The 72,089-nt window shown below is 43.8% G+C and overlaps 2 protein-coding genes, 1 long non-coding RNA gene and 2 pseudogenes across 4 annotated transcripts; 4 read left to right on the forward strand and 1 right to left on the reverse strand.

The window, feature by feature from the left end:
• Window positions 1-11,435: 11,435 nt before the first annotated feature.
• Window positions 11,436-14,383, forward strand: LOC136471730 (protein ACCELERATED CELL DEATH 6-like). 2 transcript variants are annotated; one of them, XM_066469488.1, is made up of 3 exons: window positions 11,436-11,682; window positions 12,739-13,382; window positions 13,472-14,383. In XM_066469488.1, exons 1-3 carry the CDS (start codon window positions 11,487-11,489, stop codon window positions 14,249-14,251), a joined length of 1,620 nt encoding a protein of 539 aa, XP_066325585.1. In that variant the 5' UTR covers window positions 11,436-11,486; the 3' UTR covers window positions 14,252-14,383. The 2 variants fall into 2 exon arrangements, with proteins under 2 accessions (XP_066325585.1, XP_066325586.1); XM_066469489.1 differs by having other exon boundaries at window positions 11,646-11,682; window positions 12,700-13,382.
• An 18,263-nt stretch (window positions 14,384-32,646) lies between these two features.
• Window positions 32,647-37,324, forward strand: LOC136471733 (uncharacterized). Its single transcript, XR_010762100.1, has 2 exons — window positions 32,647-32,870; window positions 37,040-37,324. It is a non-coding gene; the product is annotated as an uncharacterized lncRNA (long non-coding RNA).
• On the forward strand, window positions 34,084-36,596 carry LOC136471731 (putative transcriptional regulator tpeD; annotated as a pseudogene).
• Window positions 37,325-46,187: 8,863 nt separating the features above from the next.
• On the forward strand, window positions 46,188-50,099 carry LOC136471734 (protein IQ-DOMAIN 21-like). Its single transcript, XM_066469490.1, has 4 exons — window positions 46,188-46,410; window positions 46,607-46,963; window positions 48,838-49,314; window positions 49,391-50,099. The coding sequence occupies exons 1-4, from the start codon at window positions 46,270-46,272 to the stop codon at window positions 49,889-49,891; spliced, it is 1,476 nt and encodes a 491-aa protein (XP_066325587.1). The 5' UTR covers window positions 46,188-46,269; the 3' UTR covers window positions 49,892-50,099.
• Window positions 50,100-51,045: 946 nt separating this feature from the next.
• Window positions 51,046-55,783, reverse strand: LOC136471735 (uncharacterized; annotated as a pseudogene).
• Window positions 55,784-72,089: the final 16,306 nt, after the last annotated feature.

Genomic DNA, 72,089 nt, shown 5'->3' on the forward strand with positions numbered 1-72,089 from the left:
GGGGGTATTCCTAACTCTCACCCTAGCATACTTTGCAAGGGTAGCCGTGGGTCACCTTTGGGACAACTCAGGAACCAAATTTGCGGGTTCGATCAGCGCCAGCGCTCTCAGGGATTACCCTTCTGCCAAGACAATCAGGACTTTTAAATCACTTGCCCTTGGACTCACGCCTACAGCTTCCTTCCGAGGCGTACTTTATACTTATCGACTCCCGGCCTAAGGTGAGCTACTCGGCTTCATGGTCGGTCTCTAGACCCAGCCAACTAAGAGAGAGGCATGCGTTCAACATGAACAGGAAAGGCTCTAAGATTCAGTCCTTAAGCAACACAGACGGAGTCACTGCAAACCGATAAGCCTCCGTCTGGTCTTCATTTCAAATTAAGACTGGTTCTTTTCCATGATAGCAAATATAGCCAACTGTGCCATATGTATCTTCCTATATCTCGCAGGTGACAGAAAATCACCTGACTTCTACCGTGTTTAAGCAGGGCTAAGCACTACATGAGCCTAAACTACATAGGATTCAGGGTATCAATATCTGGACAAGGATTGGATAACCAATGCAGCAAGTGTTTGCATCCAACACCTAAACTTAATGCAACAATATATATATGTAACAATAATACTTTAACTGCATTTCAGAAATTAGGAGACTTAATATGCTCTAGGGCTTGCCTTTCACAAAGTTGCACAGACGGTGATCCGGGCACTCAACGGCGACCTTGTCTGGCACCTCTCCTAAAGGCTGCACCTCCTGAATCTCCGGTGTTGGCTGCTGCTGCTCGCTTGGTTCCTCGAATTCCAGCAGGGTCACTCCTTCTGGTACACCTATTGCATGCTGATGCACAAGATAAATATCATGGATGCATAAGGAATGACATGATGCTCATGATGAATGAATCACAGTAAGTGTTTAACGAAAACATCACTGGACACTCGTTTACCGATTAAGAATAGCTCTATTCAAATCACTTTAAAACGTATATCTAACTTAACTTGAAGAACGAGATCAACTTACCTAACTTGCATAACCTAAGATAAAGATGCTCATCTTCAGTTAAAGGCCTAACACCTAGGAACATTACCACAAACTTAGAAATAGTAAAGGCATATTTAAAACAACAGTTAAAGTTTCATATGCACACTGGTAGTTCCTTAATTCAATCATAACCCGAGTTCTATAAATTCAAATGACTTGCAAGAGGATATTCTGAAAAGCTTATGAAATTCTCTACAAATTATTTGTAAACATCAAAGCATGATTCTTAGGTTAACCAAATCGAATTCCAGTAAACCTAGAATCTGTCCAGAAATGACAGGGTTACTAAATTAAATATTTAGTGATGATGCAAAAGCATAATTGGACTAAACCAAGTTTACCAACTTGTTGTGCATACCAGAGGAACATTAGAAAGTATAGTGCCAACTTCTAAATAAATTATTTAATATCCTTTTCTAATTTATTTAGTTAATTAGGTGATTAAAGCAATATATAGTAAAACTATTTAGAAAAATCTACAAAAATTACAGTAGCTATCTCATGCTTCACATAGACTACCATAAAAATTTCAAAGCCATTGGGCAAGCAGAACTTGCTGTATCCAAAATAATAGGTGGCATGTCTATTTTTAGCATAATTAGGAAACCCTATTGAAAAGTGTCAAACAATAGATTTCTCATTTTTCCTAGCATCACTCTAGCATAAGAACAGCACTCACCAAATTTTACCCTTACTGGATCTATAGAAAAATTATGAAAATTCACACAAGATCCATCCATGCAAACAAGAGAATTTTCTATCTCCTACATACAGTGTCCAAAATATATGAAAATTTAACTACAAGCTATTCATGATATGAGCAGTACACCATAAAACTTTCATGCCATTTGGAGCTACATAGAAAAAGATATAATTACCCCTATTTCTTTCATGATTAAAAGAGATAATTAGCAACTCCATTTTTCATAACAGAACATAGCATAAATTATATTTTTAATAAAAACTAGACATTATCATGAACTCAGCAAAATTGGAACCACATCATTTGAATCTACCAACTAGGAGATACATATTTTTGAATCTATACACCAATCTGTGAAAAGAATAAAACAAAACAATTTGAAACCCTAATGAACTACTGCTGGGCCGGCCCAAAGGACACGACGGCCCACCACGCATGCGCAAGCGAACGCCAGCGCGGCCCAGCACTCGGTGCGGCCCACGCTGGCTCCCGCCTTGGCTCAGCGACTAACGACGGGGCCCCACGTGATAGAGAGACAGACAGGGGAGGAGGAAGAGACGGCGGCGCAACACGTCGCCGGTGCTACGGTGTTTGCCTCAGCCAGGCGCATCTAATGGTGCCATCAATTGAAGCTATTGCTATGGCTAAAGGGGGTGGTGACGGTCATGGCGGCGCACGGCCACGGCATGGTCGGCTCCGGTGAGACGACGGCGTCACGGCCCTAGTGGCCCACTCTACGAGCTTCAGCGTCACACATAGCACCTAGCGCAAGGGAGAGAAGGGATGGCAAGGGGCTCAAGTGGCACAGCCCCATGCAAGCTCGGCAGGCAGCGGTCATGGCGACCCAGTGGAGCTGCGCTCATGGGGAGGTCTACCTGAGGCGAAAAATGGAATGACAGTGGGGTCGCAGACGTGGAGAAGCTCACGGTGGGGCTATGGCTTGGATGAATCAGACCAAGGCACTCGATTGAGGTGGATTTTTTGCCCAGCGGCTGCCACGGCGTCCCGGTCGCCGTGCTCTCGTGGAGGAAGAAGATGGTAGAGCAAAATGGCGAGTGAACGAGCAAGTGGCGAGACGTTGGCCTTCATCTGGAGCTCAGATGCACGACATGGAGACGTCGATAGAGCATGCGTGCCACGCAGCGAGCAGCTCCTACGCCGATTAGCCACGGTGAGCTCTGACCGTTTTCTAAAATTTCTGATTCAGAGATCAACGACGATGACTGACAGGCAAACTTAACGGTGTTGGATCTCTTAAACCATGACGAGTTAGTGGAAGTAATGTATACAAAAGTTGTAAAGCTATGGTAGGGCTACAACTTTGTTTTAGAAATCTACAGCTAATTCACCCTGTATCCTAAGTTGTATCAAGCCAAAGTTGGCTCGATCCAACTGAAATGGCATCAATGACTTAGACAAATTTTTCAGTGAGAACTCAGCAGGGAAAAATGACTTGTGGGACTTGTTTGAACATGTTCTAGCCATTTTCATGAGTTGATCATAAAACAACTTTTGTTCCTTGATAAATTGGCTACCACTTTGGAAAAGGGTGCACAGCCATGCAAGATCTTTAAGTTGGTCTTTTGAATCAGTCAAACAATGTCACTCTAAGGGTCATTCAAAGTCAAACCTCCACTTGAGGGCATTTTTGTCATTTTGATCTACATGAACAATGTTCCAACAATTACCCTAAGTGTAGTTAAGGTGTATTAGACCATGATCAACCACTTTACACAAGGGCTATACCAATTTCTAATGATCACATGTGATGAAGCAACAAAACAAGCAATTCACTCAATTGTTGCAATTACATGTTTCACATGTTTCATTACTTTTGTTGCAATTTTAACTTGCCACTTTCCTACCATGTTGTCATGTTTCAAGGTATGAGAAACTCATGTTGCATTCACATGTTGCACTACTACCATTCACAAACAATCAAGTACAAAACAAACACAATTGCGAATGTTGCATATGCATATTTCAGTGACAATGGCATGATGAGATAGATGGTGTACATGTTTATGAAATGAAATGCAATTTTGTGGAAGCCAAACACCTAGGGTGTTACAATGCGCTCCCTCCCCTGAAGGGGAGATCGACTTTTTCAAGCCCAGACTCACTAGATCGACATCAACGCTCCCAACTGCAGCACCACCGAGTTTCGACCGTGACCCTTCCGGTCAGAGCCTTCCGAACCTCTTGTACACCCCCTTCTTCCTCCTTCTCATTTGTACCCCCACTATAGACTTGAGCACCTGGGCTCAAGAATAAAGTCGTCGACCGACCCTGACTGGACGTAGGGCACGTTGCATGAACTAGTATAAATCCTGTGTCATTGAGTGCTAGGCCACCTCCAATCACAACGTACAACAAAACTACAAATATTTACTAGTTGGTCACTTTCTACACCAACAGGAAGGGTCCCTGCATTGACGAGTGGGTACCTATTAGCGTGTCCTCACTTCCTAGGTCACCCCACTCGGTGTCTACAACTACCTCGTCATCATCCTCCTCCTCCTCATCATCGTCGTCACTGTCTATCTCCTCTCCTCGCTCCTATGCTTTCATTTTCTCTTGCTTACTTTTCCTCTTGACCTCCTTCGTCTTCTTCTGCCACTTGGCCACGGTGCGATTCACCACCACCACGAGCGAATCCTTTGGCAGCGGAGCCACACGGTCCATAAAGACAAGCTTCTTCGGCTGGTCCCGCTATCTCAATATCAGCATCAAGGTGTCGGGAGTTCAATTAAAAAGGAGACACGGGTAAAGAGAACTTATGAAGTCAATGTACCCTGGTTTTGGCTGCATTGGGGGGGTTCCCCAACACCGGATACACAAAATCAAGAGTGACGCCGACATTGTCCCGCGAAGGCTCCATGGCCTCCTTGATGCACTGCGCCACTTCAGAGGGGGAGAGCGCTCCATCGGTGAGCACCGTCCCATCGAGGGATGCTCCAGGCACCATCAGGTACAGGGGAAGCGCGTGACTCATTAGTGGCGCCACTCTCCGCATATGATAGGCTCCGATGATCCCTGACCCCTTCACGCCCCTTTCCTTAAGAATGTGGATGGTGGTGAGATGGTCCTGGATTTCCTTCTTGTCTTTATCCGGGACCCCCCACTTCCTCCATGATTCCGGGGCATCTGGTGAATGCTGGCAAGGGGGCGGCTACGTCGTTCTTGACGTAGAACCAATGCGAATGCCACCCCTTGTTGGAGGCTGATAGACGCATCCACGAGTATTCGTTAACCCGGTTATTGCGGAGCTGAATGACGGCGCCTCCTATCAGCACGCTTAGCTCCTGCCTCTTCTCCCACTTCTTTTGGAGGGTGACAGCGAAGAAATGCCACCATAGGTCAAAGTGGGGACTAATCCCCAAGAACCCCTCGCACAAAGCGACGAACGCTGCAATATGCTGGATCCCATTGGGAATGAGGTGATGTAGCTCCACATTGTAGTAGTTCAGCAACCCCTAAAGGAACTTTTGGGTGGGGTGGTGAATCCCCGCTCATGAAAGTGAGCGAAGGAGACAACGTAGCCGCCGAGCGGTGACAACGCATCCTCATTGCCAGGCAGCCACCACTCCTTGGCGGTGGTTCGCTAGCAAAGAAGGCTATGACAAACAAGGCCCTCTAGGTGCTAGAGGGTGACATCGAATCTACACCATGGCTCCATCAGACGATTGGGGTGGTTGGATGCGAGCTTGATGGCGGCTATGATGTAGGTGCAGGAGGCTCAGGCGATTGGCGGTGGAGGTTGTAGATGCCAAGGCAAGGAGGCAAAGTACGAAACCCTAGGGGTGAACCCCTTGGTTTTATAGGGGTGATGGATGCAAGGAAGGCAACCGTCTACCTAGATCTCTGCGCCTGCCACGATATGCCACCACAACACGTCGTGAGATATGCGCCCATAATCCTTATCCTTTCCCACCAAAGTTGCACCGGACATTTCACCTTCCCGAGCGAACCAAGACTCTTTTCCCACAGAAGGGATATGGGTCAAAAAAGCGTTGCTTCGGCTCACCTAGGCCTAGGAGTTTGAGGGTTGGCCCAACGGTTTTGACGGCCATCCCAATGAAGGATGGGCCCGTGAGCGGCCAAAACTCAGGCACACAAACCTTAAGGGAGTCTTGATCCACCATCGAGCCTCAACCGGGCTGACCCTAGACAAATCTCCGTGAATGGGATACTAGGGTTCCCTTTAAACTATCTAGTTGATCAAAATGCCAAATCTCATAGCCATACCCGTGGAGGGTCCGAATTACCCACCAAGCGATTCTATCCGAATCACCCGGGGGCTACACCCGACGGGTGTGCTCGCGCGCACCCTCTGGCAAATCGAAACACCCCCCCGGATGATTCTATTTGAATCACCTAGGGGCTCGATGGCTACACCCATCGGGTGCGCTCGCGTGCACCTTTTGGCAAGTCAAATCACCCCTCGGGCGATTCTATCCAAATCACCCAGGGGCTCGGGGGCTACTGTCGGGGACCGAATACTGGGGTACCCAAAGAGGAGGAGCTAATAACCATCAAATGTTGATGCTTTCGAACAAACAAGAACGCAACTACACTTCTTGCCCATACGACTGGAGGTTGGTCCGCCTCGCCCAGCCCCAAAGGGTTGGATCCACCTCGCCCAATCCTCGAGGGCTAGACTCCGCCTTGCCCGACGTCTAGGGGCAGACTCTGCCTCGCCCGATGGCTAAGGGCTAGCTCTACCTTGCCTGACGTCTGAGGGTAGGCTTTGCCTTGCCCAACGACCGATGGTTGGCTCCACCTCACCCGACGTCTAGGGGCAGACTCCACCTCGCCTGACGACCAGGGACTGGCTCCACCTCGCTCGATGACCGGGGACTAGCTCTGCCTTGCTCGACCCCCGAGGGTTGGACTCCGCCTTACCCGATGTCTGAGGGCTGGCTCTGCCTCGCCCGACATCTCGGGGCAGGCTCCACCTCCCCAACGTCTGCACCCTGCTCCTTCATGATGACGAGCATAGGGTAAGACAGGACACTCAAGTCAACCGCAGTATCGAGGACCATACCCTGCACACCTGTTGGAAAGTACCATCAGGATATGATGGGACGGGCGCTTTAAGCCCTTCCAGGCATGACAGAGCCCAAACAGTGTTGTAGGCATCGACTTTTGTCTTACAGTGTTGTAGGCGCCGCCATTAGCCCTCGGACGCATATCTTGACATAAGCATACGACAACCACTATGATCTAGGAGGGAACTCACATCATCTACAATGATGGACGTATGGTCACTTCCCCGTCTGCTCCCCGTAGGGTCGTGGCTCGGCACCCTGGTATGCCACGCCACCCGCCGGGGTAGGATGGGATGTGACCACTTGCTAAACAAAGCCAAAGCGCGACCCTATCAAGATTAGCAAACGTGCTATTCCTAGCACCGTCTGCCATGTCAGCGAGGCTGGCTCAAAGGAAAAGGAAGACCCGGCACCTTCGAAGGACCTACTTGGCCTTTGGTTTTTCTGCTTTCTTCCATCTGTAACCCCTGCTCCCCCAAGATCTATAAAAGGAAAGGCAGGGCACCGCCCTAAAGGGACGGTATTGAGATCAATAGTGTCCAAGATATCCCTCTCGATGGTGCACATAGCCAATCCATTTAACCTTTCTTGTGACATAGTTGATCTCAAATAGTTCTTCAACAACTTCAATTTTGAGAAACTTCTTTCTGCCGAAGCTACAGTCACGGGTATAGTTAAGAGGATTCGATAGGCAACCGAAACATTTGGATATCAATCTGTAGCTATAACAAACTCCCAAATCTCAAGCACTGACATCAAAGAATCTAGCAAAGTCACTTGTAGCACCTTTAATTCTGAAAAAAAAATCATTGATCTCAACATCGGATGAGTTAACCTGAGAAAATGTTTCCACAAAATTCTTGCAGTGCAGCCAAAGATCAGCTTCATCCAAAGATTTCAAATTTTTTGAGTTGAACAAGAACCCAAAAACATTATCAAATTTTTTCATCTGCTCAAATCTACTAGTCAATGAAGCAATTGCAGCATCAATCATAACATTGAAGTACTCTACTCTAAATGAGTCCACAGCAGACCATTGTATTTCCTCATCTTGATCATCTTGTTCATCAAAATGTTTCTTTCTCTTTCCTTGACATTTTGTATGAAATTTTGGCTCTATATCCATTTCAAATGCAATGGTTTTTGTTGTATCCATACTAGAAGTGAAACCTTCATCTCTATACTTCTTAAAATATGATATGACACCTTCAATATGTTTGAGAGTATCATCTATACTCATAATTTTAGATTGCAACTTCTTGCTCACCTTATTTATAGAGAATAAAATATCATGCCAAATAACCAAACCAACTAAAAATTCAAAATTCTCCAGTGCACTCACCAAAGATTGACATTCACTAACTGTCATTGGGTCATCAGTTGAAGCCTTCTCTAGCGCTATTAAAGCTGATCTTATTTGAGGGGTTTGGAATATGATAGCTTGAACACTTTTTATCTGGCTTTTCAAGCGTGTATTAGACCATGACTTAACTGTCAATCCTAGGACATTGTCCACTAAAATCTTCCACCTTTTGGTAGATTTTGCAAACAATGTGTATATACGTTGGATGAGACCAAAAAAAGAAATAGCTTGCCTGCAAGATTTAACAAATAGTAAGTTTGAAACTTTTCCTAAATCATGCCATATTATATGAAAACAATGTATAATAGAAATAATAGTTTGCCTGTAAGATTTTCTCACATCACAAAGAGTAAGATTCAGACTATGACATGCACACAGCATGTATAGTGCTCTTCGATTAATTTCAAGCAAGCGCTTCTAAACACCTTGGTGAGGACCCTTCATATTTAAACCATTATCATAGCCTTGTCCTCTCACATCATCAATATTCAAATCAAGAGAGACCAATACATTCTTTAATTCATTAAAAAGACCCAATCCTGACGTGTCATCTACCTTCAAGAACTCTAGGAAGAATTCCTCTACCCTTGGAATATTCCTCGACATATTGACACACCGAATAATTAGAGTCATTTGTTCTTCATGGCTCACATCTGGAGTACAATCTAAAATCACAGAAAAATACTTGGCATCTTTGATGATCTTTAGTATAGTTTGTTTCACATAATCTGCAAGAAGAGAAATCATCTCATTCTGAATTTTATGCCCAAGATAATGATGATGAATCTCACTATTTTGAATCCGCCTAATATGGTCTTGCATCACAGGATCAAATTCACCCATCATTTCAATTGTTCCCAGAAAGTTACCATTGCTATCTTGATATAATTTCTCATTTTTCCCTCGAAAAGCCAAATTATGCTTAGCAAGAAACTTGACAGCAGAAACCATTCTTACTAAAACTTGTCTCCAACGCTCTCTCTCCTTTGCAATTTCTCGTTGCAAATCATCATTAATTGTTTTATTTTTGCTCAACCTTAGCCTAAGTTAATTCCAAGTATTCGTGTTTGTTATATGCTCAACACTATTCTCATGTTGCTTGAGTCTAAGACTAAGATGTTTCCAATCCCTCAATCCATCATGTGCTAGCAAACTTTTGCTCTGACTTGATTTGAACAATTTGCAGCAAAAACAAAAAACTTTGTTCACATGTTTAGAGTAAACCAACCATTTTCTATCAACTACCTCACCATTGCTTAACTTTTTGGAGTTGTAAGCATATGAAAAATGTCTATTAAGAGCATCTGCAGGGAACTCAAGATTCAATTCTCTCAGCGGACCCTTTTTCAATCAATATATCTCTACCCTTATTATCAAGATTTTCCCAAGTTCTAGAATCAAAGACATCATGAATAGAAGCTTCTTGCACATCATCAATTGAATTTTCAGGTTGAGAGGAAGGTCGTAAATTTTTATTTTCTGTAGCATCATCAATGTCATCAACTCATTCACTTAAATTATCATTAACTTGTTGATGTTGCTGTCCTTGTTCTTCAATATCAAGTACATCTACAGGATTATCATCAGGCACAACAATGCTTGAAGCTGAAAAAAACTTATGTATAGCACCTTTTTGAGATTCAATAAATTGATCTTCTACTCTTTTTCGTTTTCTTTTCTGAGACTCCGACAAATGTTTCTTAGGTAACATTTTAAGTTTCTAACACCTAAATTAGAAGAAAAACATGACTATATGAGTACCGAGTAATAGAAGTCCGAAGTAATTAATTTAGATTAAAAAACGGTTGAAAAAAATACCTAGATCGTCGCACTAGTTGGCGTGTCGGCGTCGCAGGCAGTACTAGTCACAGCCTCGCAGGACCAGGTCGCAGCCTCGCACTCGCCGACTCGCGGCACGGAAATCGGCGACTCGGCGAGACGGATCACGGACGGCGGCGCAAGTCCTGGGCGACAGGGCGAGCGTTCGCGACACGTACATGCTAAAGGCAACCGCTAAAGCCTAAAGGGACTGGCGGCCCGGCTGGCAGTAATGAGTGCGTGTCCTGTCAGGCTGTATACGTCAATACGTGGGGGCTCCTGCCGTCCTGGCCTCCTGGGCTGACTGCTAAAGGGCCTGGCGCTGGCGGCCTGCAGTGACTCTATCCGCATGTATAGTGTATACGTGGGGTCCTGAGCAGAACCCCCCCCCCCCTTCCGTGGGCCCTAGGCCGTCGCACCCCGTGCACCCTTCAAGGGCTGGCACTGATCCTACACATGACGCATCACATAACACACAGCTAAGAAACAACTGAGCTCTCAGCGCCCTTTCGACATTTCCATCAGAGACTTAGGACATGTCCCTCTCTCGACTGTTTGTACCCCCTACTACAAACCTTTCAGTGCTAATAACACGAGCAACAGCAGCAAACTGGACGTAGGGACATTCTGTCCGAACCAGAATAAACCTTGTATCTTTTAGCACACCATCCAAGCCTAACGCGCAACAAATACAAATTTAATAGTCGGTGTTTACTCGAAACACCGACAAGACCAAACACTAACAATCTGCGCTCAACAAATCTAGATATAGGTTAATTAATGCAAGCAACTAATCAGACCCTAAGTCTTGAACGACAAGACTATAGCCAGCTCACCAGCCCTACCTATATATATAATCCTTGTGTTCACTATCATCTAGGTCCCGATGAACTGAGGGCTCTGGCATATATCGCCACCACCACATCCAAAACCATCCTTAGTCCAAGTGGCCGTGTGCCTGTGTGAGTATATATTACTTGATCGATGGAGCCAAGTAATAGGCCGCCACTCAACCAGGAACGTGTGCAAGATCTCACCGTGGTCAGGCGACCTGAGCTCCTCAGGGCAGCAAGCTCCGGTGACCTGCTGCTGCTAGAGCAATTTCTCAGCAAACAAGACGGGGGATCAGCGCGGCTGGCTGCGTTGGCCCGCGACGTCGTCGACATTCACGTGGAGGAGGCCGCCGCCGCCGCGGCGCTGTGCATGCCAGCTGCCGCGACCGACGGGGCCTCCGCACTCCATGTGGTGGCGGCCAGCGGGGACCGCCAGGGGTACCTGGACCTGGCACGGCTCGTCTGCTGCAAGGCCCCCGAGCTGCTGCTCGCGTGCGACGGCAACGGAGACACGCCGCTGCACTGCGCCGTGCGCGCGGGCAACGCTGAGATGGCCTCCCTCTTGATCGAGCAGGCCAACGGCTGCGACGAGAGGAAGACGATGCTGAGGATGACGAACAACCGCGGGGAGACGGCCCTGCACGAGGCGGTCCGCTTTGGCCACAAGACGGGTCTGTGCATGGTCAAGGCGTTGATGTACCACGACAAGGAGCTGGCCCGTGTGGTTGCCAGGGACGGCACTTCGTCGTTGTACCTGGCCGTGTCGCTGCATCACAGCTCTATTGCTTTTGAGCTGATTTCTCACGACAAGGAGCTGTCCTACTCGGGCCCACTTGGACAGAATGCCTTACATCCGGCTGTCCTCCACAGCAAAAGTAAAGTATCATCTTTGCTTTTTATTACTGCAAATATATGTGCTGTTTTCTACAGGATATAATTCTAAAATAATAGTATATTAAAGTGTGTCAAGTTTGACTAAATTTGTAAAAGAAAATATTAAGGTTTACCATACTAAATAGGTAACATTACATTCGTCATGTTAAAGAAAAAAGATATTATTATAGGATTATATCATAGTCATTATTTTTATTTTATAGAATATAAATCTCGTTTGGTCCTAGAACAATAAGCACATTTTGAGCAGGACAGAGTCATACAGATTATACTTTGATCCTCAAATTCTCTCACAATATGTCTTCATTTACTAAAGAATTAAAATGGAATCTATTGATCCGAATATTTTGACCAGAAAACATTTTGAATACAAATCTATTGATTCAAATTTTGTGTGCTAAACTTGTAAGTAATTTAACTAATTATTGGTCTCAACTAGTAAAATTTATTTTTTCCCTGTACAAAATATGCTTTTTTATTTCCAGACAAAGGGAGTAATCCATAAAATAATATTATTATGTTATTTTGGTGCTAAACTGAAAGTCAAATTGGGTCATTGATTTTATAAGATTCTACTGGTAGTACCACGGAGTGGTCTAGTGTTATCAATCAGGTTCATATTCTATACGTGTGTTTTATTTATAGAATGCTTTAGATACATAAAACAGAGGCCATATGCATTTGTTTTGAACAGGACATTTGCATTCCTTTTAAAATGCCTTTAATGGAATATCTTAGATAAATGTCTAGCTTATACATTTAAACTACTCTAAACTCTTAAAATTTTCCAAGGTAGCAGTCATTAATGGGATGGTTATATGACACATACATATTAAATATTATATATCTATCATGATTTATGAGTTTTGGATCTTATTTGTTGTTTGAAAATGTTTTGTATAGTAGGTAGATTAGAATTTTGTGCTATTTGTACTGCAGTCTACTAGTTTGGTATATATCCCTTTCAGGGTCGACTAATTGATTTTTTTAATATGCAGAACGACTGACTGATTAATAATTAATTATTATACATGCAGAGATGACACAAGCGCTACTTAAATTGAACATGGAGCTGACCAAACAACAGGACCTCTCTGGAAGCACACCGACGCATTTCGCAGCATCAGCTGATGATCCTTCCCTCGAATTCTTCCTCTACGTCTTCGTGGAGAGGACCCTGGAATTCTACTCCTTGGGCATCTACTTTGCGCCGGCGCATTGGCTAACCAGATTCTACAGTTACCTGAACCTTCCCCTCTACCAGCTGGTGCATGCCGATCCGTCGGCGGCGTTCCAGCGTGACAACGATGGGCTGTTCCCGGTTCACGTCGCTGCCTCGGCGGGCAACCTTGTCGCCGTCATCATCTTGCTCGTACGGTGCCCTGGCTGCAGCGGGCTGCGCGACTCTCTGGGAAGGACGTTCCTTCATGTCGCTGTGGAGAAGAGGAGCCACAACATCGTCAAGTTTGTGCGCATGAGACCTGAGTTCAACTCGATCCTGAATATACAGGACAGCCGAGGGAACACTGCTCTGCATCTTGCTATCCTTGAAGGACATCTGTCCATATTCCAGACTCTGATGACGAACCCACATGTTCGCCTCAACTTGCCCAATCATGACGGGAAAACCCCCATGGATCTTGCCGAGAGCAGAGCTCCACCAGGATTCTATTTCGGCATGGTAAATACTCCAGTTCGACTACTCTTTATTCTCCATCTCTTTATTCAGATCTGAGGGTAAATTTCTGTCTTTCTTTTTTGGTCTCGCAGCATGCACAGCGTAGGATTCTTGGCACGCTGACTTTTGTAAATGCTCAGCATGGGAACAGTCGCCGCGATCGTTTCAAAGAAAAGCTCGTCCCGAAGCTAGACAAGGCCGAAGAGTCAAAGAAGATAACGGAGTTTGCACAGATCGTCGGCATCTGCTCGGTGCTTGTCGCGACGGCGACATTCGCGGTAGTCTTCCAATTGCCCGGCGGACTGAGGACTGATGACAATGACAATAGCTCATCTCCATCTCCATCTCCATCTCCAGCTCCAGCTCCATCTCCAGGTTACCCCATCGGAACACCGATACTGGCCGGGAAATATGCTTTCGACGGTTTTATTCTCGCCAACACATTAGCTTTCAGCTGCTCCGCTATAGCCACCTTCAGCCTCGTCTACTGCGGGATGGCCGCAGTCGACATAGAGCAGCGGATCAAGCTGGTGTCCATCTCGATCGCATTGCTCAACGGCGCGGCGAGGAGCTTCTGCGCCGCCTTCGCCTTTGCGCTCTACCTGCTGCTTTCTCCCGTGGAGCCGGCGACCGCCATTGCCACGGCCACGATGACGGCGCTTGTGTTGCTCGACGCAGTCCGCTTCTTGTGGCTGCTGTTCGTTGACATGGTGATCGTGCTAAGGAGAGGGAGAGGGAGAGGGAGAGGCGCCGCGCCACTGCTCAAGTTAACAACTGCATTCGTTGTCAACATGGTCTATCTCTTCTGGCCCTACATCATAATCTTTAGCCTACTGGGAGGTCACAACAAAAGCGCGTTGCACTCCAGGTGACTCAGCACTGGGGTATGGTATGGATGCTTCATGATGGCACTGATTGATGATGCTTGCATACTGTGCCAAGATTGCCCCCCTATATATTTTTCTTGAGAAAAAAGAATCTTGTGAGCTACTCCTACATTTCAAGTCTAAGTGTCTTTTATTTGTATAGTGGGTACGGTGTAAGTAACTGATGTACTTATTACGCTCTAAACCAATTTATTTGTTTATGATGCTTGAATTGTTTGTAACGCTCCACAACTGTAACGTTCTAAATAATAATATTTAAAGATATTTTTTGTGGTACCAGCACTCTCAAGCTGTGGTATGTTGGTTTCAACTACTGGTTATAAACTACGGCAGATGTCACAAGCTCACAGCCCAACTTAGCTAATGAGGGGATACAATGCTGATGTGTTCTTTGTCACAGTTTTGAATATTTTTATTAATATAAAACTTTCTGTGTGATATTTAAGCTATGCAAGTGGTGAATGACCAATGTAAAAATAGTAAGCACTGTAGTACCTACCAAATATGCTTCCTGTCACTAGCGTATCCAGGATTTATAGGTACGGGTGGTCTAGTGTTTAATTTTTGTAACCACTATAAATTGAGCATGTCGGTATAGAAGTATATGAACTACAAAATACAATATAATTAAGCTAAAGACAGCATACACTAGTAGAGAAACGACCTTTGATCCAGCTTGAAATTTGGCTTTAGTTCCGGTATTTTTCACGCCCGGGACTAGAGAGACCTTTAGTCTCGGTTTGTAGCTACAACCGGGACTAAAGGTCCCTGCCCAACGGCTACTGCGGCAGGCTTTTGCTGCAGGGGACCTTTAGTCCCGGTTGGAGCTACCAATCGGGACTAAAGGTTAACTTTTATTTCCAGTTGGTCTCTCCAACCGGGAGTAAAAGTCTACTTCCGGCTGGAGGCTCCGTCCGGGACTAGAAATGGACCTTTAGTCTCGGTTTCTGTCTCCAACCGGGACTAAAGGTCCCCTCCTATATAGCCCTTCTTCCTCCCCGAGCCCGAGCCACTTCGAGCTCAGTGTTCTTGCTTCATCGCCGGCCTCTCTTCTTCCTCATCGCCGGTAATCATAAGATTTCTTCGATCCCTTCATCGATTCTTCGGTTCTAAAGGTTACCAACTTTATACTCTCATGTTTCATCAGTAGCATATCTCATTTTGTGAACTAGATATATGTGGTTTTTTATGGTGGATTTTTTTTATTTGTAAGCAATTTAAGCTCAAAATCACTTTAAAGTTTGCATATTTGGATGAAGGAAGGTTAAAGTAGTTATTCAAAACTAGTATTCAGCTTTTATTTCTAGCATGCATAGCACACTTCATGGTTTAGAGATATAGAGAATTTTAGAGTTTTTTTAATTTTATTTGTTTATAAAATGAGAAATTTATATTATATTAAAAATGAGTATAGAGAGTAGATGGCAACTGCTTCTGGATCCTCGGCCTCTCATCGGGTTCCAAAGCGACTGAGGTCGGACCTCCCTCCCATTGCATGCGGCAAGTGTGAGGAGAAGACTGTGATGGAGTACCGGGTGAGGAAGGAGTGTCCCAACAACGGCCGTATCTTCTACAAGTGTCTGGATCGCAATGTGAGTTATTTTGTCGCATTTGATGATTATGGTTAATTTATACTTATTTTCATGATGATTGTGATTAAAGTTCTAATTTTTTATTTTAATTTTAGTAGGATGGCACTGGATGTTTAGGCTGGTACTGGGAGGAAGAGTATGTTGAACACGTGCAAAACTCTCTTGCACAGGCGGCTACGGCGGCTGATGAGGCAGTGATCCTGCGGAAGAAGCCCATATATGTTGAACAAATGCATGATCTGTCTGTTTTAGTTGGGATTGATCACGAAATCCTTATGCTGCTGAAGTGTATTTTAGATTAAGTTTTTTTGTGGTAGTTAGGATTGTCTACATTGTAAAGAGACTTTCATAAATTAATACCTTGTGTGGTGGCATGCATGTCGTATAATTAACTAATTATATTCTAGGTTTTAATATGGTATGTATGTCATGTAATGCAGATGAGCCGGCATTGGATGTACAATGCTGATCGCCGCTCCCAAGAGTTCATTGAGGGCGTGCATTCTTTCTTACGTGTGGCCGAGGCAAACAAACATGATGGTTTCATGTGCTGCCCATGTGCCATATGTAAGAATTTGAAGGAATATGCTAGCTCAAGGAGTCTTCATTCACACTTGTTGAAGTCGGGTTTCATGCCAAACTATATTTATTGGACGAAGCACAGAGAAACCAGGGTTATAATGGAAGAAGGTGAAGAAGAACAATGGGACGATGATGACATTATTGCTGAATATGGTGCCTTCAGTGATACTACAATGGGGAAGCTGAAGAAGAGGTAGTGGCAGAAGATGAGCCCGCTGATGATCTTGGTTAGACCATTCGTGACGCACAAAGAGAATGCGAAAGTGAAAAGGAGAAGATCAAGTTCGAGCGCATGCTAGAGGATCACAAGAAATTGCTATACCGAACTTGTGATGTGGGGTAGAAAAAGGTGGGTACCACACTGGAATTGCTGCAATAGAAGGCAAAGAATGGTGTATCTGACAAGGGATTTGGGGAGTTACTGAAAATTCAAAAGAAGATGCTTCCGAAGGATAACGAATTGCCCGTCACTACGTACGAAGCAAAACAGGTAGTCTGCCCTTTGGGATTAGAAATCTAGAAGATACATGCATGTCCTAATGACTGCATCCTCTACCGTGGCAAGGAGTACGAGAAGTTAGATGCATGCCCGGTATGTCATGCATCGCGGTATAAGATCAGACGAGATGACCCTGGTGATGTTGAGAGCGAACGTCCCACGAAGAAAATCTCTACCAAGATTATATGGTATGCTCCTATAATACCACGCTTGAAACGTCTGTTCAGAAACAAAGACCATGCAAAGTTGTTGCGATGGCACAAAGAAGACCGTAAGGTAGACAATATGTTGAGACACCCTACTGATGGGTCCCAGTAGAGAGCAATCGATAGAGAATTCCCGGAGTTTGCAAATGACGCAAGAAACTTAAGGTTTGCTTTAAGTATGGATGGTATGAATCCTTTTGGGGAGCAGAGCAGTAGTCATAGCACTTGGCCTATTACTCTATGTATCTACAACCTTCCTCCCTGGTTACGCATGAAGCGTAAGTTTATTATGATGCCAGTGCTCATCCAAGGCCCAAGGCAACCTGGCAACGACATCGATGTGTACCTGAGGCCACTAGTTGAAGAACTTCTACTTTTGTAGAACAAACCAGATGTACGTGTGTGGGATGAGCACAAACAGGAGCACTTTGACATGCGAGCATTGTTGTTCGTAACAATCAATGATTGGCCTGCTCTAAGTAATCTTTCAGGACAATCAAACAAGGGATATAATGCATGCACACACTATTTCGATGACATTAAAGGTATATTCTTGAAAAAATGTTGAAAGGTCGTGTACCTTGGCCATCGTCGATTTCTTTTTGCGAATCACCCCCTAAGAAAGAAAGGCAAGCATTTTAAAGGTAAGGCAGACCACGAGACCAAGCCAGGCAACCGAACTGGTGAGGATGTACTCATATGGTCAAGGATGTGAAAGTAGTATTTGGAAAGGCACATGGCAGTGAACCTATTCTGAATGACACCGACGGTCACGCACCCATGTGGAAGAAGAAGTCTATATTTTGGGAGCTACCCTATTGGCAAGTCCTAGAGGTCCGTAGCGCGATCAACATGATGCACCTGACAAAGAATCTTTGTGTGAACCTGCTAGGCTTCATAGGTGTGTATGGGAAGCCTAAGGACACACTTGAAGCACGATAGGACCTGTGGTGTTTGAAAGAACGAGACAACCTACATCCAGAGAAGACAGATGATGGACGCCATTACTTAAGTCCTGCCAGCTACACTCTTAGCAAAGAAGAGAAGAAAAGCATGTTTGAATGCCTAGCAAGCATCAAGGTACCATCTGGATTCTCCTCGAATATAAAGGGTATAATAAATGTGCCAGAGAAGAAATTCCTAAACTTAAAGTCCCATGACTGCCACGTGCTCATGACACAATTGCTTCCAGTTGCATTAAGAGGAATTCTACCTCCAAATGTACGTCTAGCCACCGTGAAGCTATGTGCATTCCTCAATGCAATTTCTCAGAAGGCAATCAATCCAATGGATCTAGCTAAACTACAGAATGATGTGGTTCAATGTCTTGTCAGCTTTGAGTTGGTGTTCCCTCCTTCCTTCTTTAATATCATGACACACCTCCTAGTTCACCTAGTCAAGGAGATTAGCATTCTCAGTCCTATGTTCCTACACAACATGTTCCCTTTTGAGAGGTTCATGGGAGTCCTAAAGAAATATGTTCACAACTATGCTCGGCCAGAAGAAAGCATCACCAAGGGCTATGGAATAGAGGAGGTCATTGAGTTTTGTGTTGACTTTATTCCCAACCTTGACCCGATTGGTGTTCCTGAATCGTGACACGAGGGGAGACTAAGTGGAAAGAGGACACTAGGGAAGAAAACATATATTGGTACGCAGGACAATTATTTTAATAAAGCACACTACATAGTTCTACAAAACTCCTCCTTGGTGGATCCGTATATCGAGACACATAAAGAGTTGCTCCGATCTGAGTTTCTAGGGAAGTCTGAAGCTTGGATTATGTGTCAGCACATGGAAACTTTCAGCAACTGGTTGCGAAAAGAATGTCAGGGTGATGAGAGTATTGATGAGCAACTGTATTTGTTGGCTAGGCAGCCATCATGGCATATCCTCACATACAAAGGGTACGAGCTAAATGGGAATACATTTTACACAGTAGCCCAAGATAAAAAAACACCAACCAAAACAGTGTGTCCGCATAGATGCCACTGACCCTAATAGAAATAAGCAAACATATTATGGCCGCATAGAGGAGATATGGGAACTAAACTATGCACCTACTTTTAAGGTACCTTTGTTCAAGTGCCAATGGGTAAAGGCGACTGGAGGCGGGGTAGCAGTCGACAACCAGTATGGAATGACAACCGTGGACCTCAACAATATTGGGTACAAAGATGAACCATTTGTCCTTGCCAAGGATGTGAATCAGGTGTTCTATGTCAAGGACATGTCTATAAAACCGAAGAGAGGGAAAAACAACAACGACCCAATCAATGAGCCAAAGCGCCACATAGTTCTTTCAGGGAAAAGAAACATCGTCGGAATTGAAAACATGTCAGACATATTAGAAGATTATGAAAAGGATGACCAAATTCCACCCTTCACAGTGAACAAAGACCCAAGCATCTAAATGATGAGGACACTCCATGGTTATGGCGCGATCATAACCAAGGGATATACGTTAAGAAGAAGTTCACTACTGTGCCCGCTTGATATATATAGTGTATTCATATTTCTGTCGTGTATTCATGTTTTCTACAATTTAAATGAATTTTTTGCTTGACGGTGGATTTCCTATGGAGAATGTGTGATGAAAAAATAAATGATCAACGTCAATAAGATATGAAAACTAATTTCTTGTCGAAAAGCAATAGTTTTAATGATTTTAATTAAGTAGTACATTTTTACATGGTGAAAATTATGGTTATTATTTACACTATGTTAAATATTTATACGGTAAAACAAAAGAGTTTAGGTTATAGATTTTTCTTATGTATAATAATGCAAAACCAGGTCTCAAAATTCTTTTTGTATTTTTTTGCTAATATTTTATTTACTAGGCAATTAACAACTCTCTACATATTTATATAAAAGAAATATATAAAAAAGAAAAAACTTCTAGAAGCTGGCGGGAAGCCAAACTGTAGCCCACCTTTACTCCCGGGTGGACCAACCACCCAGGACTAAAGGTCAGACCTTTAGTCCTGGTTCTAACCATCACTCGGGACTAAAAAACCTTTAGTCCTGGTTCTAACCATCACCCGGGACTACTAAAGATGGGCTGCGTTTTCGCGGCCCGCCAAAATCCCCTTTCTCCCGGGCCGTGGCTACACCCGGGACTAAAGGTCAGACCTTTAGTCCTGGTTCTAACCATCACCTGGGACTAAAGAACCTTTAGTCTTGGTTCTAACCATCACCTAGGACTATAGGTCCCCCTTTATAAACCACACCCTTCTCCCTTAGTTCACTTCCTCTCTGTCTCTGCCGCCTTCTTCTCCAACCGGATCCAGTAGCTGCCAAGCCTTCTTCTCCGTCGCCTCATCTTCTCCACCGAATCGATCCGATCCAGCAGCGCCGCCGCCCCTAGGTGACCACCCTAGCCTTGCCACGTCATGCGCGCACACTGTCACCGGCCCCACGCAAACGCGCGCTTCTTCTTCGGCCAGCTAGCGCACGCCTCGCGTCGTCCTCGTCCCCGGCCCACCTCGCTCGTCCTCACCGGAGCGCTGGCCCTTCACGCCCGAGGAGGATGCCACCATTGTCTGCGCCCACACCAACACAGCTCCACCTTGAGGGCGCTGCCAGTGTGCCTATCCTCTGCAGCTCAGACCACACTGAGGCCATCATCGACGATGGCGTGCCACACTGCAACGATCCTGTCCTCGCCGAGACGGAGCGCATCAAGGCTGTCCTCCTCAACGACCAAGAAAAGGTCCCTCCTCCTCCTCACCTCTACAATGTTCTGCCGCCGCCGTTTTTATCGCCGCCAGTTCCATTGGTAACTCGCACTGAATCTTCTCTGCTCTCACGTTGTTGCAGTCGGAGTCCGGTCGAGTTGCTGGAGCTACTCCGGCAGCTGTAGGAGCTGGACCTCACGTTTGACACCTTGGATGTGAGCCACCCCCGCCATCATATATAATCCGTTTATGATGGATTAATTGCTCCAACCTTTTATAATCGGATGGATGCGTGTGCCGAGCCCTCGTGCCAGCAATCTTGTAATGCGATTTTGCGCTGAGCCATCGAGCTCAGTGGAGCACGAGCGTGGCCCAGTGTCTCGTCGTTTTCTCCTTTTTGTGCGGTAGCTTATGATGACGCTGGCCCCTAGATCCAAGAGGTTCGACGGCATCCATGACATTGTAGTAGCAGGGCATGTAGTTCTCATACTCGGGCGGGCATACCTCTGCCTCCTTGGTGCGGGCTAGTTAGAAAATTGTAGAAAATCCGTACTAGTTGAACTTGCAGACCGTGTTCATCTCAGCTAGCATGTTCTATGTCGAGCGGTAACGGACGTCAAGGAGGAGCTTTGATTCTACGAGGGAGAGCGGCAATGGTCGTGGAAGACCGTGTTCCCTTCCTCGTAGAATCGGAGCTCTTCCGTGGCCAAGTACGGTGCCGTCTGGTGGAGAAATGCCCGCCGAGATGATCACGTAAGCAAGGTCAACTAGTACGGAAGCTTACGTGATCTTAGAAGATATGTGAGGTCATGAGAGCGTGTGTTTTTTCTCAATTTTGTCGAGCAGGTCACTTAGAATTAATTTTTCCATGAAACGCCCGCGAGCTCGCCGATGTCGAGCAGGTCACTTAGAATTAATTTTTCCATGAAATAAAATACTTAGAAATCATGCCTTTTATTTTTTAGAATTAATTTTTCCATGAAATGAAAAACTTAAAAAATAGTTAGAAAATTGTAGAAAAACCGTACTAGTTGAACTTGCGGACCGTGTTCATCTCAGCTAGCATGTTCTCTGCCGAGCGATAACAGACGTCAAGGAGGAGCTTTGATTCTACAAGGGAGAGCGGCAATGGTCGTGGAAGACTGTGTTCCCTTCCTCGTAGAATCGGAGCTCTTCCGTGGCCAAGTACAGTACCGTCCAGTGGAGAAATGCTCACTGAGATAATCACGTAAGTAAGGTCAACTAGTACGGATGGTTATTTATTTAAACATGTTTTTAAGCTAGAATTTGATGGGTAATTGATAACTTTAGACCTACAAATGTTATCTACAAATGTTACTATCCTCGAGGTGGCATGTCCTGCAAGAGTCCATTTTATAGATATAGTTTTTATTTTTTATAGATATATCTAGTGGTGTAAAAGTTAGATGGCTGCCCCGAGAGACAACATGGATGAACAAATGATGGATTTTATCAACATCGGCACTCAATTTGTCGATGGTGACCAGCAAGATGTAGATGACGAAAGTCAATACCCGACTCTTGAAGATAACCAAGAAAATATTATGCAAAAAAATACTGGCGAGGTATATACATTTATATATATATTTGAATATTATATATATTTGAATATCTATCATCTATTATGTGTACACATGATATTTATTTATTCTTTTTTTATACGTAGCCCTCTAGATCGACGACCACAACGGCGAAAAGCAAAAATATTTGAGGCCCAAAAAAGCCATTGGAGGGGCGCTACATAATATTAGAATTCAATATCGAGATAGGCGAACCACTTGGTCCACATACAAGGAAATTCGTGCAACACTATGGGTGCCTTGTAAGGGACAGACTTCCGATCAGTGCCCGTGAATGGAAGCAAAAGATCAACGAGCCTCATGTTAGTTTTGTCTCTGATCTTGATAAGAATTTAATTTAGAATGATATCCTTCAACATTTTACGTTGCAAGCGGATGATTATGATGCTATCAACGATGATGAATTGAAGGAACTAGTTCGAAAGTGGGCTATGAAGAAGATGGCCACACAATTCCAGACTTGGAAGAAATCCCTATACACGAAATACGTCAAGAAGAACCTAACACCCAATTTCAATACTAGGGGCCCGCTCGCGAAGTTGAGGCCCTACTTGAATGATTTTGTACAGTACAAGACATCGGAAGAGGGTGAGGAACGGGTGAGAAGGAACCAAGAGAATGCCCGATAGAAGGTATACCACCATGGCATGGGATCAGGTGGCTATGCGACTGCCATTCCCAAGTGGGAAAAAATAGAAGCGGACATTCTTGCCAAGGGTATCACACCAGAATCACTCAATTGGCCCAAACGCACGAAGAATTGGTTTTCGCTCATGGGGGAAGACTAGACCTAGAGACCGAGAAGCTGGTTCATGGACCAAAACTCGAAAGAGCAACACAAAGATTTTCTTATACTCTACAAGCTAAAGCTATTGGTGCGTTCAGGTCCAATAGAGAGAAGGATGAACTGACGTATGCCATCGGGACTGCTGAACACAGTGGCCGAACGAGAGGTTTAGGACGGAACATTTCTTGGGAGCATGGTTTCCCTAATGACAGAGATACCTACAGAAGCCAGTAGAGAAGGAAGGATGAGGATGCAGCGCGGATTAGCAGGTTGGAGGAATATGTTTATGAGTCATGGGAGGGGTTGCTTCAAGCACAGGAGCGCGAAAAAGACATGCAAGCTAGAATGCAAGACGACATCATAAAGCAAGTGCAAATAGCAATGAGTGCCCAAAGGCAGGCATCAGATATAGGAATCAACATTAATATTAGCCCCCTGATCAGTTGAAAAGCAGTTGCGCTTCCACGGAGTTGCCAAATCAAGATGACGCAATGCTACGTTTCCCCGTGGATCACATCACTGCACCGTTTACATCATGTCAGCTACATATTCCAAAAGAGAATGCCACAATCATGGTGGCTCTCGGTGTTTTTTCTCCTCCAGATCCTACCAAGACGCCAAGAATCCATGGGGCAATAATACCACCTGGATATGTTAGCGTCTCAGTGGATAGAGTTAACAAAGGTTTTAGTGATCTAGCTCTTGACATTCCAGGAGGTGATGGGGAGAAGACTCTAGGAGAAGCAGAGAAGACATTCATACTATGGCGCAAGCGCTACGTCATTATTCCCGGGGTCTCTAGTCCACCACCGCTTCCTCAACTGCCAGACAATAGGTGCGGACAAAAGTGAACAAAACAATTTTTTCACTAATTTTCTATTGACATGTATGATTAATAATAACAATATTTCTTATACCTAATTATTCTTTTTTGTACTCACACAGCAGGGCCACCGCCAACCTAAGTCCAATTATTCAATCTCTAGATCATCATAGTGCTCCGGACAATGATTATGCAACGCCGCCACCTCCAAGGAGGTCTCCAATGCCTCCAAAGAGGTCTCCACCGCCACCACCTCCAAGGAGGTCTTCACCGCCGCCACCTCCAAGGAGGTCTCCAATGCCTCCAAGGAGGTCTTCAACGGCTGCCCTGCCTCCCTTGATGATCAAGAAGCAGCCAGCTCTTAAGAGGTCCACCTCGCAAATGAAGCCATTGGCCCACTAGCCGGCAAAGAAGAAAGCCTCCTCTAATCTAGTTATTCCCCAAAAACTATCTTACGAGAAAAGTAAAAAGGAATTAAAGGATGCAGTACAAAAAGATATGAAAAGTTTCTTTGAAAAAGTAAGAAAGCAACGAGAAGCGAGGGAGAACCCGAAGAAACCGTACTTCTACCTAGCTCCAGATCTTCTAAGAAATAAGATGGACCAGAAAAAGCGGGAATCTCAAAAGACCCTGCCTAAATCGGACTACGACTGCTCTCTCACCAAGTCATTTGAGGCGGCGCAGAAAAAGACTAGAGCAGGGAAAGGTGTTGCACAACTCAGACAACAATCGCAACAATCAGTCCCCCCTCTTGTCATTCGTAATGAATATGGTTCAAACTTAGACTTACCGGACGTTGATTTTGAGGACCTGGTTTGGTTTTACGAGGATACTGGTTTGGACCTTGCCCAAGTGCTCGCTGAAGGACCATCTGCTCCGAAAGTGTATCCTTGGAAGAAATTTGAACATGAAAAGAGTCTATACAACCCTGAGGCCTTAGATGAACTGGGTACGCAAATGTACCTACCAAACAAGTGGTACATGACGACGTGTGAACGGGGAGAGAACTTTGTTTCTATCAGAGTTAGAAACCAACATTACTTCCGTGACGATGACGTTATATATGTCGAGTTTTTAGAATTACACCAACTATGCCACCTGGACTCTCTCGACAAAAGTCTCATTAGCTGCTATTGTCTGTAAGTGTGATTATTTTCTACTATTAAAGTGTATATATATAAAGCTACATGTATATATATAAATTATATATCCTCACACTATATTTTTATATATGCAGATATGAGATGACAGAACTTAGAAAGAGAAAGGATAATGATGTTGGTTTTGTTGATCCAAATGTCGTATTCAAACACCCTGATCCCCCGCCTCAATGGAAAGCTGAACTCGAGAAAAATCTCATGAGGTTCTTAGTGAACCAACAAAACAAGGACATACTCTTCCCCTACAACTTCAAGTGAGTGTTAAATAATTAATGTCGATCATATGGACATTTGTTCAATTATTTGCTTACTAGCTAAGCTATCTCCCATATATATGTTGACTCTAGTTAATGTCGATCATATTTGTGTATAAAAACATATGCAGCAATCACTGGATATTGATGGTCATCGATATGGCTAATAGTCGGTTGAGCATCTTAGACTCGTTAAGAAAAGAGCAAATAGAGTACCAAGACATGATAGATATTATCCAAGGGTAATTTGGTCTCTCTAGCAACTATATATACCCCGATCTCTTAACTGCAACAATTATTAAAGGCCAAATTAATTTTTTATTTTATTGGGCGCAGTGTTTGGAAAAGTTTCATTGAGGAACACCACATAAAACATTGCAAAGCACCACTGGATGTAATCGCACACAAAGTAAGTACGAGCTACATTTATATATATATATAATTCAATTAACACCATGCATGCTTTCAATTCACCGGATCTTTTTTCTCGTAAAAGTGAGTTCTGAGGCAAGAACAGGAGAACAACTACTGCGGATACTATGTTTGCGAGTTCATCATGGCGTACTAAAAAAGAACTCCTGAAGAGAACCTCAAAGTACATTATATAAATATATTCATATATTCACAATTTCTTTTATTGCTCATATATATAAGTAATCACTTGACCAACACACACATATATATATATATTAATACTTTTCCTTTAACTTTTATTGAAGACTCTATGGTTGAAGGAAAAAGTCATACGACGTGACCAACTGAAAGCAATTCAAGAGACCATAGCAAGATTTCTTAATGACCAGGTCCTAAACCCCACCGACGAGTTCTACAATGACGTGAACGAAACATGGAAGCCAAACCAGATAGAGTGAATTTGTTATCCCAAGGATATGATAGAATATACAATGCAAGCTTTATTTGTAATATATATATATACATATTATATGTACATAAAATAACGTACAATATATATATATATGCATGTAATACATACGTTAGTTTCATACTTTAGTTTGTACAGAATGTTCGAACATTATAAATGTGTAGAATACGTATATTATTAGCGGCGTAGAATGCATATTCGAAAACCTATTCGAAAACCAAAATGAATCATCAATTGAAAATAGAAAAAAATGAAAAAAAAAGAAAACCTTTAGTCCCGGTTGGTAATACCAACCGGGACTAAAGAACCGGCCCACGTGGCCAGGCCAGGAGGCCTCTTTAGCCCCGGTTGGTATTACCAACCAAGACTAAAGGTCCTTTAGTCCCGGGCGCAAAAACGGGACTAAAGGAGGGGCCCTTTAGTCCCGGATTCGTGCTCCTGGTTCCAAAACCGGGACTGAAGGGGGTTGAGAACCGGGAGTACAGCTAGTTTCTCTACTAGTGATATGAACATCATAAAATAGACAAGTTTAGATTGCTTATTGTAGAATTGAAATATTACATACCCATAATTGTGGAAGAACAATATTGCGCTACTTCATGTCCGGTCTGCGCCTTCTAATAGCCATGAATGTGTTGATTATCTTGTTCTTCACTCAATTGTAAGGAAGTATCCCACTCAATAAAACAATTAGACAATCATCCAAAAGGTTATCACCCATCTTATTTGTCAACCTATTCTTGATAAAGGTCATTGTAGAAAATATGCTTTTAACATTTACAGAGGTCACCAGTAGAAGCAATACCAGTTTGATAAGTAAATAGACCCAACGATAAACTTTATCTCTCTTTGTTTCAACAAATTTTACTAAGAGGTCAACACAATTGTTTAGGTTTTTGAACATTTCATATTTTCTCATGTCAACAATACAGGTTTCAAGTTGCAAGTCAAGCCTGAACAAGTTAGAGCTTGAAAATTCATTAGGGTAAAATTCAGCAAGTCTGTGTACCTTCACTACTACTGAACTGAATTTCCGGTTGAAGCAAAAAATCAGCACTGATAGGACCAACCGACAGTGATATTTGGGTCACTACTGCCGGTTTTTGGCTTGAACCGGCAGTGATAGGTTGTACGAAAAACTTTATAACTTTCTCATATGATATCCGATGAAGACGAACTTCATACCAAAGTTGTAGTACTTTACGAGATCTACAACTTTATATTTCAAACTTTTTTGACTGAGATAGTTTGGATATCAAAATATGTATCACAAAATTTTATAGAGTTAATATCAAAGGAGTCCATATGTTCTAAAGTCACAAGTGAGTGTATAATGGTAGAAAAATATCTCAAATGGAAAAACAATCAAAACAAAAGTTGTAGATCTCGAAAATTTATACAACTTGGTAGTTCACAACTTTTTTTATTTAAAGTCGCTTTCATGCCAAAATATTTGTTTCACAAGATTTATAGAAGTTAATACCAAAGGAATCCATTTGCTCTATAGTCATAAGTGCATGTGTAGTGGTAGTTAAGAATCTCGGATGGAGAAGCGATCAAAATATAAGTTGTAGATCTCAAAAACTTATACAACTTTATAGCTGATAATCTTTTCATTTGAAATGATCTATCTAACGAAAATTACGTTCGAATTCTCACATTTGAAATTTGAATTTTTAAACGACCTCGGATAGAGAAACAACCAAGACAAAAGTTGTAGATCTCAAAAGGTCATGCAACTTTATAGTTGACAACTTTTACATTTGAAATCATCTATCCAAGGAAAATTATGGCTGAATTTCTTTACATTTGAAATTCAAATTCCTCAATCAACCTCGGATGGAGAAATGACCAAAACCAAAGTTGTAGATGTCGAAAAGTTATAAAACTTTATAGTTGATAACTTTTTTATTTGAATTCGTTTAGAGCTCCAAATACTCATTTCAAAATCAGATGAACAAGTGTCTTATGGGTGGAGTGGTTAGGGGACGAATACGCGAAGCCTGAGGTCATGAGTTTGAGCATCGGAGGCCGCGGAGCGTGCATTTTTCGCGCGAAAAAATCGCTTGACTTGTGACTGCCTAGTGGGGTCTCTCCTAGTACTAAAAATTGCTCTTTTTAGAATATATTTTTAGTTTCATGGAAACCTCATCACTATCGGTTCTAGAACAGGTTCGTACCACTGATTCCAAAAACCGGCAGTGATAGGGTTCTAGAACCGGTAATGATGTGCTTTTCTGAGGTAGTACTTGTTTGCGTCAAGAGGCATGTATGAATCTGATGATGGGGATGGGACGTCCATTCATCTTCCACCTGCATTCTGCTACCATCCCCATTTCCCAGCATGCATAGGAAGTAAGTGTTGGTGTTGTTTTAGGAAAGGTGGCAATACTCCTTGTTTTTCTACACAGGCTGAATGCAACAATGCCTGCGTGCCGCCAAATTAAATTTATTAGTTACTAGAACGATGTAATAATAATGAGTGGAATTCTGCGATGGACAATGGAACAAGAAACAAATGAAAATATTGTGATTTTCTTTCCCACGCCCTCCTCATGACTTTGTGATGAATGTTAACAATATACAACCATTAAATCTTGATTCCCCAATAAAAATGGTATTTACAGCTGGCTACGAAATTTTATTCTCAGCATTACCTTATTGCTGTTCACTTTCTGGTTTGTGGCTATAACTCTATACTACAGCAATGTAACCCTCTCACTTTATTGTAGAGCTGATCAAAATCAATTTCTAGAGATGCTGCCACACCCATCTCCCGTCTCTAAAAATCATTTTTTAGAAATTACAAATTGCTGACTAAAAAATCAGCAAAAAGATATCTTAACCGCACAAGAAGCCCACCAGGAAGATAATGGTGCATTTTGTATATTTTGTGTGGGCACATTTCGTATATTCAAAACACAGTAGTTTGGACCAATCTCAGTTCCAAATTAGAACCCCCAAAGAAAAGTTGTTGCATCTATTTTCCATGATCCAATTTCAACCAGGCCACACCAAAATCAAAGAGAAACCTAGCCGTACCTCCATCAATAATGTAAAACAAACTATTATTAATATAAACACTAAAAGAATTTGTACTCTATACATGTCATAATATAACATTGCAATAAGTTTCACCATGTTATTATGGAGCTCTTGTATCTTGTCCGGTCTACGCCTTTTATTTGATTTCTTGTATCATCTCTTAAATATATCGTTATTACGCACTTGATTTATTTATTTATTATTTATATATGTCATTTTCTATACACTATTGTTTATATATTTTATTTTATGTCTTTATGTATCTTTATGTTTTACTCATTTGTTTAATCATGTGAGATGTTTCTTTTATCTAGGCTTTTATTTTCACACATCCTTTTCTTATACGCAAGTGATCGTGTGGCAGACTGAGTTTATTACTGGATGAAGATGAAGAGAAAATTAAAGTACTGCGATTAGCTATAGAATCACGTTAGCAACAACTGTAATCAGCTGGGCGAGATGTGAGTAAGATGTGAGATTTTGTTACAACATACTACCGCCTAGCAGTGGAAGAGCTAGGGGGCGGCAGGGGCCATGGCCCTGGCCCACCCCCTAACATATCACCAATGTTTTACTAGTATATAACTTTATAATTTTTTATTTATATTAAGAGAAGAATATAACAAAGTTCTTGTCATATATACCTATTAATATATTCTAGATAATAAAATCATACAAACCATAACTATATAATGAAATAACGCATATGAGCACATCCAAAAGACGCTAGATAATAAAACCATTTAAATAGGCGAACCGATGGTTAGCTGACATATTATATAACAAACGGGCATGTGACTTACCACTCAAGGAAACTTCACTAACTGTGGCTTGGGAACTCTGGAAACTCCGAAAGATGTGAGCACTCATGTCAAGCCGATGAGCCTAGATGGTCATCACAAGAAACCTAACCAGTTGAGCTACACTCAGATTTTACAAGTTTATTATTTTGCTAGCCTCCCTATATATGATTCCTGGCTCCGCCCCTGCTCCCTAGGAAGGTATGGAGAATAGATGAGGCGGATATCCCAAAAACTCCATTTTCTATAGTGCGTGTAGATTTAGATATGACTAGAGATGGAGGGATCGGACTAGTGGGTAGTATGAGTTTAGATTCGTTGGAGAAGGCGGACGGGGTCACATTCAGCAATACATTCATGGCATTACCTGCTGCTACCATTATACTCCCTCCATCCCAATTTTTTAGTCATTTCAACTTTCTTGTAGAGTTAAAACATCTCAAGTTCAACCAAATTTATATTCCGCCATACATGTAATGGCTTATGATAAGAGAAATACGATTTTTTTTTCATTTCCATTATATTGTACTAGTTATTTTCAGTTGATATCCATTTATTTGACTTCTCCAATATCCTTTTTAGCTACCTGGACTTTTCCCTTGGCTACCTCGGCACTGCCAGTTTTCTGGAGCTAATCGGATAGTTGGTGAGCATGAAAAAAGGTTTGATGGAAATTATCTGCATGTGCTTTTTCCTGAACTTCCTGGACTTAGTACGACTTGCTTTTTTTTTGGCGATGGGGGCCTATGCCCCCCCCCCCCCCCCCATGTAAACTATTTAAATACCCTATAAATATTGCAATGCACATCACATTTATCCATTTTTACTCATCTTTTATCATAATATTATGATTTTTTGTTATGAATACTGACTATATATGTAAAAGCATTGCAAAATTATTGAGGAAAACACTTATATATAATTATCACACTTATAAGGTGTCATCATGTTTATCGGCCCCCTTAATCAAAGTTGTTTCCGCCATTGGCTTGCGCCACAGTCGATACAGCCGACTGGGTGGTGAGCTTGCAAGTTCTAGTGCAGCCGATGACTGGGTGGATCCTGTGGCACGGAGGCCTCGCATGCCTGGCTGGACTATCAGGTATAGTTTCTACACTATCTAGCTTCTGCGGGTTCGCCTTCAACCCACTGTTGCCGCCGCAACAATAGAGTGCTCTTATTACCAGTTACGTGTGTGTTTATAAGGCACTATGCCAAAACAGCAAATAGGCACTATGGCATAGATTGGTCGGCCGCCACCATGGCTCGGTGTTGGGGTCGACATGGCCCGGGCCAAAACCAAAGGGGGGGGGGGGGGGGGGGGGGGGGGGCGGAATTTGTTGACGCCCAGCGTCCTCCACAGCAAGCACGGAGATGGAGACAAGGTGGTGCGGCGTCGCAAGAAGGCCCGATCAACGACTGCCCCAGTGGAGACCCCGGCGGAGATCGATCTCTCCCTAGGGGCGCGCGGTGCGGAAGCGGCATCGGCTAGGGTTAGGATTTAAACCTAGGCAAATGATACCATGAAAGCGAATAGAATTTGTGGGATAATTAGATATATTGCATTGGGTCTCATGGACTGATTATATAGGGTACATAAGATTAACACCCTTCTGATAAAAAAATAAGATTAACACCCCACGTGAGGTAGACAATGTGGTACTATTCTTATTTACTCTAACATTCACATATTAAATACTGAAGTTGTAGTGGGCGGCATCATCTAGATATTTGTTGTTGATAAGTTTTTTAGCGTCTCAAATATTTATTTTAAATTAACATATTTTGATATTTTTTTAAATTTTTTAAAACAATCTCCGATAGAGACACGTCTTATACTAAAGTTCTGGTGCTTAACAAGATTTGAGACCTGCCCGGGCCTCATCGCACGCCGGCGAGATCCGCTGAGCCCCGGCAACACGAGTCCGTCCACATGCATAAGTAGTCGTCGTAGTCCGCAACGTGGTGGCGGACAGGGAGTCAAAGAGATCAACAGGCCAACAGGGGCACACGGATATCCACCGGTGCGCTCTGCAACGGGAGAGAGGGGAGCAGCAGCATGGGGAGGGAAGAAAGATTGTCCACGCATACACATCTGTGCGAGAGGAATCCACATGGCGGCGTAGCCAAAATGATCATAGAGGGGGTGCAGCATTGTGAGCATGGGGAATTATGTGGAATTGCGAGAGGAGAAAAAAAACTACACCTGAGTGGAATTGTGTGGGAGGAGCAGGATCGTAGGCAGGGCCGGTCCTGGGGGTGGGCAGGGTGTGCCACCGACCTAGGCCTCAGATTTAGGTGGGCCTCAACCATATAGTAGATTAGCAGTACTAGTATTAGTATAGGCCATTAGTTTATACATAGTAAGCAGTGTACGTCATGTGGGCTTCTTTAGGCTGTAGCCCAATATAGCAAGCGCAGGTCTAGGAAGGCTTTGCCTTTGACACTTTTCAGTTTCCATTCAGAGCTCGGTGACTCGCGAACTCGTCAACAGGAAGGTCATGACTCGCGAATTGACGAACTGTGCGGCCGCCGGACGTAATGACATGTAATCGAGCAGATCAACAATTCTTAGGGCCTATTCGATCCCAATTTCCATCATCCTCATCCGTGATCCAGTTCGCAGCCGCATCAGTCCATCAATCATCACGGGATCGCCTCACGGCAGAGGACAGAGAGGATCACATCATAGGTAAGCACCGTTCGGTTTATTCGATATAAGTTTTTTTAGTGCATCAAATATTATCTTCTAAATTAACGTGTATTTGGGAGTATATGTATAAATAGAAATATATATACATATTTTTAGAGAGTAGACTGTAGGCCTCTATATTAGTTCTCCACCTAGGCCTAGAAAAACTCAGGACCGGCGCTGATCGTAGGAGAGAGAGGGCACGAACGAAAGACGTCTATTCCCTGGTTGGTTTCTGGGCTGATAAGCTCGATTAATACTGGTTTGTTGTGAGATGAAAACACTATTGGATGGCTAATAAGCCCTGGCTGAAACCAACAAGCGAACATGTTGAATGATTGATGAGGGGGGAGGGTGGGTGTAGACGTCGCTTTTGGTTCGTCGTCGTCGTAGTAGTAGAGATATACGGAGTATTATATGAGATGTTCCTCAAAATATAATTATTGGTTTGGAAAAGTATGGCCCAAATAGCTGGAAAATTAATATAATCATTAAAAATGGAAAGTCATTATGAATCTACTTCAAAATTACATCTGAAAACTAATACAACTAATACAGTACTCTACAAAAACTTCACTTGGAAACCCATCACGTCCATGAAAGCATGAAATTAGTAACCCCTAAAAATTAAGGCCATTTGAATGATTAGTATTTACTAATTACCAATTATAAGGTTTGGTTTTCTGCTATATATATATGGGAGCAATGTATAGATGAAACAAGCATCTCAGCAGTCTAGTATAATATATTCTACTAGCGCACTTACTCGCCGACGAGGACCAAGCATCAAACTGCACACCTACTCTTACATGGAGAAGCTATGTTACACGGATACTTCCCTGAAGCCACTATCGCTTATCCGATACGTATCGGATATGGATACGTGTCCGATATGTCCAGGCTACGTATCCTCCAAGTATCCGCTTTTTTATTATTTTTGTGATAATCGGATACGCCATCGGATACGTATCCTGCTTCCCGATACGGCCCGGCCTAGTAGAAGCCCAGGAAGACAGACCTTATCCTCTGCCCTGACGCCCATAGTCCGCAGTCCCGCACGGCGACGAGCTCATGGCTGCGCCCGTGCGTCTCGCCGCAACCCCGCTCGCCGGCCGCCGGCCACCGGCGACGAGCCTCCGCCTCCGCCTCCGCCTCCGCTCGCAGTGCAGTTAGTCTGTTAGTGAGTTCTTGTTGCTTTGCTTGTATGCAGTAGATGGCGTCTCCAAATATGAGCAGTGCTAGTGCAAGTGCTAGTGTAGGATCTGCAGCCACAAACACAACAGACATCAAGGCTCCACTTTGGGATCATGCAACCATTCTGGAGAAGCCTAAAACTGTGGAGGAAATGCTATGTGGCACTGCAAGTACTGTCCAATGCAAAAACTGAGTAGTTACACTAGAGTTGAAGCTCATTTGCTGCAGAAGGGAGGAAGGGGAATAGGTAAATGTCCTAATGTTACATATGAAATGCTTAGTGAAATGAGGAAGGAAATTGAAAGGTGCAAGAATCTGGTGGAAAGATCCAAGTCAAGAACTGTTTCTTTGCCTATTGCTCCTTCCTCAAGCAATACTGCTGACAGCAACAAAAGGAACAAGAGGGGGCATGTTTCTGCATTGGAAAAAGCTTGGGCATTGGAAGACCGTAAGCACTTGGATGCTTTAATTAGTAGAGCAATTTATTCTGGAGGGGTATCTTTCAATTTTCTGAGAAATCCATATCTTCGAGAAGTCTTTACCTTTGCTTGCAGCCGCAACATGCAAGGTTATGTGATTCCTGGTTACAACAGAGTTAGGGAGGGACTTCTGAAGCAAGAAAGGAGGCACATAGAGACTTTGTTGGAGAGCACAAAGAGCACATGGGCAGAGAAGGGAGTCACAATCTGCTCTGATGGTTGGTCAGATCCTGAGAGGCGACCAATCATCAATTTTGTTGTTGTTTCTGACAAGGCACCTATGTTCTTGAGGGCTGATAATTGTGAAGGTCAGTACAAATCAAAAGAATACATTGCTGAGAAGTGGAGGGGTATAATTGAAGAAGTAGGTCGACATAATGTAGTACAAATCATTACAGACAATGCTACAAATTGCAAAGGTGCTGGTCTCATAATAGAATCTGAGTATGATAACATATTTTGGACACCATGTGGTGTGCATACCCTCAATCTTGCTATGAAAAGTATATGTGAACCTAAAATAGGAAACAACCCTTCTAATGAAGAAATATTTGTTTGGGGGAACTTGAATTTATACATGATGTTAAAACTGAGGCTATTATGATAAAGAATTTTATAATGAATCATGGCATGTGGCTTTCAATGTTCAATGAGTTCAGCCATTTGAAGTTACTTTCTATTGCTGAAACTAGATTTGCCTCTGTTGTATGTATGTTGAAGCGGTCTGTTGAGGTAAAAACAGCCCTCCAACAAATGGTGATTAGTGACAAATGGAGTGTGTACAGAGAAGTCAGAGATGATTCTCCAACTCCAACAGCCCAAATTGTCAAGGACTTGATACTTAGTGATGTATGGTGGGACAAAGTGGACTACATTCTTAGGATTACTACTCCTATATATGAAATGATTTGTATGACAGACACTGACACGCCATATCTTCACTTAGTTTATGAGATGTGGGATTCAATGATAGAGAAAGTGAAGAAAGTCATATATCGATATGAGGGCAAGCAAGAAGATGAGGAGTCAAGTCTGTACTCGGTTATTTATGACATATTGATTGCTAGGAGGACAAAAGGAAATAATCCACTTCATTGTTTAGCTCATTCACTTAATCCAAGGTACAAAACTACAAACTGCCATTCAGATTTTTTCCATTCACTTGTGTCATTCAGATTTTTTCCATTCACTAAAATCATAATGCCAAATTGTAGATATTATAGCAAAAAGTGGCTTGACGAAGGTGTTGGTCATGAACCACCCCACAAGGATAAAGAGGTATCGAAAATGAGGATGGTTTGCTTTAAGAAGTTCTTTCCCATGCCAGAAGAATTGACTAATGTAAAACAAGAGTACTCAAGGTTCTCTAGTTGTTCAGAAGAATTTAATGATCTTAACTCAATCCATGATAGATAGGTTATTTCCCCTATGACTTGGTGGACAAATCATGAACAATCTGCTCCCTTATTGATGAGTTTGGCCATGAAATTGCTTAGCCAACTAGCCTCATCTTCTTGTTGTGAAAGAAACTGGAGCACCTATAGCTTTATCCATAGTGTCAAGAGAAATGCCTTAACTCCAGAGCGTGTTGAACATTTGGTCTTTGTGCACATAAATCTGAGGCATCTGTCAAGAAGAACTGATGCATACAAGACAAGAGAGACAAGGATGTGGGATGTAGGAGGGGATTCTTTTGATTCACTTGGTGGTATTGGCATTCTTGAAGTGGCCGACCTGTCCCTTGATGAACCTGAATTAGAAGCTGTGACTTTTGGTTTGATTACTCCGCAAGTTGATGTTGCGGATGAGAATGAGACAATTGAGGAATAGGAATAGGAATAGGAATAGGAACTTGCTGCTGCATGAATTACAAGCCTAAATGCATTTTATTAATTTTCTAGAATTTGAGAGTTGAGGAGACTTCAAACCTGCTGTTATGTAATAATAGTACTTAAGTAGTTAATTGCGACGTTTTATTGTTATCAGTTTTAAATTCAGACCTGCATTATTATTATTATTATTATTATTATTATTATTATTATTATTATTATTATTATTATTATTATTATTATTATTATTATTATTATTATTATTATTATTATTATTATTATTATTATTATTATTATTATTATTATTATTATTATTATTATTATTATTATTATTATTATTATTATTATTATTATTATTATTATTATTATTATTTAAATAGTAAATGTATCCGCGTATCGGGGTTTTTGAGAAATTGCCGTATCCGCGTATCTATATCCTTCCGATACCGATACACGTATCCGTATCCGTGCAACTTAGTGGAGAAGTACACAAAGCACATGGCTGCACTATTGCTGCTATCACTGTTTTTTTTTCAGCAATCTTTCAGATACTGTGCAATGTAAGTGAACTCAATTCCATATATATATATTATATACATGACTGATCATGTCCTTTTAGCATGCAAAGGAATTATGGTGACAAATGTTTTTCATCTTCAACAAACAGGCAGAGGCATGTATGAATCTGATGATGGGGATGGGACGTTCATTCATCTTCCACCTGCATTCTTCTACCATCCCCATTTCCCAGCATGCATAGGAAGTAAGTGTTGATGTTGTGTTTAGGAAAGGTGGCAATACTCCTTGTTTTTCTATACAGGCTGAATGCAACAATGCCTGCGTGCCGCCAAATTAAATTTATTAGTTCTTGGAATGATGTAATAATAATGAGTGAAATTCTGCGATGAACAATGGAACAAGAAACAAATGAAAATATTATGATTTTCTTTCCCACGCCCTCCTCATGACTTTGTGATGAATGCTAACAATATACAACCATCCAACCTGCTTTTGCTTCTCAAAAGCCAAAAGCCAACCAAAGAGGTGGCAACTCATAGGCCATAGCCTGCTTTGGGCCAAAAACTTCTTTTCCTCTAGTACAAATCCCAAAGCAACTCTCCTGCTTTTACCAGCTATGGACGTGGACAACTTAAAAAATTTACCCACCTGCCACTAGTTATGAAAAATACCACTTCGATCTTTTTCCCCCAGCTACTGTTACTCTCCCATCCCATCGGACCTCTTCCGCGGTTGAGCACTAGGTGCCGCCTCTCGTGGGGACTACTAGAGCCTAGATATCCGGACGGATGCCTGCGTTTTCACTACTAGAGCCTAGACATCCGGATGGATGCTTGCGTACTTACGCCCGCGCCTGCACCCTATTTTTCACGCCTGCTCCATTTCACGCGCCCATGCGGGGGCCCACGCCGCCTGAATGATTCACCCTGCCCGCGTCGCCTGGCCGCACACGAGAACCGCTAGCGCCCCCTCTGCTTCCCACGCGCATACACGCAGGGACCTTCTACGCCCGCTCGACAGTGCCCCAACAGTTGCAACAGGCGACTACGGCAGGTAGGTCACATTACAACATGTGTAACACCAGATCTACTTTTGCAACATCCAGATGAAACACTTGCAACATATGTCTGAAACAGCGTGGTAAAACAGTTGCAAACACCTAAAACACTTGAAAACACGTGTGTAGCCATTGCAAACATATGCAACATTTAGATCTACTTTTGCAACATCTAGATAAAACACTTGCAACATATATATGAAACACCTAAAACACTTTAAACATACGCTTGCAACATGGATGTATATGCAACATCCAGATGAAAACACTTAAAACATATGTCTGAAACACTCAAAACATACACTTGAAACATGCGTATATAGCCATTGCAACATATGCAACATTCAGATGAAACACTTGAAAACATACGTCTGAAACACCTGAAACACGGCATCGCCAGCGGCCACGCCCTACCTGGTGGGGAACTGCGGTAGAGAGACAGGAAGGCAGGTGGCAGCGCTCAGCACGGTGGATAGGAAGGATGGCGCCAGGCAAGCGACCGGGCACGCCGCAGCGGTCGCCGTCGACCACGCTGGAATCCGCGGCGGTGCGGGCTCGGCGGCGATCGGAGGTTGCGTCTCTGGAGTCGAATGAAGCCAGAAGCCGAATGTTTTTTAAGTGGATTTTTTTAAAAAACTTCTGGAGTAGAGTTACTGAGGGAAAGATGCAGCGAGCCGTTCAGGCCGTCGTGGTTCGCGAGAACGGGAGCGTCCGGACGCCCTAAGCAGAGCATTTCCGCGAATCAATTGGCATGCCTAGGAATTATAGAGAAATCGCCAGCGACATCAGCTCACTGACGGCCAATGACCTCAGTCGAACCCAAGGCTGGTGCCAATAGATTGATGGATTAAAGAATTTTTGCCAATCACGGATCGATCATCTCTGATACCAGATGTTAGTGTAGGAGTTAAGAGAAGCATGGAAGAGGGGACCGGGAGCAGGTAGTAGTAAGGACAACTTCAGAATTCAAATAGTAGGCAATAATTCAGAGTTTAATCTTTGCATGCCTCTCTTCCTCTCCAAGTTCAGTCTTTATACAATCGGTCAAGCCGATGGGCGACACGTAGCGCAGCTACTCTTTCCTACCATTCAAGCCCACTGTGGCCCGGTAACGCGCTTGTTGGGCAGCCTGACGCGGACGCTGCTTCTGGGCTTGACGTGGCGTGGGTCGGGTTGTGTCGGACGGGCCACAGTGCCTTGGCCATTCTCTGCATCACCATCTTTAGTTGCGCCATCAGGGTCTTCAGGACAGACAGCGTGGCCGTGCGAGGACGCGCGAGTGTGGCACATTTGGCATTGGCGAGGCCTGGCCGGGCGGGCGGAGGCGGCACAGGCGCACAGCACGGCGTGGCAGCGGTTGCCAGATGGGACGCACAACGAGACGGTTGCCCGACGGGTGCTCGCGGCAGCAAATACTCCTGCGCGGGTGGCGGCAGTGGCAGTGCAACTGTGAGCGACTGAGCGTGCGGCCGTAGAGATTGACGAGGTGCGGCTAGGCTCTTGGCAAGCGCAGACGTCCATAGCATAGAGCGTGCGCACGACGAGGTGAGGCGCGCGGCCAGGCGTGCGTGACATATATGGCTACTAGACTGCAGCAGGCAGCCGCTGTTGAGGGCCGGCTAGCGTTTAGCACCACGGCTCGCAGCGCGGCTCAGGCAGGAGCATGCGGCTGGCACGTGAGAGGGGCGAGGGTCACGGTGAGGCGACGCGACACACAAATGGCAAGTCTTGTAGAGCGGCATACAGGTCCACGATGGGCGAGACGTACAGGCAGGCAAAGGTAGCCAGCGACCCTGTTTTGTTTCCTTCCAACACAGATATCACAGTTCCAGCCTTCTAGGTGCGTTGGAGAGCTTCAGAATATTTCATTTCTGAGATGAGAAACGGTGCTTCAACTTTTCGTCTCTCTCCTTGTTAAACCTCCCGCCATGCACATTAGCTTTTTGGTCACGTGTGAGGTCACCAACCACACCCTCTTTTCTGCGTCGAGACTCGAGAGTACCCTAACGAACCAAGCTCTACGACAGGGCTCGAAAGAAAGGAGAGGCGCAGCAAGAAGAGCTACAAATATGAAGTAAATAATCAATAACGATTTCAAGGCTTCTTCACCGACGTTACTTCTCCACTTTGTCATTAGTAAATAAATTAAAGATTATTAATATATCATTTTATTACTTAGTAATTATGATGGTAAGATTAATTTCAATAAGTGTGAATATTTTGATTAATGCATGTTTTATGTGCAGTTAGAGTAGTACCGGTGCTAATTAACATATTTTATTTTTAATTAGTGGTTATCCATGACAAAATTAGTGTTGGTGCATATTTATTAGTGTCTATTTAGTTATTATTATTTTTAAATAATAGAATAATTACTCAACTAGTCTCATCCCATGCGCTCTCACACATCCAACAGCACAAAAATAACTCATTTTGTCGATCCAACCAAACAACCACTATGGATAACTCCATCCTAAAATCCATGCCATCAAACCAAACGTACCCTTAAAGTTCCAAAGCACACAGAGGACCTCAATACTCCATAGAACAGCCGTTCCTTATTTTTTTCACAGGACACGGTACACAGGATTCATCGAAACTATTACAGTTCCAAGCACACAGGACATAAATTCTTCACCACGTTATCTCTCTACTCTATAGTCTATATGAAATATACATGGTTCAGGAAAGTTTCATGGTTCAGGAAAGTTTCACAGCAATGCGATTTGGCAGAAAGCCGTTCCTTATTTTATTTTCACAGGTTAAAATTAGACATGCCGGAGTCATTGCCTCATACGCGTGCCTCGGTTTCCAGAGGGGGGGGGGGGGGGGGGAGGATGACGAGATCACAATTAGTGACGGGGGGGGGGGGGGGGGGGGAGGGTAGTTGTCGCTAAAACGACCATTGGTTGCTTGAACTGCTCTAAACGTGAGCAGAAGCAGACAAATACAGTATAGGTTTATGATAAAAGACAGCGAGAGAGAGAACCAATTTATGAAGGCCGTTGCTACTGCAAACTCTAAACTTGCACAGGAGTTGTCTGAGCATGTTTTCAGATCGATGCACATCATATAGGTGATTCTTGCAGCAGCACATGCTCCTATGAATGTTATTACCAACGCGATCTGCAATCAAACAACTGTAGTCACTAAAACAGAGTACATGAGATAAAATAGAGAAGTGCACTTCTAGCCGCATCTTCAATCGCATCACTATTATAAACTTAATGTAACGGTTCCTTGCTTCCGTTTTACGGAGTCCACCTTCCCAAACCTATTATTAATATCATCTTGCCACATATCTGTCATATGTTTCTGGCCGTCTGATCATGGGGGGCACATCCCCGGGGCATTACATCTGTGTCGCCCCTCGACCGCCATCGGATGGATAACTGGATGACAAACGGGTCCCGTGTGTCGTTCCCTACTAAAATGAATTTGGGGACCCTGTTTTGAGAGCCACTGCTGACTGGTGGAGACAATCTAGAAAACATGGTCCTTAAAAGTAGAGGGGCCCTCAAATCAAAAGTAGTGCCCCTGATTTGAGAGCTTAGCTGCTCTAAACAACGTAAGAGGTCAATACAAATCATTCAATATTCATATTCTTACGAATTTAAAAAAACACCGGGCACTAGTTTGTTGACTTTCTTCCATAAACCGAGGCTGAAGAGCTACAACTTGCATTTTCAACAATGGGGAGGGCGTGCACCCCTTATCTGATGGAGTGGGAGAACCGGGCCACCACATTGGGGAGTGGAGCACGAATCCAAAAGTGCGTGAGGCATTGGGAGCACGAATCACAATGCGTTTTGGACGGTGGGAAATAAGGGGTGGGCGCACAACCTAGTATTTTGAACTCTACAATTTACCATTGGTCTTCCATGTGATTTCGTTCTTTGACCTCTGGATTGAGAAAGAATTAAAAATGACAGCTAAAGATGCAGAGTTGCAGATAATACCTTAATAAGTGTCCCGCGCAATAACTTTTGCGTTATGAATATCAAACAACTAGGAGTTAGGAATAACTAACACGTAGTTATTATTTTTATTGTGAGATACCCAAGTTTCCATTACTTATTTATTTTCTTGTACACCATTCCATGATCTGCGTGGTGCCTTTTGTAGGCATGGTTTCGGAGCTGTTTTTCCAAAAATACCTAAAAAGGAAGAAAGTATCCTTCTTTCAATAAGATTTAATGAAAATTAATAGATCTTTTAATATAATTGCTATGCTTAGAGTGTGACTAGTCAGTGTTTTCTTAGGGTCAAAATTTGGAAAAAAAAATGTCTGAACCCTACTAAAAATAGAAAAAAAAAGTTAGTAATGATAAATTTTTTTTACTAATAACCAACCTATTGCTTCGTATTGTCAAGATCCTGATTAAGACACCATCAATCACTACGCCATAAAGGCACTGCTGGGGCGGCTCCACACCAAAATATAGAGGCGATTTGCCCAGCTGCACCTACCCAGGCACCTCTACAAATCAACGATTTGTAAGGGTGATTTCCAAGTTGTACTTACAAATCGATTTGTATAGACGGCTTAGGATTTGTAAGGGCCGTTTTCCAGAATTCTCAAATCTAGGCAAAAAAAAAAACAAATTTTTTTAATCCCAGAAGGTAGCCAGCCACCCTGTTTTGTTTCCTTCCAACACAGATATCATAGTTCCAGCCTTCTAGGTGCGTTGGAGAGCTTCAGGATTTCATTTCTGAGAAACGGTGCTTCAACTTTTCGTCTCTCTCCTTGTTAAACCTCCCGCCATGCACATTAGCTTTTTGGTCACGTGTGAGGTCACCAACCACACCCTCTTTTCTGCGTCGAGACTCGAGAGTACCCTAACGAACCAAGCTCTACGACAGGGCACAGGGCTCGAAAGAGAGGAGAGGCGCAGCAAGAGGAGCTACAAATATGAAGTAAATAATCAATTGTCATGTTTGCTTGGCTGATAAGTCATGGCTAAAGTACTGTTTGTTGATTTATTGTGAGAGAAAAATATTATTCGTTGGCTGAAAAAGTACGACTTATAAGCCAAGCGAACAGGGTAAAACGATTTCAAGACTTCTTCACCAACGTTACTTCTTCACTTTGTCATTAGTAAATAAATTAAAGATTATTAATATGTCATTTTATTACTTAGTAATTATGATGGTAAGATTAATTTCAATAAGTGTGAATATTTTGATTAATGCATGTTTTGTGTGCAATTAGAGCAGTACTGGTGCTAATTAACATATTTTATTTTTAATTAGTGATTATCCATGACAAAATTAGTGTTGGTGCATATTTATTAGTGTCTATTAAGTAATTATTATTTTTAAATAATAGAATAATTACTCAACTAGTCTCGTCCCACGCGCTCTCACACATCCAACGGCACAAAAATAACTCATTTTATCGAACCAACCAAACAACCACTATGGATAACTCCATCCTAAAATCCATGCCATCAAACCAAACGTACCCTTAAATTCCAAGCACACCGAGGACCTCAATACTCCATAGAACAGTCGTTCCTTATTTTTTTCACAGGACACGGTACACAGGACTCAACGAAACTATTACAGTTCCAAACACACAGGACATAAATTCTTCACCACGTTATCTCTCTACTCTGTAGTCAAAATTAGACATGCCAGAGTCATTGCCTCAGTGCGTGTTTAGTTCGCGAAATTTCGAAATTTAGCTATTGTAGCACTTTCATTTTTATTTGTCAATTAGTGTTCAATCATGGACTAATTAGGCTCAAAACGTTCGTCTCGCGATTTCCAACCAAACTGTGCAATTAGTTTTTTTTCGTCTACATTTAATGTTCCATGCACGCATCGTAAGATTCAATGTGATGACTACTGTAGCACTTTTTGAAAAACTTTTTAGGAACTAAACACAGCCTCATATGCGTGCCTCACCTTCCAGTACGGGGAGATGATAACGAAATCACGATTAGTGACGGGGTTGGGGGAGGGGGAGGGGGGGCGGACGCCCCCTGTGCAGTTGTCGCTAAAACGACAATTGGTTGCTTGAACTGCTCTAAACGTGAGCAGAAGCAAACAAACACAGTACATGTTTAGGATAAAAGACAGCGAGAGAGAGAACCAATTTATGAAGGCCGTTGCTACTGCAAACTCTAAACTTGCACAGGGGTTGTCTGAGCATGTTTTCAGATCGATGCGCATCATATAAGTGATTCTTGCAGCACCACATGCTCCTATGAATGTTATTACCAATGCGATCTGCAATCAAACAACTGTAGTCACTAAAACAGAGTACATGAGATAAATAGAGAAGTGCACTTCTAGCCGCATCTCCAATCGCATCACTATTATAAACTTAATGCAACGGTTCCTTGCTTCCATTTTACGGAGTCCACCTTCCCAAACCTATTATTAATATCATCTCGCCACATATCTGTCATATGTTTCTGGCTGTCTGATCATGGGGGCCACATCCCCCGGGGCATTACATCCGTGTCGCCCCTCGACCGCCATCGGATGGATAACTGGATGGCTCGCAAGCATAGTCTCCTATTTGTATAGCAAATCAACTCAGTTGTTTTGCAGTGTTGCACACACGATATGAGGAGAAGGGGTGAGGCGAGGCGATGAAGCAAGCAGCGATGCAATGCAATGGCGCATGTGGCTACTGACTAGTATTAGTATTACTATGGGGTTTTCCCCTCTAGTCCTCTTGCCCCTCTCAGCTCAATCAGCTCGCAATCTGGCCAATCGTTGCTCGACAGCTGGCCGAGGATTTCGCTCCTTCATCACGCAACTTTAATTGGCCTGTTCGGTTGGCTGGTTCGTGAAGGAGTACCGCTGGCTGGTTTGTGTGAGAGAAAAATACTGTTCTGGCTGGAAATTTACGATCGTTTACGATAAGCCACAGCCAAACGAACAGGCTGACTAAAGGCACGTGGTGAATGATTTTAGCAAATTAGGAAACTCATGACACTAGTTAGCCCACAACCACCGCCACTCGTCCATAGTGCTAGTGCCACGAACGGCAAACATGCACTTGGAACAGACATTCGGCAAATTAGACACTCACCAAACAACACTAGGCAGCATGAGGTTGGGGAAAAAATCTGTGTTTCAGCAATTATTTAAATGACTGTACTGTTGTCAGAAATTTCAGATTCTTCTGTTTGCATGATCTTGGCTATATGCATAGGTCCGATGGAGCATGTTTCTGTATAATGTATAATATAGTTGTTGTTCCATAGAAGCTAGAACTGAGAAAGGAATTACTTAATAAGGGTTTATTGAATGAAATACCTAGCTGTCCATGTTTGTTTATCTAGCAAACTTCGCGAAATGGCGACACCTGCCTCTAACTGTGAGGCCCAGACGACGGAGGACCGAGTGGGGTATGAAGGATTCGAACCTGCCCCCAACACTAATTAAACCTAGAGGTCCTCTGTTAATTAAGCTCCTAACCCTAAGTAAATGCTAACAAATTAATGTCTTCCTTGCACGGGATTGCGAGATTAAGTCTCTGCTTTTAACTAAAAAATGCAAGCATGATTTTATCTATGGATAGAGATCCCAACCATATCGTACCACCTGCGGGATGTATGATGGATTTTAGCTACTAAGGCATCCTTTGTCTTAAGCTAAGCCTCGTCTTTTGTTTCCTAGCTGGGAGGGGTATAATTTTTGTGTAGACTCCAAGCTAAGCTAAACGCAGATTGGCGGCTCAAAATCACCAGCATGCTCGCGTCGTCCTACTCAGCAATCCCTGCGCAGCAGTGACCAGATTTTTTTCACTTGAATCGGGGTCAGACAGTCAGTCCACCTCCACTCCACCTGCATGTGAGCTCTTCCCCTGCAGCCTGTAGTCCTGTACTGCGCCTACAACTACAAGTGTCTTTGACTATCTTCAACAACACCCAAACTTCGCGGGTGTAAAATTTGTCACAAAGCCCAGTGGTTTTTGAGCTATTATTATATTAATAAGGAATTAATTTTTTTTTAGTTCCACAGGAAGAGTTCAGAGTTAAACAGAACTCCGTTCCAAGGATCAGAGAGACGGTAAAACTGTAGCAGCGACACGAGTACCCGACGACAGGAAAATCTGGTATAGCACTAGCACCCAACTGCTCCGTCCTTTCACCTGTGATGCGGGGCCCGCATGCAGAGAGGACCACTATACCACCGCCGGCCCCACAAGCAGAGCTCGCGCGGGTGGGCGTTAAATTGGCGCCATCGCGTCGCCTCCATTCACTGCCTCCTTCCTTCCTCTCGCCGCTCCGGCCCGCTTCCAGATTGGCAGATTTCGTCGCCAGCCGGGCCATCGTTGCCCGTCGCGCGGGCAGGCAGGCATGGGAAAGAAGCACACGGCAGGTGGTGGCGGCGGCGGCTGGTTCGCCGCCGTTAGGAAGGTGTTCCGGCCGTCCGCCTCCTCCTCCTCCTCTGCCACCACCTCGTCCAAGGACAAGGATGCCGTGCAGCACGGGAAACAGGTAGGCGCCCCGCACTTGCCAATGCGATTTCCCGTTCTGACATCCACAGTTCTTGACGAGCTAGCTAGCTAGCATTTCGATCGGCTGCCATGCCATGGTGCTGCGAGCCTGCGATCGTCATATTCGTGGCGATGGTGAGCGAGTCGTGCCGCCGTGCCGTGCGTGATGCATTTTGCATGCTGTGCGTGCGTGTCAGGACGGCGCCGTCGAGGAGGAGGCCACCGAGGAGCCGGAGGTGCTGCTGCTGGAGCACTTCCCGGCGTCCGAGACGTCGGCGGAGGCGAGCAACGACAACGAGGGCGGGGATGCGGAGGTGGCGGCACTGGCAGCAGCAGTGAGGAAGAATGGTCGTCGTCAGGAGGACGAGGAAGAAGCGGAGGAACTGCTGCTGGCCGACGACATGGAGCGCGCGCGGGCGCTGGCGGCCGCGGCCGAGGCCGCCGTGGCCGCGGCGGAGGCGGCAGCCAGAGTGGTGCGGCTGGCGGCGCTCCGGCGCTTGTCGCGGGAGGAGCGCGCCGCCGTGCGCATCCAGGCCTACTACCGCGGATACCTGGTACGTACGTACGTGCCCCCAAGCTAAGGTCCATATCACTGGTCTGCTCAACATACAACTTCAGTTTCCCTTCCCATCCGAATTATACATTGTTCAAAATTTCAATGCATCATTGTGTGTACATGCTAATCTGCATCATATGATGTATCCCTTCTGGATGGGAGAGCAAACATTGGCATCCTAATCAAGGACTTGCAATTAGGGTCGTCCTTACACACTACGTGCTGGCTAAGGGCCAATCAGTTTGACAGCTGCAGAAAAAACATATATTCAGGAAAAGAAGAGGGTGTGGACGATGGCGAGAAGAAGCATAAAAGGTGACTGGTCGGTCAGTGACTAGTAGCCTAGTAGGTGGAGAGCCCTTGTTTAATTTTTGACACAATACTACTCAGCTCGTGCTAATGATGGGGGAAGCAAGGTAAGATCGGGCGTTAAAATCAGGTGATGACTTATAAGGTGGCAGGCAGGTCTATGGAGGCAGCTGCAAGGGAATGATCAAGCAGCAGATCGCTTGCTTACAGCACAAGTAGGGAGGGAGATTTGGCGAGAATGACAACAACGGTGACTTGCTGTGGAATCATCGATCGTACATCAATTCCATCGGTGGCCATGTGTACCAGTAGTGCTAGTGCCTGCATCTGCATGCCATGGCAACGGCCACCTACCAGACCAGCCCTGCCGAGCTGAGTAAGTGCGCTTTTATGGGGCGCACGGCACGACCGGTTCCGTTCCTTGGTTTGGGTAGATGGGCGCTGCCGTTAACATTCACACACAGAATGTGTCCACCGTAACCCACCGCAACTTTTGCTCGACCTCACATGCTCCCCGCTATGTGTTTAATTTGGCCTCTTTTAACTGGCTCCTAACTGAAGTCGATGTAGAGTAATAGTTGTACGTAGAAGTACAATTTTGTCTGCTAAGATTTGTCTTGGAGCGCTACCACTGAAAAACAATTAGTAGTACCTTTCTTATGAAAAAAAATATATTTTTAACCCTTCACAAACCTTATATAACAAATTAAATAGAATAGAACCACGGCATTCTATGACACAAGTGGATCGGATCCACAGGCCTTCGTTGTGTGCTAATAAATCTGAGTCACTCAAATCGGAGGCATGTTAGAATATTGTATCCTAGTCATAGTAAGGTGTGTTTGGTTGTCCCTTCTAAATTTTAGTCGCTGTCTCATCAAATGTTTGGATACATATATAGAGTATTAAATATAGATTAATTACGAATTTAATTACATAGTTTGCGACTAATTTACGAGACGAATCTTTTGATCCTAATTAGTCCATGATTTGACAATGTTTTGCTACAGTAAGCATGTGCTAATGACAGATTAATTAGGGTTAAAAATTTTGTCTCGTGGAGTACCGACGGATTATGTAATTTGTTTCCCTCTCCCATCCCCTCTATCCCAATATCCAAACGGCACCTAAAGGCTTTTCCTAGCTACATACTCTGCTGATAGGCAGGCAGGTGAAGAAGTCATAACATGCTCACAAATGTGTGTAGGAGATAAGTTTTTCACCTGGGCATGGCGGAGACAATCCTTTCTAAAATGGGTGCCAACTGCCAATACAACATCCAAAATGAGACCAGCTTAGTAGGACTTATCTGGTTTTTCAATAAAAAAGAATATTTTTGAAAAAAAATAGAGATCCAAATTGGAGTGGTTGACTAATGTTTTCTTCGGGTTAGTATATACAAAATCCTTTTGTTTTTTTACTACACCCTCCAATTGAAGTTTTTTTTACTCGACAACAGTCTGTAGCATGTACCTTTTGGCTACTGATTTCGTCGACAAAGAGTAGATCGAGGAGATTTTGTACATGTTATATCTCTCCAATCCAAATTTTGGTTTGTTTCAGGCCCGGCGAGCCCTGCGCGCACTACGTGGCCTGGTGCGCCTGCAGGCGCTGGTGCGCGGTCACCAGGTGCGGCGGCAGGTGCACCTCAGCATGCGCTGCATGCAGGCACTCGTCCGAGCCCAGGCCCGCGTCCGCGCGCGTCGTGTCACCCAACACCCGCTCCTCCTCCTCCCGCCGGTGACGCCTCCAGCCAGCCGCTCCACCCTGCTAGGAGCACCATGCGTCGACCTAGCATTGCAGGGCCGCCACGACGTCAGTGACGACGGCGAGGTGGCAGACCTGCTGCAGCAGCAGAGAAGCAGAAGCAGAGGCAGGTTCGGAAGAGGCGAGGATAACGGCGGCGTGGGGAGGAGCCCTTCCGGCGCCTGGGACAGCAGTAGCCGCACCCTGGAGGACGCCCGGGCCCAGGGCGCGCGCCGGCACGACGCCGCCGCACGCCGGGAGCGGGCGCTCGCCTACGCCTACGCCTACCAGCAGGTGCGCGTGTCTCTGCTACCAGCTACTACCTGATGTCGAATTGCCGATCTGACAAATGTTTGGCGTGCATGAGCAGCGGCAGGAGGACGAGAAAGCCGGCCTGGGCTTCCACTGGCTGGAGCGCTGGATGGCCGCGACGCAGGCGCAGCAGCAGGAGCACGCGCCCGACCACGCCAAGGCGAACCAGAGCACCACCACCAGGACGACGTCCTACGTCACAGCGGCCGCTGCTTTCCCGAACGGCATGTCGGAGAAGACGGTGGAGATGGAGACGACGTCCCGGAGCCCACTGAACCAGGCCGCCACGGTTGCGCACGGGCGGCCACCCGCGATCCCAGGTTACATGGCCGCGACAAGGTCCGCTCGAGCCAAGGCGCGTCCCGTGCCGCCGTCGGCTACACCGACGCACGCCAGGAGCCGGTCCGGCGGCGGGCTAGCCGGAGACACGTCGAGCTCGGGCCAGAACGGCAGTGCAATCGCCGGGTACAGCCCGGACTCGAGCGGCACAGGGGACTGGACCCCGCCGCGGTTCGGTGTCAGCACGCGCACCAGCAGCAGCAGGGTGGCCTATACGTGAGCTTGACTTGAGCATGGCATTCAAGACAAAATCCAATGCATCGTACGTCAAGAGTGTGCTTGAGAGTTGAGACGTGTTCGCGACTCATTTTTTAATGTTCTTGTTGTTCACAATGTATGTATAGCTTGCTATGTCAGATGCCACGGCGCCTGATGCCGCTGTAAACGAACTGAATACTCAAAATGATTGCGAATAAACACTCGAGAATTCTAAATGTGTTATTATGGCTCAGCTGAGATCGAAACTTTTTAATCATTTCTCTAAAGAAAAAAATATATCCTTTGTATGCTAGTCTGTTTTCTCGTTAAGTCCAATCAGATTTTGCAACGCTTGCATTTGTTCAAAATTTATGTGATATATATATATATATATATATATATATATATGGAGAGTATATTCTGTAGCCACCTCCATTTACGATAATTTTATATACTAATTTACGATAGTTGTGTTACTATAACACATGGAGATATTTACCATAACGTTATAGTAAACTACTTAGCAAGGGGTTACTATAATCTCGTAAATTAACATAGTAATTATTGTAACTCAAAGTGGCTACAGAATAAGTTATTTTATAGCCAACTACATGAGTTACTATAATCCTTTCTTGGAGCTGTTTTGGCTCGAGTCCGTCTACTACACAACCATGTGTTTTATACAGTTTCAATACATAATTTTTTTACGCCATAGGATTAAGATCTAACAACCTCCACCCTTCTTCTACCTTTAGCCTCCACAGATCACATATCACAATTTTTTCTATGGAAGGACAAATCACAGATCTGCCGCCGCCGCCGCCACCGCCACTGCCATGGCCAGCGCGGGCGCGGGGAGGCGCACCTGGCGCTGGCGTGGGCGCCAGGGCGTGCTCGCCAGTCGCCGTCGCCAGCGCCGGTGGTCACCGGTGAGAAAGAGAGAGGGAGAAAGATACAAAAAAAATCATGTGTTTTTTTTTTACTAAAACACATGCGTGTTGTATAGCATTTCTGCAAACGGAGAAAGCATTCCGATGAGAAGGATATGTACTTCATTTTAGTGGTACTACAAATCTACTGTACAATGCAACACACATTCATCAAAACAATTGCTTGGAGGACCGCCTGTAATGCTCACTTGCCCAGCTTCTGCAACAACATTTTTGCCGGATGTACTAGGGACTGTATCTCTTTATAAATTCACAGTTTCCCGAAGCAAGGAGAACTTAGACTGCAATAGTTGACTTGCTAATTACTCTGCAAGGTAAATTTCTTGTCAATTCCCAGTCTACCAATACCAATATATAGCAACTTAAAATGACTGAACAAGGAATGTGTCAAACAGTGTTTACCTATAAGGTGGAAGCAGACACCCTGACAGGCTTCAAAATTCTTACAACTCTCCTCACGTGTTCAAGAATAACATAGGACACTCCAACGATGAAGAGAAAAAAAAGTTGGAGCTTCCCGAGTAGATTGTATGTGAAGACGAGGTAATTCACTCTGTCATCGTCTCTTTTGGTAAGACAACTTGCTGATCCAGATAGAAGAAGACCATCAGACTTGTTTGGAAGGTTTGACCACTCCTCTAGGTCTGTATTTGATTTCTATGCCTTTATCATCTCCATGAGTGACATATTAACCTGCAGAGGAATTTATCAGTTATATGTGTGACACAATAGCTCCATCACTACATAAATGCAATATTTTGTATACCTCAGCTGGTCTTCCATGGCTCACAAGGTGGCCTCCGTGGAGCTCAACCAGTTTAGCGGCAGGCTGGAGCTTTTGTGCAAGCCTCCTTGCACGATACAACTGAGCAACGACATCATCCCTGATGAAATGTCAAGAGTGTATTGCTGATCAGTATCGTGTGGATCGATCAATGGACAATAATGGATTGTGCGAGTTTTTTCAGCTACCTGCCATGAATAATTAGAACAAGGAAACCTGCGAAGCGAATCCTGTCTAATTCTGTCGGAGAGAGCTTATGTGTCCAGCAAGCATTGATTTGCCCCTCAAATGCCACAGAATGACAGACCTTTAACACATTCCTGAAAAGAAAATATATTATACATGTCTGATAATCACATACTTAATCAGATATATAATTCTATGGGTTGTTTTGTATCTTTGACTTCTATAGGCGTTCTTGTCCAGATATTACAAATGTTGTCCTATTTGTTGTCACCAAATCTGGTTTTATAGGACAGGTCAATAATCCCATGTTCCTGTTTACTAAAGAAATTTATCATGTTAAACAGATATATGGGCTAACACTTAAAGAGTTCCACTTCCTTCACTGTTCTTCAATGGTTCATAACTTCTTACCTGATAAAGCATCTGTCTTCTGGTACTTGTTCCAATAACTTCCTCAAGGTATTCCTGCAGTATGATATGATTTTTAAATCAGCTTATCCCCTTGGACAAATTTTGCGTGGGCATAAGCAAATCGTATTCTCGAGGGGAAAAGAAAAAGAGAAGTGGTCACCAACCCTCGTACAGTGGACTTCAAGATCGAGAATGGCTCTTTGCTCTGGCGTTCTTGCTCTCAGAAAATGACATGCAAGAGATATCGTGTGCCAATCAATCTGGAATTGAAAATGTCATTGGCATTAGGACGAGCTTACTCCTAAAAACCGGGTCAACGCAAGCGCAAGTGCAGTGACAGCAGCAAAGAAAATAGTTATTCACCAACACCCAAATTGAAAACAGTGGCTAACCAATGCACTGTAGAGGTAAATGCGAACTTTTGTCAGTAACATGAGTGGATTAATTTTTAATTAGTTATAAAACACAAAACATCGAAACTTTAAATAACTATTTTTTTAAAAAAAAGAAACCATGATTTGCAGAAATACCGAAAAGGGCCAAAGTTGTGTTGAAGTATGTATGTAGTGTTCTGAGTTGTAACCAGTGGAAGGATCCCGACAAATTGTTCAACATAGATATGTCTATGAGTCTATCCAAGGAGCATCATCCATTTGGCACAAAATGGTCCAAAACTTAAAATCACCGTAGCTTTCTCAAATTTAACGTATATATAAGGAGGTCGTGATCGCGGCCCAAAAAGATCGTCCTACTCCTATCCTTCCAACAAATATCAGCAGCTAGAAATCAAAAGGTAATTTTTTTTGAAGAAAATCAAAAAGGTAAATTAATTTTCCTTTTTTCTGAAAGTAACTATAATTCATTTTGGTTTTCTGTCTACCAGAGATGTTTGTAAGGAAATTGGACCCTAGACCCATTTACTTTGATTTTGGTGTTTGATAACCAACCCAACCAAATTAGACTAATGAATTTGCAAATAATTATTTTGTAGTTTAATAGGATGCAAGACGTGACTTGGACGAAGACGACATGATGATCCCAGGATCAACACCATAAGCAAGACCCTAGAAGCACAAGAGAAGACCCAAAATATCAAGCAAAGTTCAAGCACGAAGATGGAAACCAAGCCGGACGCAAGATCGCGAAGAAACGAGCTCGGCAGAGGTGACCGGACGCGGCCCTAATAAGGACCGGACGCGTCCGATCAGTTGCTTGACAACACCAGGCGTCGGTAGCAGTGACCGGACGCTGAGCAAAGCAGTGACCGGACACACCAATGACACTGTTCATCGTCACGGCAATGTTTTCAGCGTGATCGGACGCAACAACACTGGACGACCGGGCGCACGAAGTGCAGCGTCCGATCGTTTCCAGAGAGGTTCCAGAGCGGCGCTAGCCCGAACGGACGCGTCCGATCAATGATGACCGGACTCTGCCTAGAGTCCGATCAGCGCGCGCGCTCAACGGTCAGGACGACAGCAGCGTCCGGTCGGTAGGAGAAAGCTGGGTTTCGCTCCCAACGGCTACTTTCTCAGTGGGGCTTATAAATAGACCCCCAACCGGCCATTTGAGTATAGTGGAGCTGAGGAAACATACCAAGGGTGTTGATACACTATTTTAGTGATCTCTACTTGCATAGTGCTTAGTGATTCATTAGGTGATTAGCGTAGGTGCTTTACGAAGTGCTTAGGTTGATTAGATCACCGTTTATGCGCTTGCTCTAGGTTTAGGCCTAGTGTTTAGTGAGGTTTTCATACCTCTTACCACTCGTTGCTTGCGCGCACCATTGTTGTACATCGAGGGGCTTATAGTCTTGCGAGATCACACCAACCGCGTTTGTGGTGTGGCCGCCACCGTGTACCGAAGGGAACAAGGCCCGTGGCGGTTGGGCCAGAAGCTTGATAGTGAAGACGGCGAGGAGCGGTCCGGGAAAGGCTTACCGAAAGGCACACCGGAGACCCACTTGCGCGTGGGGAAGGCCCGGTGCTATCCATGGAGTTACCCAACCGAGAGCTTGGTCCTTACGAGTGATTCCTTACGAGGGGCTCCAAGGAAGACTAGGAGGAAGCTTGCGCGCTTCTCGATACCTCGATAAAAATACCAAAGTCGTCGACGGGAGTTTGTATATCTCTACCTTACTTTTAGCTTTCGTATTTACATTGTTTGCATAACTCCTTTTTACGGTAGAGATAGCAACACACTAGCAAAACCGTAGTTGCACATTTAGATAGTTTATCTTTGTATAGGTTTTGCTAAGGTTAGAAAAAGAGATCATAGTTTAGAGTTCGAATTTTAAGTTGTCTAATTCATCCCCTCTTAGGCGTCACGGTCCCATTCAATGTCCATATTGTACCACTGAATTAAAGCTACAAACTAGAAGCTTCACCCATGTCTCCCTTGCGTGTGTGTGTGTGGCGAAGTCATTACCAACTGTTGATTCTAGCGAATGTTGACTCTTCCTCTGTCGATGTCAGCTAGCTAGCAGATTTTGAATTCACCTTTGAATTTACCATGTTTTGGTCAATTTTCTGTGGCCCAATAATACGCCACCCGTAAGCCAGAGAATCAATCAATTGCCAAAAGGAACGGTCGACACACAACACAACGCACAACAACAACAAAAAACACAAAAATATTCTCCAAGTGACTGTGACTCAACTCACAAACAAATGGAGCTTTTTTTCTGAACGGGTTGAAGAGAAGTGCTAAAAAGTGACATGATTTGCAGTATCTGTATTGCTGGCGACCACACCTACCTTTGGGATGCACTGGTAGCCTCCTCCTCCGGTGGTGTTGAGCAACGCCAGCGACGCGACCCGGTCCGGCGCCATTGCGGCCAATTTCGAAGCTATCATGGAACCTATTCCAGAATCGGTCAGAGTGGTCAGTCATCACATCAGGAAGACCGATGACCACTCAGACTCAGTCACCTGCAGTGGGGATGAGGAGGAAGGAATTGTCTTACCCATGGAGTGGCCGAAGACATGCGCTCTTCGCCATCCCAGGTGATCCATGAGCGCTAGCACGTCCTTGGCCATGATCACGGTCCTGCGATGCCAAGGATTGAGCAAGAGCGAGCGACATCATTAGAACCAGAACGATACAGCATGCAAGAATCTCCGTCGTTGTCGCCAAGCCAAAAACGAGTGGAGAAGAGCAAAAGAGCTAGGGAAACGTTGATGCGGGCACGCACGTGTACTACGACTTTTGCGCCGGGACGGAGCTACGCCCCATGCCGCGGTTGTCGAAGCAGCAGACCTCGACGACGGGCTCGACGGCGCCCGTTAGGCCCTTCACCTGCGGGGCCCACGACTCGTACGTCCCGGCGAACCCTGCGATCCGATTGGGACCATCCTTGGTGTTAGGGACAACGGTGACACTAAATTGAACGCAAAGGATTCAATTCAGTGGATGAGAAAACGAAAGGAAACAACAAAAAGAGAGAGAAGAGGAGGAAGAAGAATGTACTACCGATGATGAGGAGGACCTTGGTGGCGCCATGGCCGTACTGCTGGTAGAAGATACGCACCTCCTCCTGTTCGCCGCCGGCGACGGCCGCCGCGGTCACCACGCAGTACAGCATCCTGCTTCCTCCTGCCTCTCGACAGCAGCTAGCAAGAGTAACTACAAGAACAGCAGCCGGGATTCTCGCCTCCTCGATCACTTCGCCGAGATCAGCATCAACCAAAACTCCAAATCAGGCAGAGAGCGGACAAAACAAGATGATTCGTGGCGCGCGACGCTTCCCGGCCGCCTCGGCTTATAGGTAGAAGGAGAGCGGGGACCGAGGCGGACAGCGGGTTGCCCCCCGTTGCCCTTCATGACGCGGACACGGAGACGGACTGGGGAGAAGACGCGGGAGCTTTGTCTTTATAGTCCATCCATCCAAATCCAAGCTCCAAGGATGGAGAGGCAAACACGACGACGACGGCTACGCGGTATTCGACTCCGAAATGAAAGCGCCGGACGCCCGGATTCAGGAGGGCGTCCTGACGCACCTCGAGCCCCGTCCTGAGTGTCTCGCCTCCCCCACCACCCCACCCCCCACACACACACTCGCGTCCCAGTGTCCTGCCCCCCACAAAAGAAATCACGTAAGCCGCACAACCGAACAGTAGACTCGTTTCGATCCCAGCAGCCCGTCCCACCGTCGCGCGCGGCCCTGACCTCCCGCCGTGCCGCCATCCTGCCATCTCGCCGCTCTGCCTGTCCCCCAGCCATCTCCCACCACGTCCACGCTAGGTGCGTCGCATCCTCACCACGCTCCCATCAAAAATATTACTTGTTTACAACATCAAACAAAGCGCAATGCGAGATGCAACATCAGAACAAATCTACTGCAACATCAGAACAAAAGCGACTACAACAACAGAACAAAGCTACTACAATACGAGATGCAAGATCAGAAAAAAAAACTAATGCAACAAATAAATATTACTTGTTGCAACAGCATAACAAGGCTATTGCAACAAAAACAGAACAAAAAGCAAATGCGAGAAAGGCCCCGTTCACTTCGCTGAAAAAACAAGTTGAAACACTGTTCTGGCTGATTTGTTGTGAGAGATAAAATACTGTTTCGGCTGAAAAAACAAGCTGAAAAAGACGGATGATAAGAGAAGCGAACAAGGCCAAAGCAACATCAGAAAAAAAGACTAATACAACAAAAAAATTACTTGTTGCAACAGCAAAACAAAGCTACTGCAACAATAAAGAAACAAAGCGCAATGCGAGAAAGCAAAATCAGAAAAAAAAGACTAATGCAATAAAGAAAAATTACTTGTTGCAACAGCAAAACAAAGCTACTGCAACAACAAGAAACAAAGCGTAATGCGAGATGCAACATAAAAAAAGGACTAATGCAACAAAAAAAATTACTTGTTGCAAAAGCAAAACAACGCTACTACAACAACAAGAAACAAAGCGCAATGCGAGGATGCAACATCAAAAAAAAGAGACTAATGCAAGAAAGAAATATTACTTGTTGCAACAGTAAAACAAGGCTACCGCAACAGAGCTCGTCGGAACCCTAGCCACCGCCACGTCCCTCAGATCCAGATCTAAAGGAGGAGGAGGAGGAGCAGGAGGAGAGCTCAGATCCAGAGGAGGAGGTAGATGAGGGCTCAGATCCAGAGAAGGAGGTGGAGGAGGGCTTAAATCCAGAGAAGGACCCACCTCGCCGGAAGTCAACGTCGTCGCCCTCCTCTCCGGTGGCATGGAGGTCCCGGAGGGAGGGAGGGAGGAGCGGCTCACCAGAGGCCGCCATCGTCATCCTCCTCTCCGGTGGTATGGAGGTCGAGGGAGGGAGGGAGGGGCGGCGGCGCGCGACGCAGCAGCGAGAAAAAGTGTGTGCGGAGGAGCGGGGAGGAGGAATGTGGTGGTCAAGACGGGATTGGAGAGAGACGAGCGGATAAGAAAGGCGAGGTGGGTCCAGGCTCAAGGATCCACTCTCCTGCACAGTGGACTCTGTACCAGGGCTGCTGCCCGCAAGGGCTAGCAGGAGACTAGTTCAAGCTCCCACTTTTTTTTACAAAAGTTCAAGCTTCCACTTATGAGTGTTTGGTTTTAGAAATCAACTCATTTTAGATAAAGTGATGCACCATGGATCTAGCAAAGAGGGAGTAATTAACCACTAGCCATAGATAGTATCTCGTCTCTAAAAAAGAGTTATTCTCGCTTCAAAAAGTCAACAACTTTTAACTTTGACCAAATATATTTAACAAAATATTAATATTTATGGTACATAATTAGTATCATTAGGTAGATCCTTAAATATATTTTCATGATAAACTTATTTGAGGATATAAATGTTGCACATATTTTATATAAACTTAGTTAAAGTTGAGAAAGTTTAACCAGCACGATTCACGTAGCGACTCCTTTTTAAGGACAGAGGGAGTATCTGGTGTACTCCTTGGTCAAATCTAATTTTTTTGAGAAGTCAGCCAATTTAAAGTTTTAAATATATATAAAAATATTAAATATAAATAAATCTCTTTAGATTAATTATAAAATAAGTTTTATAATAAATCTCTTTGAAAATACAAATGCTGATAATATTTTCTATAAACCTAGTTAAACTTGACATCAATGACTCCCTATTCGCTTCGACTTATCAGCTCTGGTACATTGTTTTTCTCTCACAACAAATCAGCATCAGCCGACTGATACCGGCTATCAGCCGTAGAAACCTTCAGCTGAACAACTTACACTTTTTTAGCACGGTGGGGGTAGAATCAAACTTAGCCTTTACTCCCAAATAATGGTGGACCCTCGATGGTCTTTATCCATATTACCTCCTACGAGGTAATTGGGAATGAAAATGTTTACATAAATTTAGTTAGGAAAGTAGGAAATATATTAGATCTAACTTCTATAGTTCTATGATATACTAGCAAACATGCTCGTGTATTTCTACAGGGAGAAAAGCTATCGAACGTTCATGAAAAATGAGGACGAGGATGGTATATATCTATGTTTTACCTTATCTATAAAATTTAAAAGCTATAATTTATTTTATAATGACTATGATATTCATAGTATAAGTAAATATTGGCAAGAATATGACAATGTCCAATTAAGTCTGTATCGAATTAAAATTCAACCTTTATAGATCTTTTTTTTCTCCTGTTGTAAAGCATAGAAATATTTACTCGTAAATGTATCAAAATTTGTTTTTCACATTATCCATGTGTTGGAACAGCTAAGTATCATGTTTCGTGACTTCCTTTAAGGAACCACAAAAAATTGTAATTCTAATCTCTCCAATTAAAGTCAACAAGATGTTGATGACATGCCAAAGACTAGTCTATCCGCTGATGATCATGACAGTAGACCTCTCGATTTTCTGTATAATAGCCCTCATTGGGGATTACACTGGTACATGCGTACAACTTGGAGACATATTTTCAGACGAGATTAGAAAACAAAATGCTCAACATTTTAATTTTATGGTTTGATCAGTTGGACCATCAGCTGATTGAGGTTCTAGCTTTTCAACAATTTGGTGGTTGGAATCTTTGTTTTCTAAGAAGGGTCTTCAGATATCCATAATGTTGCATTCACTATTATTTTTAACGTTCATATGAGGAAAAAAAAAGCAAAAGAAACTGTGTTAAAAAAAAGTTCAAAGGACCTAGTGCACGACGGACCTAGTAAAAAAACGGCAATAGGGATGACGAAAAAAAAACTTTCGCAGAAAAAAGAACCAGGACCAAGGAAAAATAACCGGTGGGAAAAAAAAAACAGGACCAAGCGGGCGGGCCACCCAGCAGAAAAAACAGACTCAGGACCAAGCGGACGGCGCACCAGCTAGCTATAAACGAACCCGGCGAAAAACTTAAAAACTAGATGGTGGACCAAGGTTTCTCTTTGGAAAACTGAAAAATATTGCAAGCTTGACTCTCTACTCTCTTCCTTTTCTTTTCATAACAAGCTTCAGTTCATCAGTTGTTGAACAAGTTGATGAACTTGCAAGGCATTTGGTTGGTTTAATAACTTGTACGGTGCCACCCACATCGGTATGTCCTCTGGTCCTCTCCAAATTGAGGCCCACGTGTCCATTTAGACTACCTTCCTACAGCATGAAATGAAGGCACGAAGCCATCTAAAGTTCACAAGTAAAAACATAGGACGAAATAAATCACTAGGCTAGCCTCGAGATTCTTCGTGAAGACCAAAACATATGAACAAATCCACCTTTAGCAACTCCAATAAAATTCACACCCAGGTCACCAGATAAAGTTTCTCGCCATAGGGTGAACACTACTTTGTCGTTCCAAACGCATTTCAAAAGCTTCAGGCCAACTAAACACAGAGTAAATAAATCAAAAGCTTGCTACAATGCTTCTTATACATCAAAGAATAAAATAAAATAACTGGTTGCCTGAATATCCAAGCCACATTTGTTAGCATGCTGACAATACAATAAAACAACATAACATGATGGTGCTCAATAGTCAAAATGCATAACATATATAGCACAATAATGCACCACAGCTACAAGATTACAAGCATGCGACATCTCAAAGATCAGACTGTAACTGCAAAATTTGGATACTTCTCTTCTGAAATGTAATAAAAGAGCTACTAAGGAGTGTTCACTTTCTTACATGCTTATGAGAGAAGTATCGGAAAAAGGCCACTAGGTTCTTGCTATCTACAATGGAGTAATCATCAGCAAAGAAGGCCACAGAAATCTTCTAATCTCACCAAAACAAAATTGATATGCCCATCACAGAGCACCCAATGGCTACCCAGGGGCTAAGGCGTTCACCTGAGGAAGAAATGCCGAATCATTATTATGTGATCTGAAGCATATTGATACATATTAAAAATATCATGCGAGAAAATACATAAATAAATTCAATTGTGCCTCCTTAAAACAAATATGGCAGTGTCCAAAACCAACAACAACAACAACAAAGCCTTTAAGTCCCAAACAAGTTGGGGTAGGCAGTGTCCAAAACCAAGCGCAAGAAAATTTGAACCCCCATAGAACAGAATAATCTAAACTGCTGCCTCAGTTGAGGATTGAAGACAATAGAATTCACAACAAATTTCATATACAGGAGCACAAAGCAGTAAATCACTGCAACAAGAACGATACCAAGAGTTTCACTAACAAACTCATAGTCAACAAGCCTGACTTCTGAATATGCTGCATCATACTTACTAGTTACTGCATTCTATTCTGCGCATCTTGTGGCTATTCTAATTCTTCCTACTGCCATCAAGTTATTAAGGTCCCGTCTGAATTCTAGTGAGATTTTAGGAATCTGGATTTTCTACAGGGATTTTAGCACCAGATTTTAGATAATAAAAACCTAGCATGTTTGGATCCCCATATTTTAGTTAGGGATTATAGGTGTTAGAATGGGTATATTGTCCATAATGTCCTGAATATTATCTTGGAAAAACATGCCAAAAAAATCCTTACGTTACGTCTTTCCGTCGTACCTAGATTTTTCTCAATCCAAACTATAATATCATCACAGACTCGTGCAGTACAGCAGGAGGCAGGAGGCAGGAGTAGAGCGCGGACTCGTGCGGTGGGGCGGAGATGGTGGTGTGACTAACTGCCTAACTGGGAGGGGTGGAGCAGCACGCAGCAGTGGCCCGGCTCATGCGGCTGGTAGGCAGCGGCGCCGTTCACGCAGGAGGAGGCAAGGGGCGGACCAGTAGCGGCCCGGCGCGGGCGGCTGGACGGCGGCGCCACCGTTCAAGCGGGGTGCTCGCGTGGGGGAGCCAAACAGCGGCGGCGCGGGGTCCCTGCTGTAGCGTTGACGATGGCTGGCTCCGCCGTGGCACTGGGTAGCTACGGGTGGTGGCGCGCATATGCTCGAGTCGCTCGGCCTCTTGCGATGGATCGGAGGTTGCCTGATGAGGATAGCGAGGGGAAGAAGATAAGGTGGGGGCAAGATGGTCTTTTCACATCCTGAAGGTTGAAATATCCCGAGTTATCTACCTCCCGGCGGATTGTGAGATTCTTATAATCTTGTGTTCAGATTTTTTTTAATCCCGCTCGTTATCCTCCCCGTTTGGAAGCTCTACGGGCTTTTTTTTATCCGGATTGCAGAATCCGCAGGCATCCAGACGGGGCCTAAGCATTATTGGAAACTGCTATTAGATATGTGAGATCTGTCGAGGAGCATAGAAAAGCTAACCTGATATTCAGAAGCCTTCAAATGGCAACTACAGGTAACTGATATCCTATGTGTGCACGAAATAGTCCTTATCATCAACCATAAATTCAGTCCTAGGAAAGCCATTTAAATACCACATGCCATTGGACATGCCGATCTGATATATCCCATTTAAATCATATCCAAAAATCAAGAAAGCATATGTCGCATTTTTTTACAATCTTTTCGTCTTAGTTTTCAGCTACAGTTGAGAAAGTCCACAAGCACAAATTTTGTTTTGTAAGGGTTCGAAGATTCTTTCACAAAATAATTTGTGTCAAATGAGAATTCAAATATTCCTTTTTTAATCATAAAATCTTGCAGATTATTGTCCATTCTACACATATCTTGAAACACATTTCAGTTCACATGAATACCATATGGCATGCTAAATATAATATAACAATTTCTAGTAGTACCAGTGCTTCATCTACCTTTTTTTCTAGATTTGTGATTTCTGCATGTTGTGTGACTGTAGTTTTTTTTTTAGTTAAATGCACCGTAGATCCATTAACTTTTGGTGGTGTGTCATCTAGGTCCATCAACTTTCAAACTGCATTTTTGGGTCCATTAACTTTTAGTGGTGTGTCATCCAGGTCTATCAACTTTCAAACTGTATTTTTGGGTCCATTAACTTTTTGTGGTGTGTCATCCAGATCATCAACTTTGAAATTGCATTTTTGGGTCCCTAAACTTTTTAACTGGTTCACCGTATGTCCATACCCCTTCGTTTAGCGAATAGATCGGACATGGCACGACAAATAAGCAGCCACCGTAGAGTAGGCGATGAGTCCATAGCTCCTCAAGATGTTCATGGAGACTTGTCTAGCAATAATTCAAATGTAGCAGCTGGTAATTCGTTAATATCCTCTGGTCTTAAATTTGAGACTATTATTTTTAAGGATAAATATATTGTGGACATGGAGAAATTTACAACTGTTGGACTGTCATCAAAGATATTTTATAGAGGTGCCTTATTATTGCGTGGAAAGGAGGAGAAAATGAAGCCAACAAAATACATCAGTACTAATTTTAAAGAGGTGGAGATCATCAATGGAATTTTCCCAACGTGATTAGCATCCTTGCCGTAGTATTTTATTATTTCCATGCATTAGTTTCCTATCCAGTTGTGACACACGATCTTTTATCTAGCATCTAGCTTTTAGTGCCTACATGAGTCAAATTGGTGGCTGCGTTTGGACATGCCGTGCATGTTAGCCGAATCAGGGACTCAGAGTCAATTGGTCCTAGTTGGGCTGGTGGAGTCGAGTTTTGTTTGGGTCAGGTGGCTTGCGTGCCTATACCTATGGCCTTCGGCCTTGTACCGGGTAGATTAGACTGGAGTTTATTGTGATTTATTCCCCGTCAAGCCGCAGCTCGAGAAACCGTAGACGGTGATCCCATCAGGTTCTTCGTATTGAAGATTATCTCTGGATGGTGATCTCGTCGTGTACTCTACGGTGGTTGCTTTTTTGGCGTGCCATGTCAGATCTATTCACTAAACAAAGGGTATGGACCTACGGTGAACCAGTTAAAAAGTTTAGGGACCTAAAATGCAATTTAAAAGTTGATGGACCTGGATGACACACCACCAAAAGTTAATGGACCCAAAAATACAGTTTGAAAGTTGATGGACATGGATTATACACCACCAAAAGTTAATGGACCAAAAAATACAGTTTGAAAGTTGATGGACCTAGATGACACACGACCAAAAGTTAATGGACCTACCGTGCATTTAACTCTCTTTTTTCAATCTTCACTTCTAGCTCTAGGCACATAGGACAGGGAGGAATTAACTCAGTGTCTTTTATTAAAAAAAAAATCCCCTATAAGTGATGATCATTGCCACCAGTTCACCACTAGGAATGGCCAATTTAATAGGAAATTTTTGGCTGAAATTGTTGCCTTGAAGATCAAATGGACATATGTTTGCAAATCCAGACCAACTTATAACACCATCCAATTTGGAGCTGGAGATAGTAATGTAATAGTGCAATCCTTAAAAAACATACTGAAGGCACACGAAGGGCTAATGCATCAGTTGCAAAATGTACATGCTAATGAAGCACTGGATACAACTGTATGTAAATGAAATGACAAGATATTGAGCAAAATAGGTAGAGGTTACCTATCCTAGCAGCCTTCCAAAAGAAACCACGGAACCTGCAAATTGGCATGTAGGTAACATGATGAGCTAAATGTATGTCTTAGAGTACAAAGTATAAGTTAAGCTCAAACCAACAAATAAAACAATAGTCAACAAAGTTTTGGAATGTGGGAAATGGAAACTATGTTTGGAAACTAAAGACAAACACAAATAGTGGATGTTAATATTTAATCTAAGCATCGAACATTAGAAGGTCGGTGATGAGCTCCCCACATGACTACATAAAATAATTAGCATATTTCCTCAGTGCAATTGCCTTTGTTTTCACTTGTTTCCTACTCCTGGCCACAATATGGTTGCCCCTTATAATTCTGAAATGGCGAGCAACCTAGAAGTTAGAAGAGCAGCTTCACAAACTCAGTAGCAACGGATTATGCGCCAATGAACAAGATCCATTTACCCCCATGCAAAGTATACGATCTCGAATTCTCAATGCAAATGCCATTTCAGTGACATTGCTTAACTAGGTAAATTACAGCATAATACAATTATAATGCTTCGAAGTGCTAAGAATCTAGTACCTAAACTGTAATGAAGTGTCATGTGCCTCTTGCCTTCATTAGAACAGAGTGGAGACCCTGAATTTGTAAACAGTGTGGTAGCTCGCGATTTGGCTGAGCTCGGGTCTTTTAATACTAGGCCATGAGAGCCAAGTTTGAATTTTAAAAAAAAAGAACAGAGTGAAGACTATCTAAGTTTCTGCTGATGTGTTTGCAATTAACTGTGCGTATAGTTGATTAGCAACATAAACTTTTTCTAGCTTTGCATGCAAGATTACAATTGAGTCATAGATCAATTATCAATGAATACACAATAAACTTGATAGAGATTCATGGTAACTTCATAGTGAAAAAATTTATCATTTAGGAATCAGGATTTAGGGACAGCCTCCTAACATACAATTTTCTTTCTTTCCAAAAGCTGTCTACTTAAAGATTTCCCTGTTTCTGAGATTTTAGGCTCTAACATGAATGATGTGGTGCTCCATTCGTTCTCTTTATTTCACTCACGCACAAAGCAACTACCCTGTTTTCTTCACGAAATACAAAAGAATTGTTAAATAAATACTAGCAGTACCAAAAGTAGGGTTTGCTCTTATGATGAGATCTGGAAAAGGATACCAATCAGAGAAAGGATCATTTGTTGTTTGGCAAATTTTAACAAATTGAAGGGCATCTATAGACAAGAACAGTTGCTATGGAAATTTTTAGAACTTCAACTAAACCCTAGGAGTAGGACTGTAGGATCCAAAAAAATAAATAGGCGAAACCCACAGCGTCGCTAAACTAGAGAACAGACTGAAAAAATTGGGCATAAGCCGCGCATCACACAGGTTGCACATTATTATTCCCACATCCCGAAATCGGACCAAACCCTTAGACAGTACAGTAGTACACCGCAACAATGTTCGTTGAGACTTTTTACAAAAAAAACAATAATTTTAAAAAAAAGACGAGTATGAAGGCGCACCCTGTCCGGCGGATGAGGAGGGAGGGGAAGTGCATCTTGAGGTAGGTACAGGTGCAGATCAGCAGCAGCACCACCGTCACGAACGAGTGGAAGTTGAAAAGCGCAGACTGCATCCCCCGAGAACGCCGCCATCGGGCAAAAACAAAAGTAAGATCAGGATAGAGAAATCCAGGCACGAGTATGGCTCAGATCAAGCCGTGGTGGTGTTACCATGGGGCACGAGGAGGAGGACGCGGACGCCGAGAAGGGAGGCGGGAAAGAGGGCGGCGACCGGACGGGGCGGACGACGCGGTTGCGGCGGATCGGCGGAGGCACGGAAAGGAGGGGAGCGCCGATTTGCTGATCCTTTTCTTCTCTTTCTTATGTGCGTGTTTTTTTTTTTTACTTGATTGACTAATAATGATATAGTGGTACAGTACATAATAGTAGATCGGAGATCGGACGGTCTTAACCACCTCGTTGCGTTGGCAGCGTTGCGCTCAGTGCGTTGCCTAAAGAGGCCAACGAAAAAAAAAAAAAATCTGCCTACCCGCGGGCACCCAACCCAGTGGACGCAGATATGGGTGCGAATATGTGCCCACGGGCACGGGCGCGGGCATAGAGTTGTGCCCAACGGCCAAAGGTAAACGGGTAAAAAAAGAGCATGCCCGCATCTGCAAACCCGCGAAACCCGCACTGACATGTGGGGCCACTGCGTAAGAGCTATATAATATTTAGATTCTAGGGTTTCAGTTCACTCATCCGTCGTCCCAGATTCCCAATCCCATCCCACTCCCACCAGTTGACCAGGCGACCCGCGACCAGCAGCCGCCGTCACCATCATGGGCTCACCCACGCGGCCACGCGACCAACGATCCCGGCCTCCCCAGCGCCGTTGCTCCTCCACTCCGGCGGTCCGGCCTCCCCACACCGAGGCTCCTTCGCCGGCCGCCGCCCTCCCCGCTCCGAGGCTCCGACGCCGGCCGTCATCCTCCCTGCTCCGAGGCTCTGACCCAGGCCACCATCCCCGCCGCGCAGGCTGCCATCTCCATCCCGCAGGCCGCCGCCGTCTCCCCCGACAAGCAACTTCAAAGGCAAGTTCACTTGTTCTTGATGCCTCCCAGCAGATCTTGTGCTTTTTGGTGCTTGTCTTCATATTGCAAATCTACTATCTGCACTTCAATGAACTGAAACAGTCTGATTCATAAACTGAAACGGTGATAAGCGACTTGTTGTTCTTGTTGTAAAACAAGCTCCTAATAACTTCGTCAGGACTTATATTCAAGTAGCATATGCGTTTAGTTGAATATGTATGCATGCCAGTCAGGAATAGCAAGACCGCAAGAGGTTTACAAACTATGTTTTATTTTGCTTCTCGGTTCTTTTATGGTCCAATTTTCAGTCTTTAAACATCAACCATTCATCCTTTAATTTATAGCTACAACACAAGAACCTCCAACCAGGCCTAGACCCAACTAGCAAAACCTAATTTATAACTGTGAAAAGATATATTAAGAAGGGTTTGATTCATGACAGTCTCCACAGTGACATTTGGGTACTGAACTATATTATATAGGCTTGGAAATTGATCTTAGAAAATTGTCCCTAACCTTTTAGAAGACCTTTCCAAAACTGAGAGTTCCTAGGTTTAATCTGTACTTGAGTGAGACATTTGGAGCTTAGATATTTATTTCTAAGTAAGGTCTTCCATGTTCCATCTTCATTAATAAGCAATTTAAATAACCAGATTGTATAATTATGTTAATTATGTCCGGCTAAATTATTGCTTGTTGTCCAGGACATTTTATGAAATGTCTAGCTGAATTATTGTATTATTTGATGTAGGTTTATGTATGTGCTATGCCCCTATACAGGAGAGGTTATTTGTGACGCATTGCATAAATGCCTCTAGAGTTGGGATCTTGATCGGAGGGTATCAACTGTGACTCTTGACAATTGCAGTGCCAATGATAACATGATTGGCTTAATGGACACAAGGCTTGGGGCGGCTAATATGCTATTGAAAGAAAAATGGCTGCACATGCGGTGCTGTGCACATATTCTCAACCTCATTGTGAAAGATGGCATGGCAGTAATTGGAACTGTGGTTGCGCACATTCGAGAAAGTGTTGCTTATTGGATTGCTACTCCAAAAAGGTATGAAAAGTTTGAGAAAACTACTCTAGATGAAAATGTTGAATTGGACAAGAAGTTGCATTTAGACAGCAAAACTAGATGGAACTCAACCTACATCATGCTTAGCATTGCTATACCTTATAGGAAGGTTTTTGAACGTTTGGGTGAGCTCGATAAGAGCTATGATTGTCCAGCAGCAGATGATTGGACATTTGCTACTAATGTTTATGAGAAATTAGGGTTATTCTATGAGCTTACTGAGCTGTTTTCTAGGACAAAATATGTTACAACTAACCTGTTCTTCCCTAAAGTATGTGAGATTAAACTTAAACTCAACTCTTGGGGTCATGATGAAGATGAAACTATTAGGAACACGTCTGCTGCCATGATAGAAAAGTATGATAAGTATTGGGCTGACATCCATGGTCTTATGGCTGTTGCTATTATTCTTGATCCACATCTTAAGATGACAATGTTACATGCTTGCTATATTGCCCTTTTTGGAGAAGATGCTACTGGAAAATATGTTACAGAGGCCTAGAAATTGCTTACTAGTTTAATAAAACATTATCATGTGAAAGACTCTGTGGCTACATCCTCTGGTGGTGCCCCTTCTACAGTTAGTGCAGCTGCTGTGTTGTCCATATTTAAAACCCTTGCTGCAAATAAGAAGACTACAAGCTTTGTTAGAAGTAAGAATGAGCTTGATCGCTACTTGGAAGAGGAAACTCTTCCTCATGATGAGAATGATTATTTTGATATCCTTGGATGGTGGAAGTTGGAGGGAGCTCGTTATCCTACTTTGAGGCTAATTGCTCGTGACATTTTGGCTATTCCAATCACCACAGTAGCTTTTGAATCGGCTTTCAGTACTAGTGGGAGGGTTTTAAGTGAGCATCGTAGTCGTCTTACTCCTAAAATGTTGGAAGCTTTGATGTGCAACCAAAGTTGGCTTCACCACAATCTCAAAGGTATAAAAATGTGCATTTACAATGAATTCTTTTCATTAATACATGGACTGTATACTGCAGCTACTAATGTTTGAACTTGAATGTAGATGAGGGTGATGGAAGGTTCAATAGCTTTTGGTCATGCCTTGAAGACAATGAAGAAGATCTGAAAGATGAATCTTGCATCACTAGAGCGGATTCCAACTAATTACTTGTTCATGTCTTTTATTTGCATCACTTGGAAGACTTTGCAGTTGAACAATGTGTACTTGTATGGTAGGCCTGTAGTCCCTGTACTGTATTGTTGAATGTGTGGACCGTGGTGAATGTCACACCCAATTTTAAGGATAAAATTGAATGCACTAAACTCATGTGTGCCCAGGGATCAGTCACATACACAAGTTGATAAATTATATAAAGTATCATCACGGTGTATCTTACATCACGATTAATAACACCACATAGTCTTACACCACATAGCGGAAGATAAAAAGATAACTCTCTCGTAGAACTCCATCACAGGGACGGTCAACTGGTTGACCACAAGCCTAATAATCCTCAGGAAACTCCTCATACACGTTGTCATCTGTTACACATCCAGGATTTTTATCCAAAAATAGAAAGTAAACAAGCGTAAGTACTTCCCGTACTTAACAAGATAACATGGGGTTATGAAGCTCAAAAGGATGACACAGGTTTACTGTAGTTAGCACTTTTAGTAAGTCAAGATTTTATTTTCAAGTATTATCAAGTTATGCTTAAGCTCCCATTTATACCCACATAATCAGATATCAGAATCATTTGCATCATATTATCATCGTATACCATCATAAATGAACAACAATGAGTAACCAATTATTCTGTGAGTTTTCTGGGCCGCTCGTGACCGTGAGTACGGCTGTTATAACAGTTTGTAACCCTCTGCAGAGGTAGTGCACATTCACCGCGAGTCATGATTCCCATATGCCCGGGTTAATTACTCCCATATCACTGCCAAGGTGAGAGGGCAGAGTACACTATGAAGCCATTTCATAGGTTTCTCTAACAAGTTAGGGCCGCTAGGTTTCCTCGGCAGGCAGATGTAGGAACCCCCCTTTCCTATGGCACATATCCATCGCGGCTATACACATAGGAACAAAGGCAACCCTATACCCAACGTGGCAAGCCCATTTTGCGCCATAAAGATAACCTCTAACAAGCTAGAAAAGGTCCTATTACTGAGCTAAAGTCAGAGCCATGTGACTCTTACGGTTGCACTGTCAGTCCCAGCTTTTATCGACAGATAAGTCCATATGGAGGGCCGGGAGTATCATGATCAAAAGTCATTTGCTCCTTCGCCCTATATTCAGTTGTTTAAAAACAACTTTTACCTTTTCTTTCCATAGCATCATTGTTCATTATGTAGCCCATGTATATTTATATTGAGCGCTAGCAAACTACCCATATGCATATAAACCATAGGAGAACAAAGAATAGGATAATCAATCACTAGGATGTCCTTACGGGTATCAAAATTAGACACATGCAAAAGAGTAATTAATAAATGGTGAATAGGCATCAAGGTAGATCCCATGTTATACTTGCCTTGGTTAGCAAACTCCTGCTGATCCTGCTGGTCGTCAAAGTACTCCTGGTCACCAACGTTCTCCTCATCGTCTGAACACGACCAACACAGCAACATACAATATTTCAGGAATATTCATGCAAAGCAAACAATACTACAATTAGAATAGTACACCAACAGTATAGAAAATAAGATAAAATGTTTATGAAAAGATTCTATATCTCGCTACAATCACGTCAACGCGAAGTTCACGAAAAACGGAGCTAAAACGCGAAAGTTGTGATTTAAACGGGATTTCCTATAGCAATTTATTTAACTAAATCTAATCTCAAAATTTAAATGTTGCAAACAGGGTTAACAGTGGTATTAACAAGTAGAGAACTTAATTGCAAACCTAGAGCAATTTGAACGGGTCAATTCGGAGCTAAAACGATGATTTTATGAGCAAAACGGTGTAGTGGCATTTCTGTAAATACTGAAAACGTATTTTGGACTAAAACATTATATTTTACGTTTTCAAAAGAAGAAAGCGTACTCAGAAAATGTGTTATGGACAGCGGGTTCTATTTGTCCGAACTCGAGGGACTCTTTAGCAAAATCACCCGCGAAGGGGTATCGGCTTATGTGAGCCGTTGGATCACAGACGGGTGGCTCAGATTAGATCTAGGGGAAGAGAGGAGTCTAGCGGGGAACAGTAGCAGCCGCGGCGGCTTAGCCATGGCCGGCGGTAAGGAACACGCTGGCGAGCATGGTTTAGTGGCTACGAGCCATGGTTCGAACAATCGAGGACACCGGGAGACCTAGGGGTGAAGGGGACCTCGGACAGGCTGATACGGCGGCCAGAGGACACGACCGAGGCAGCGGTCGCCATGGCCGACGGCATGGAGCTTCCCGGCGCACGCGACTAGGGCTCTAGCAGCCACGAAACTCAAAATAAACGGCATGGGGAGAAGGAGAGGAAGGTGACGAAGCTCACCACGGTGATAAATGGGGGCGGAGGCGGCTCGAGGATGGCGGATCACGCGAAAGACGAACGGCGGATCACGGCGCTCCTCCGTGCGGCGGTTGCTGTGGCTTCCTTGGCTCGAGCAAGTGCGAAAAGGGAGCAGGGAAACAGCAGGGGGAGCGGGGAAGGCTTGGCTCGCATTAGTAGAGGCCAGGCGGGGGGGGGGGGGGCGCTCCCACAACGCGCGACGTGGGCGCAGAGCGGCGACAGTTGCGCTTGGACCGGGCGCTGCGGTTGCGGGAGGAGGGGGACGGCGCTGACGCGTGGGCCCAGGCGGTCAGCGACTGGGCTGGCGCGGATGAGAGAAGGAGGAGGGCGCGACAACGGTTGCCTAGCCGAGCTGGGCCGGCCCAGGAAGGAAGTGGGGGAAGGGGCGAAGGCGGGCCGACGGCCAGAGCAAGTTGGGCCAGCGGGGAAAGAAAAAGGCCAGCAAGCCGAAACTGAAGAAGGGAGGGGAGAGAAAAATGAATTTCCTTTTCTTTTTCCAAATCAAATTTCCAAATTCATTTTCAAAGGGTTTTTGAATCATTTTGGCATTTAGGTCAAAACCAGACATCACAATAAATTAAATGCAGCAGCATGAATGCATCAAAAGGTTACTAACCTTATATTTGATTTTAATTTCCTAAAAATTATTAATTTCCTATATTTGAATGCACACTTAATAACATAATTGAATCAAATTATCTTATTTTAAAAGAATGAAAATTTTTGGGTGTTACAGTGAACTATTGAACTGTGCTGTGTGATTTGTCATCCGTGATTGTGATGAATTGATATTATGAACGTGTGATGAATAATTGAACGTTGTGATCTATTTATACTTTTGTCATTCTGTGTTAGCTGTCATCTATTTATACTTATGTTAAATATCATCTATTTATACTTCTGGCGGGTATGCCTGTGGGCAAAACATGCCCGCGGATAGCGGGCG

The sequence above is a fragment of the Miscanthus floridulus genome, chromosome 8 (assembly GCF_019320115.1).
Source record: "Miscanthus floridulus cultivar M001 chromosome 8, ASM1932011v1, whole genome shotgun sequence".
Classification (NCBI taxonomy): domain Eukaryota; kingdom Viridiplantae; phylum Streptophyta; class Magnoliopsida; order Poales; family Poaceae; genus Miscanthus; species Miscanthus floridulus.

Coding starts and splice junctions, on each gene's coding strand:
- LOC136471730 (XM_066469488.1), top strand. CDS start 11,487: ATGGTCAAGGCGTTGATGTACCACGACAAGGAGCTGGCCCGTGTGGTT. Junction 11,683..12,738: donor GGCTGTCCTCCACAGCAAAA/GTAAAGTATCAT, acceptor TTATACATGCAG/AGATGACACAAGCGCTACTT. Junction 13,383..13,471: donor CAGGATTCTATTTCGGCATG/GTAAATACTCCA, acceptor TTGGTCTCGCAG/CATGCACAGCGTAGGATTCT.
- LOC136471734 (XM_066469490.1), top strand. CDS start 46,270: ATGGGAAAGAAGCACACGGCAGGTGGTGGCGGCGGCGGCTGGTTCGCC. Junction 46,964..48,837: donor CCTACTACCGCGGATACCTG/GTACGTACGTAC, acceptor GGTTTGTTTCAG/GCCCGGCGAGCCCTGCGCGC. Junction 49,315..49,390: donor ACGCCTACGCCTACCAGCAG/GTGCGCGTGTCT, acceptor GTGCATGAGCAG/CGGCAGGAGGACGAGAAAGC.